Genomic DNA, 72,089 nt, shown 5'->3' with positions numbered 1-72,089 from the left:
TAAAGTAGTCGCTTACTGTTAGTGGTCAGCTGATCTAACTTTCCCTTCTCCCTCAAAAGCACAATTACTAATAGAAGTTCAAAGTTTGTGCTTTGCTGCACTTGTTTTTCTCTTGATGAAAATGTATTGGGAAAGTTACACCAAAAGTTTTAACAAGCAAACAAAGAAAGCCCAATAAACGATCTACACAAGTGAGTTGTGTTTCAACACATGCTTCTGAGCCAGCAATCACAGATTTAAAATATTTGGAAATAAAATTATCTGTTAACCAGTGCAGTCCATGAAGTTAATCAGCTGTAATATGTTCTCTAAAGATTAGCATCACTTTCGCACCGGGGGATGAACCCTCTCCTTGCGGCAAAACGGGCAGTTTACAACTCTGTAACGCTTTGGTGCTTCATCTCATGATAGCCCACAGTCCGGAAAGCAGTGTGCTCATTTGCAGTTGGTTTAATTAAAATTGCCATGTATTTCATTATGAGAGCATTTGTGCATGTATATATATATATATGTATGGTTTTATATATGTGTATTGGTACATATATCATCACTGATTTATCTTGTCCTGCTCTGCTATTCCAACAGGGATGCATCCTGGCTACTTGAGTAGAGAAATACTCTCAACAGAGAAGAAACATTCACCTTCAACAATCTTGAAGATCATAATTTGTCCTTGGTCTTTCAGATGCGTATTATACTGGAACTTTTGCACCAGCTAAGGCTATAACTGAACTTTTAATGCAGCTGAACTGTCTGGATGAGGTTTTGTAGCCCAGGGCCTGGGGACATGCAGGACTTCCAAGAAGACAGAGGTTTTTCTTAGAAAGCTTTGAATAGCTCTGCTTCGTCACATGGACTTTTGAAGTCGCTGCTGGTCATGCAAGATAATTTGAATCCAAAATCATATGAAAAACCTCCTGCTCTCGAAGTGCTGATATGTTTATGGGTTTTGTAACCAGCTGGCATGTAAATGTAAACCTCCTCCTACGGTAAGCATTTATAATGAATAAGAGATCTGTGGTGGGTGCAAGTTGAGTTCAGTAGATGCATGAGAATTTAAAGGCACTGCGGACCTGGCTGGTTCTCCAGTGTGTAATCTTATCTGCAGTAAGATGGATGAGATTTTTACTGATGAAAGGTGTGTGATCTATCTTGGACTACAGCTCAGTGCTCAACCCTGGTGTATTCTCTTTTCAGCCACTGCCTGTTTTAAGACTTAAAATCCTAAACTATTCTATCAAAGCCCTTTTTAATATGTTACTGAAAAGGCTTCTGCACCTCTTGAGCTGATGACAGACAGTGAAGATATAGGGATCTGATAATAAATATTAAGATTTTTAAAATATATGATTATTGAATGAAGAAAATCCAAATTTTCCTGCTTTGGCTGTGTCTTGTGTTATTATCTGCATGTTAAATAAATCTTTTTTTGATTGATAAATTTTGATAATGATAAATCTGGATAATTCTTTTGATGTCTTCCATTTCATAACAGTAAATTTGTTTCCAGTGTTTCTAATACTCCCTCATTTTGCCCCATCACAAGTGCTGAAAAAGAGAAACTATTTTAAGGTGTTACCCATTCTAATAGAAGCAGATCGAGGAAGTGCAGAGAACATGACGATTAATGTGGCAATCAGTATGACAAATGATGGTGACCAAGCTTTCTGCAATTATAAAACTGGCTCTGGGTTCTCTCACAATCACTCAAAATTTTGTTCAAACTGATGAGGCAAAGTTTAAAGTTTAGAGGATTTTCCACTGAAATTATGTGTTTCTCTTCATTCTGCAAGGATGGGCTGCAAATGGAAGAAGAGATTTGGAGAAAGATTTAAGTTGCATCACACTCGCCATCAGGCCCAGGGTGCTGCAGGAACAGCTTCTACTCTCAGTGACATTTTCAACCCGAGAAACACAGCAGGAGATGAAAAGGTGGGTGGAGTGGCTAGCATTTGAGTGAGCCAGACTGCTTCTAACATCACAAGAGATTCAGTCCAAGAATTGGCCAAAAGGTCAACTAGATTCTTGCCTTGTCTAAGGCAGTATTTCCATAATGATTTTGGTCTGTGCAAATGCTTCCTACGAACATGGAGCCAGGGAGCCTAGGCAAATTCCTAAATTTGCCAGAGGCTTTGTGTTGGGCTAGGAATTGTCCTCTTTCCTTAAACATTGGACCTTTAACTTTTAGACAGTGTGTCTTACCCAAATTATGTCTATACTGTGTTTCCGTAACTTTTCATTTTTCTAATATGTTCTCAATTTATTGCACAAGGTTCTGATGTCTGATGGCTGATTTGCTATATGCTCTTTTAGTCTGTCTTGCTTAATCTCTAGAAATTCACAAGTAGCTAATTACAGTCTTGCAAAGTAAGATTTCAGGAAAGCATTTTCTTATGATTTCCCTTTACAACTTTATATGTATATATACAGGTATATCTCTTTATATTCTTATACTTCTTCATGATTAAATGCTGCCATTATTTTACAGCGTGCATCCATGTAGTGCCCTGGAACATCCCTTCTCAACAGAAGAACAGATCACAGGGAGGAGACCTTATGGAGGATATATCCCATCTGGAATCCCTGTAGGTATTTCCTGAGTCAGCAGTTCTGAAATAGAGACCTTCATCTCCTTGATGGGCATAAAGCCCAGATGAATAATCTCCTAGCAGCTTAACATTCAAGAACTGGAAATTCTGAGAGCTGTGCCCAGAAACATGTGGGTGCTAAGTGTGTCCAAGCAGGCTTCTGCTTTGGTCCTGGCAGAGGAGCAGAGATGGTGGTGACAAGGATGAGGGGCAGGGAGCAGTCCTGGTTCTCGGGGGGTAAAGGTGGAAACACTTGGACATTGTCTGTTCTCCTACGTGAACTCTGGGCAGCAGAAGGCTCTGAACTGCTGTCCTGTGTCACACCAGGAGGATGGAAAAGACCTGTCCCACCTCTTCCTCTCACCAGAGATGATTTCCACATCTTGCAGGTGTAGGGGAACTGTTGGACAGCAAAACCTATCAGCCATCCCATTTTCTCCTCATGCTTCTGGGAGCAGCTAGTGCTGTGATGAGTTCAAGGGAAGGAGCTGTAGCCAGGTGCTGTGAAATTCAGCCTTCTGTTCAATAACAGGGAAACGGCCTCTGAGCTTTGCTCACAAGGGGTAATGCCAACACAGGACCATATTCTTTGAACAACTACCTGATTTTGGAAGGAGCATACTCTTGTGCTAAGTTTAGCTTTACAGCCCAGCTCGTACTCTGGCACTGATTTTGGAAAATAGTTTTAATTAACAACAAATATCTTAGGGTTAACTTGTATTTCAGTGATTAAAAAGAGCAGTTATTGTTACTTTGCACATTAACTTTTGTTAGTGCCACTTTGTATGTACGCCTACCAAAGGCAAAAAGAACTGCAAACACCTCTGAATGTAAAGCAACCAGTGCTATAATGTATAGTTCCTCTCATAGGTTCACCACAAAAGATCATGCCAACCTCCTGACACAGCGTGCACAGCCCTATATTAAGCTGTTTCAATGGCTCTTGATTCAGTTTTGATCCTTAGAGCTTGTTCTTGAAATCCATATTTAAGATAGTCTGTATAAAGTCATTTGGAGTGCTGAGTTAAATATCATCCACAGGGCTCAGAAATCTTGGTAATGTCATTTATATGAGGCACAAGGGGTGGGATTCATTTGAGTGCATGCAGACTGCTCCAGGAGCTACCTACGTCTGTGCTAATCACATATTTTTCCCTTTATAACCGAAGAAGAGAAATAAGCACTTTAAGGGTATGAGTCAGCTGATCTCCTTCAGATATCTGGTATATGATGGGATGAACTGCACCTGAAAAGCAGCTATTAATCCCTATTGACTTCAAAAGGAGCTTTGGTGGCCAGTTCAGGTATAGACATTCATACTGGTGATATCTAAAGAGAAGTGAATCCCACTGAGATGACTGACAGTAATTATGAGCATGCTTTTAAATAAACCAGCTCAAGCACTACACATTTTACTCTTAGCCCTACAGCTATTTGCTTATTAACCAAGCCAGTAATACTCTATCATCAACAATATTCTTTGTCTTCTCTTTTCTGTCTCCACAGTAGGTTGCTGACAAGTCTGACTAGTTCTTTAAAATAAATTGGGGTATTTAAAAAAAAACAATCCTGAGAAAAATTAGTCTGCATCTTGATAATTCTCAGAGTGAAGGCACACATCTCAGTTTTTAAGCAAAACGAAATCCTCTGTATGTGGATTTTAATAACTTTGACTCAATTCTGGGAGTAAGACATGGCCACTGCAAGTGTGGCCATTATTTTAAACATATTTTAGCTTGCGGGTTTTTTTTTTTTTTTTTTTTGCATTCTGGGACTGACCTCAAAAGGGTTTTTAAAAAAACATTCATAGACATTAACCAATGTCTCAAAAATCTGCGTAGCATGCTAAGTTAGCAAAATATTGTGCATGTTTTGCATAATAGAGCACAGCTCTGCTCTTAAGTCTTTTGAAACAATGATTATTTTTTAGACTCAAAAGACCATTCCGTAGAATTATGAGAACCAAAAAGAGGGGTGGGGGGGGGGAATGAGAGAAAAGTAAAAACCAACTAAATTTACTAAAGAAAAAAACACTTTCATTTTCACCCACAAGATGGTGCCCCTTCCTCAACTTAAAGTACAATTTTCCTTTGAAAACTGTATAAAAGTGACACTCATCAAATTAATCTGCATGAAAAGGGTGATGGAACACAGGAGTCCTACTAGTGCCTTAAAATAGTGTTTAAACAGGATTTAAATGATATCCGGTCCTTGTGCTGGCCCTCTGCAAAACAGTAAGATACATCCTGCATGAATTCAGGGATACATTTGCTAAAATGCGTGGCAGAAATTGCTGCCTAGTGTGTATTGTCACTGCTAGTTCTTCAGAGTCACGGCACTCCGTCTGAGTGTGTTGCTGTTTCTTTCTGTGCACTGTAAAAACAATTATTTAGCAAATTTCAAAGCATTATGTCTAAGGAAAGGTACTGAGGATTGGTGATCTGCGCAGATATAACTGCAATTTAAGAAGAGCGGGGTTGCCAGTGTGTGGCTGAGAACACATCTGAGAGCCTTCATTGCTGGGAACGATAAATCGGGTGGAAAACTACCAGCTCCCAGCTTTCCTTTAGGTTGCTCCTGGGCTTACAAAACTGGCAGTTAGAAAAAGAAGACAAAACACTTCTGACTTTTAAACTCAATGCATAGAAAGAGTAAAAAAAGCAGAATGTTCGCAATATCATTTTTATAGCCACTTCAGAAGACCTTTTGGGATGGTAACTGCTGTTTATTTTCATTTTCACCTCATTATGGGTGAAAACCTGAAAGAGTAAGAAACAAATGTATGGTTTTGTATAACACTTCACCTGTAAAGTTATCAGATTTGATCTAAAAGTCAGATACTGAAAGAGTAGGAGATGGCAAAAGAGGGATGGCAAACCTTTGGCAGCTGTCTGTCCCCATCCTTGGCTCCCCATTGCTCAACCCCTTCCAGCCCTGGCCTTTGCCCCAGCCTTCTCCCCGTCATACAGCAGCGTCTCCTACCTGCTTCCCTGGTCACTTCCCCTCACACTCACTTGGTAGCTGCTTCCTCTGTGGGGCACCCAAAAAAGTGCAGGAGAGCAAAACAACATGAGGGATCTCCCTGCTTTTATTTGAGGTTCAGGTATCCCAAAAATAATGTCTAATGATGCAAAAACATTGGGCAAACTTGGGTGTGTGTGTCATTGCCAGTCCAACACATGATGAGAATATGTTTTAATTTACAAAGAAGAGAGACTTGACTTAATTTTGTGTTTTATCATGGAAATACTGATCTAAATTTAAGGTGGAAAAATCAACCTTCTATTCAAGTGAATTGTGTGCCTGTTTCCTACTGAAAGTCAAAACACATAGACTCCTACATCTCTCAGGCAGCCTTGTGAGTTTTATTTGAGAGTATAATCCAAAACTGCTTCCATTCACGCGGTTAGGAACAGCAGTGTGAATGTCTGAAATGGTTTCAAGTGTTTTATTTTATTGCCCAACAAACTCTTCTGAAATGCAGAAACCTTCATACAAGTAGCTGAATGACAAAGCATGAATTCATCTCCGCCCCATGAAGCAAGTCGTTGTCTCAGGGTAATTCCCCACTCGCACCCCAGCTTCTGCCTGGCCCAGGTGACGCGGTGTCAGCCGTATGGTCACCTCTGTTCTGGAGGGAACGGGTTATTCACCACCCGAGGTACGTTGCCATCCCAGTGGGTGTCAAAAGAGATCCTTTACTTCAAATTGTGTAAGTATGGGTTTTTGCATGACTCAGGGTAGTATGACGGCTCCATACCTCGTTTGTTTAGGCAAGCTGCAAGCCTAAGGATGTGCCCCAGCTGAAGTCATGCAGGGTGTTCCTCTGATGCCTAAGTAATCCGGTTCCTTATGGGAGTTCCCCCTATGCATAGTCAGCCTGTGCTTGAAAAACAAAGATTAGTTTAAAGATGAGACACAAACTCTTATGGAAAATGACTGCACTACTGCCTTGATTTGCACAAAAATCTGGATTTGAAGTTCTCTTGCAAAGCCTTTGGTTTTTACTACTTATGTGAGAAGCAAAATTACTTTTTGTTATTAAAATGTCAAAAAAGGAAAATGAATAAAGAAAGGAGAGAAAAGAACTAGAAAAAGCTTCAAAATTAAGGTTAACAATTTCAAAGAAATGGATATAATTTGGGTTAAATCTTATTAGAATTCTCAGTACTCCATATTTCTAAATAGTTCCACTTTATGATACCATATTTTTATATTATACAATATTTTTAGATGAAAAAAATCCTCTCATTTGGTAATCTTTAAAGTCATAATTAATGCCTCTTCTGTGAAAAAAAAAAAAAGAAGTGTTGATTTCAGACAGTGGCTTCTGTGTTTCACAGTTAAAATTGAATCATATTTCCTTATAAAGCAAAACAAAGCCCTTTGGTAGGAAGAGGAAGGAGGAAGGAATAGCAAAGGCAGGAAAATATAGCTTCTGTATCTGAGTGGCTTTTGGAGCACATGATCCAAAGTGTGTTCTTCAGGCCAGGAAAAACATTTGTCTTTTTGCTTTTTATTTTTTTTTTTTAAACTAGATCTGATTGTTTAGGACTGGTTTTTAGCTTGCTGCGCTAAGCTAAATGTAGCAGGGTTAAAGCAATCTGCCTGGCTAAGATGGGTTCTCATTCAGACAGAAAGGAGAAAGGATTGAGAAAAAATAATGCAACATCACTCGTTCGCACTCTGTTCCAGTGTGGTGTAAGCAAAGTGTGCAGCGCTGGTGGATTCTGGGTGCTGGTTCACAGTTCTCCCATCCCTGTTTCATCTTCTGCACTTTTCAGAGTCTTTCCTCTTTCAATTCTCCCCCACAAAGAGCTTTTAAAAGGCCAAGGGACATGACCAAAATGAACACTTCTGTAAATATCTGTATTTATTGTATTTCTACTCGCTGGCAAACAACTTTTTGACAAAATTTCATGAGCCTGAGTGATCAACAAAGAAAAGGGCTAAATAATGTAGGGAAAACAAATCTCTTGGTTTTATCGGTAGCTTACTGTTTCCCTCCCCACTTACCCAACTTCTGGTTACAGCACAGACATTAGATAATAAGTGTAAAGTGTGAGGTGCATTCTGTGAGCAGTGGGTTTCTGAACATGATTTCTGTACACGGCAAGATAGCTTTTAGATGAGCAAGACTCATTTCCCACAAAAAGTATTTTCTCTAGTGTTCTCTGATTTATTTTTTTTAGCATCCAAAAGATCAGTATTTATTGTGGAAAGGTGAAATCTTCTTTTTCAATATGAAGTAATAACTTGATCTTATGAATTTTCTATAGTCCTGCTTGTTTTCAATACAATGTAAGAAAATCTATGAAAATTGTGGAGATACGACTTAGCCATAGGCCCCAGCTTCTGCTTCCTAGCTATACAATAGAAACAAAAGAACATTGCTTTGCAGAAGTATGTGGGAAGTCATGGCTATTCTTTAGCTTCCTCTTTAGTCAACATAAATTGACATTTTTTTCTCCTTATTCATTTATCTCCTGCTGTTGCTTGCAAGTACCGTCAGCCGTGCAGGCCTGTGAGTCAGCCACCTCTCTGCATGAAGCTGAACAATAAATTCCATTTCTTCCTCCTTGTGCTTTAAATATAACTTCATTCCTCTGTTCAACCAGGAACAAGGTCTGTTACTTACTCTTTTCTTGTGTGATGAGATTACTAGCTCCCTTTGGTGTGACAATGAAATTTCATCTATGTTCAGGAAAAAAGTGAATGCCCAACGTTTTTTCTAAAGAAGTGCCAAAATAATGGCAGTATCATAGAAAAAAGAATTAAGAAGAAGTCTTTGAGTAAAGTATCTCTGCAGACAGCAGCATCTCAGACCTGATGACTCTTACCTGCAGGGAAGTGTGTTCAACCAGTCAGACCAACTGTTTGATAGATGTACCGACTGGGGAGCCACAGATCTGATTTTGTGAGAGTTGTTACTAAAGACCTCTCCAAAATGATATTCTGAGTGTGATAAGCTTATAAATGTCTGCAACCTTTGAGCTTTGAAGATGTTTTCTATTTTCGTATTGTATCTTTGTATTGTAAACACAGCCATCGCCAGAGTGAGATCTCCACTGAGTGCAAAAGCCTGGTTTGCTGAGTGTATTCTCAGGAACTCTGTGCAAGAATACCTAAAAACTAAGATTGACCAAGCTAGTGGATACATCCAGAGAATGGTAGTAAAGTGCACGCTTTTTGCATTTACCCACAGAATTAAATATTTGTGGAGGCATTTCTATAATAAGAGGTTCTGTCTCAAATCGATTTTTAGGTTCTTTAGAAAACATAAGGAAAGTGAAGGGGGTTTATCTCTAATTTCTTGCATTTTACCTTAGGCTAAGATGTGCCTTGGCCAGAACCTCTAATGACATTGTAAAATTTCATTGTAATACTGTTAAAACACTGATCTTTCTCCTGACAAACCCAGATTGCTAGCCCAAACTTTGCATTGCTGTTGACTGGTGTGTAATTGCCTTAGTATTCACAGGTCTGGCCTTTAGTTCACTCTTAAGCCGTGCACACCCACTCTCCTTTCCTGCCTGCAGAAATGCTGCTCACACGCAGATTGTACATACATTTTTCAGGGACACTCCTACCAGAAAGAGTTTTTATATGTATATATTTATTATTTAATTTTTGTAGATATATACGGTTTGACATCCATGGGTTGCTTGGCAACTCAGCAGCAGGCAGTCTGGTGTCTCCCAGCAAAATAAGGGGGCACATTGGATATGATCCTGCATCTTGAGGGAGGTGGATATGACACCGGGTCGGAGTCTAAGTGCTGGCAACGGGAGCCAAGCACTCTTCTGGTAGAGGTGACCTGAGCGTCCCCAGCTTCAGCCAAACTTCACTGAAACCCCGGCACAATGGAGTGCCCTTCCCCACGAAGTTGTTGGTGGTAAGTATTGACAAAAAGGTAACTATCAGTAGGTACCAGCATCCCAAACTTGCCCTTGTCCAAACAGAAAGCTGGGAAAGGCAATTTATTCTGTCTCACAGTTAGCTAGATATTTTTAGGATGTGTTTCAATTTTATGTTATCTGGACATAAAATCAAGTGTCCAGTATTCATGATTAAATCTGTTCAGAAATGCAAGAGAGGGATCTAATCCTTTAACCTTCTAACCCTTGAAGGGATAGATTTATAAAATTATATAAGGGCTTAAAGTACAGATAACTATCTCATAATATTTTCAAAAGCAACAACACTGGTTCAGTGCCATCAGTCTTACACCCAAAGATAGGTGCCGGACTGCACTGAAATCACCAATAAATAGGAATTAAATATTTGAATCATTTTACACATATGAGCCTTTAGTTCTGTGAGGCCCAATCGGTTCAGCTGCTTTTCACAACGTCAGTAAGTGCCTGTTTGTATCTTTAGGCAATGATGCGCCTTGTAAATCTGACCACAGGGGCACGAGCCCTCTTACTTCACACTTACTTTAAGTAAAACTGACCCTTAGGACTGGAATTCAGTTCCAGGTACATGTATGGGTTTGAAATTAAGCCCATAGCCCACAGGTCTAATCAATTTGACAAAATTTATTTTAAAAATCAGTATTAAAACTCAGTCTAATACTGGATTATTCACACACCCGTTCTCAACTCCTGGCTATGGAGCATAAGGAGTTATTCTGTAGGCAGCATTGAATTTAACTTTTTCTAAACCTGTTAAAAGTAGTTTTGTTTTATTAAATGTATATTTTTCAAAGAATTGTCCAGTTGTTTGATAAGCTGTGAGTTTTTTCGAAGCATTTGTTGTTCAAAATGCATTTGTGACATGGTATAGAACTGATATATTGGGACTTTCTATTTTTCTTATAGGCTTTAAACAGTCATCATATTAATATCTACTTGGTAATTAGTTAGGAAACACACATTGTAATTATTTTATCAGTTATCTGAAAAAAAACCAAACCAAAACAAACCCCAAAGCAGTTCTGTATTTGAGAAGAGACTACATTTATTCAAGTGGCAACCCATATTTGTATTGTGATTTCCTGAGGCATTTCTCTCTTGATACATAGGAAGCTGGATTATATTTATCAGGAATGAAACATTGAAATAAAAATATCATTATTTTTAGATGGGTAATAAGAGGCTGGGAACAGCTGAGCTTCCTCTCCAGCTCTAAACAAATGCCACTCTACTTAGGTACAGCTTTCTTCCTCAGATTCCTTCCATTAAAGATCTTTGCTTCATCTGTAATTCAAATAAAACCAAAGCATGAGTCTCTCTCTGAATTATTCCCCCAACAGCCTGTCCCTACAGTTCCCTTTCTTCTGCTGCAGCCTGTCATTCCTTCTGTCCCACAAAACATTTTCTGTGGGGCTGGGGCTGAGGTCCGGCTGCTGAGAAGAAGTCGCAGAAGTTGGGGAGGCTCCCAATGTAGATGCCCACCACGCGAGTTCAGGGAGGCACAGTGAGGTTGCTCTGGGCTTTCAGGTTTAGCAGCAGCTTTGTACGGCGCACGGGGAGGTTGGCAGGAGTATGGCTGCAAATCCTGGCATCATTCTCCTCCTGTCTGTCAGAATTATATGTACGTGCACAGGCGTCCTTTTTTCAGATGGCAGGAATCAATAGCTGACTCATGGCAATTGTTGCACCTCCCTCGTGATCTCCACTTCTCACAGATCAAATTTAACTGCAATATCAAATAAAAATAACAACAGCCACGGAACACCCTGAGTTCTTAGTGCCCACACCAGTGCAGGTAGAAAGAAAGGTGAAAGCCTCAAACCTGTGGTGGGTCAGAGTATCACACCGACTTTTTCAAAGTATTAGTATTGCCATCAAGTAATACTGTAAAAATGAAACTACTTGTTCTCAAAACTGTTTCTTCCATTCTGGACAGTTTGGGGCTGTTTCATCATGCCGAACACATGCTTTGTGCTCTTGCTGGATTTTTTTTCCCCAGTGGTTGGAGGGATTTCTCTTGCTCTGCTGCCCAAATGACTCATGAAGCCTTGAGGAAGCAAGTTCTTGAGTTGTGTGTGTCTCCTGTTTATCCAATGAGATTCACTTTTCTGTGCAGGTGGTATCCTGGCAGGTGCCAGCTGTTTATTTCAAATTTGTTGTTCTTTCCTAATTTAGTCAAAGAAATGTGATCTTTTCTACTGGCTAATCTGAGTTTTCGTTTCCACCCTACCACTCTATTTTAAGTGTGTTCAGGTCTATTTCTTTATTTTACCAACATAAGTATACAAACCAAGTAAATGTGCACAGCAATGCATAAATTTGACTCTTACATACTGATATTTTAATTAACATTTAATTAGAAAGTTACTCTTTGTGGGGTATATTTGAACAGATAGAACAAAGAGAATCATCACAGTGAATTCTTCATGAATTATGCCTCAGTTTTCTTCATATTGTTCCACCCAAGCGAAGGCTAAGAAAAGGAAAACACTTTAGTGGAGGGAAATGAGGCACAGAACAAGAGAGAAAATAAAGAGGGGTATCACTGCAGGACTGGGGCTGCCAAACCTTGCAGGTAGGGTAATGAGGAGGTGGGGAGCGCCTAGGTTAGCAGCCACCATCCAAGGGAAAGATGCAGAAACACATTGAGCAAGAGGCATTGCACACGTGTCAGGTTGGTCTCCACTCACGAGCCTACAGGCTGACATAATTGGGGTGAAGAGACCTTTACAATGGCTTAAAAAGGAAGATGAATATAAGGCCAAACACAAAAAGCTGTCTGTTTAATTTTACCCTTTGTCCTGTGTTCTATTTTAGGTGAATATATTGCGCTGTGTTTTGAATAAGCTGTTGCTAAGTCCTGGCAGGTGCTCAGGAAAAGCCATGCTGGCCGGGTGAGCCTGCTTGCTGCGCTCCAGGATGGGATGAGAACCCGGAGCGCAGGGCTGTGGCATGGGGCTGCCGGGCTGCGGACAGGCGGCGAGGGGCACCTCAGCAGCAGGGCAGGGGTGCACTGTCTCACCCATGGCGTGGCTGGGACGGCTGTTAAATGCACCCTTTAGCATGTCTACTGAAGGTGTTGGGCAACAATCAGTAATGAGAAGTTATTTCAGCCTTTCCCATTGTAGAAGGGACGCTAAAGCCCTTGCAGAGCATATAGATATGAGCACAAGTCTGTCTGTCTGTCTGTGTAACTGCATGTCCTTCTCTCACAGCAAACATCAGCCAGACACTCAGGACATGTCTCAGACACCATCTTGTCTCTACCCCTTGATGGAAACAACCTACTGCGTAAAAGGCAAGAAAAAAAGGGAGTCATGCCACAAGCCAGAGAACCAGCACACAAGAGATCTGTACATGCCTCAGCCTTGGGAAACTTGACTTTGTCAAGGATGAGACACAGGCCCATAGGAAACTTGCCTTTATGATTTCCAGGGCTCAGGGGGCTACTTATTTCCTATTTAATTCAAATAGCTGTGCAGATTCAGAGACAAATGTGGCAACAACAACAACAACAAAAATGTCTGTAGTTGTTCCAATAATTCTCTGTACTTGTTTCCTGTATTTATTTCAGATTTATTACTTAAATGGCAACAGTCATGCCTGACAAGATGAGGAAACCCTGAGTTTCCTTCTTTTACACTTTGCAGTTCCCACGTGGGGATGTGGATGTTTCTGACATCCTTGTCTGCACTGTTACGACACACAAATGCCCTTGACCATCACAATTCTGTATGTAGGGACTCTTCTATCCATCCCTATATATCTGATAAGGTAATATGTAGCTGTTTAAGCTATTGTAATGCTGAATCACTTTAAAAGCCTCTCTGGGGAGCACACAAGGGTGCTGTGATATTGCTGGTCCCTCCTGCCCTGCTTTGGTCACTCACACCATCCCATGGCACTCAGCCACCAGGATCAAGAACCGGCGCTCCCCCAGGTCTGCTTGCAGGTGTTGTGTTCGGAGAACAGCAAAGACTGAGCACTTTGGGATAAGTTTTAGGGAGGTTTATGCCCAAAACATGGAATCATAGAATCACTTTGCTTGGAAAAGACTCTTAAGATCATCGAGTCCAACTGTTAACCTAACATTACCAAGTCCACCATTAAACCATGTCCCTAAGCACCACATCTACACGTCTTTTAAATACCTCCAGGGATAGTGACTTGATCACTTCCCTGGGCAGCCTGTTCCAATGCTTGACAACCCTTTTGGTGAAGAAATTTTTCCTGAACATCCCATCTAAACCTCCCCTGGTGCAACTTGAGACCATTTCCTCTTATCCTATTACTCGTTACTTGGGAAAAGAGACCAACACCCATCTCACTACAACCTCCTTCCAGGTAGTCCTAGAGAGCCATAAGGTTTCCCTTCAGCCTCCTTTTCTCCAGACTAAACAACCCCAGTTCTCTCAGCCGTTCCTCTTAGGACTTTTGCTCCAGACCCTTCACCAGCTTTGTTGCTCTTCTTTGGACACACTTTAGCACCTTAATGTCTTCCTTGTAGTGAGAAGCCCAAAACTGAACACAGTATTCGAGATGTGACCTTGCCAGTGCTGAGTACAAAGGGTCAATCACATCCCTACTCCTGCTGGCCATGCTGTTTCTGATACAAGCCAGGAGGCCGTTGGCCTTCTTGTCCACCTGGGCACACTTCTAGCTCTTATTTAGCCAGTTGTTGACCAACGCTCCCTGGTCCCTTTCCGCAGGCCAGCTTTCCAGCCACTCTTCCCCAAGCCTGTAGCATTGCATGGGGTTGTTGTGACCAAAGTGCAGGACCCGGCCCTTAGCCTTGTTGAATCTCACACAATTGGCCTTGGCCCATTGATCCAGCTTGTCCAAATGGCCCTGTAGAGCCTTCCCACCCTCAAGTGGATCAACACTCTTGCCCAACTTGGTGTCATCTGCAAACTTACTGAGGGTGCGCTTGATCCCCTCATCCAGATAATTGATAAAGATATTAAACAAAACTGGCCCCAGTACTGAGCCCTGGGGAACACCACTTGTGACCGGTCATCAACTGGATTTAACTCCATTCACCATAAGTCTTTAGATCTGGCTATCCAGCCAGTTCTTTATAATACCTCTTCCTGAACTATTTTGTTTGCTTACTTTTGCAAGCATCCCTGCTTCTCCCTGCGCCGCAGTGACTGTGCTGTCCCTGCTGCTAATGTCTGTTGTTGCTGAGTCCAGAGCATGTAACTCTCAAAACACAACTTAATTCCTCTCAAACACCAGTCCAGTCATCCCATTATCAGGCCATGAAAGTAGTTGATACAAAATTATAGCAAGATGCAGGCTGCTTACAGGTAATATGGCTAACTTTTAAAGGAATATATTTACTTATTTTGCAGTGACATGGTGAGTGTTTAGGTAAAATTTGGCCCTTATCTTCAGATGCCCTCAGTTTCTCATTAGCTAAAAGCCCACTCATTAGGAAGAGCACATTCCCAGGACAAACACATCAGCTGTTGTAAATTGTTCCGCCAAAGTTTTCTGCTGTTCACTGATTTTGTAGAGGTAAGTGCCGTGTTATTTACTCAATTAATAATCAGTAAATACAAAGTTTTGACTTCTGCTTATAGTCTACCAGTTAGGAAGGCTTTCTGTGTTATTTTCTATAGCACATCAATTCTGGACTATATTTTATTTCTTTTTTTTTTTTTCTGTCAAATAGCTATTTGGTGCTTTACACTCCTATGTGCAACAGCAATCTTAAATGAGAAAACTGATATTGAAATGCTATCCGTGAATAAAATTCACATGTGAAAAACAAGAGTAATGTTTTGACTTTAAAGGTATTTCAGAATTTGATTAATCAGTTTAATATTTATATGCAGAGGGGTTTGCATGCAACACTACACAGCTAGAAAGCAGCTAATCGTATGTTGATCATTTATTTAATCCCATATGAGACATAAAACCCAAAAATACTTATTTCATTAGAAATAAAACATTCAGGGTAATTGTTTCAAGATGAACCACAGTAAGGCAGTCCATCACCTGCAAGCAGTGTATTTTAAAACAATCTCAAAAGAACCCAAAAGAGAATGTGGTTAGTTGTTTGACAAAGAGTTCTGTTTATTAATGATTTGTGTTACTATATTGTGCTGGGTATTTGTAGAGCTAGAGATATTTTTAATTCATTTATTTGAGACAATGTAGACAGCAGACAAGCTGCATACTGGCATACAAATAAAGTCTGAAATTAATTTCACCTCAAATGCTGTATGCATATTTTCCAAATTGTCTCGAGTTTCTGTTCAGCAAAGTGTAATATTTCCTTTTGTGTTATCCAAAGAACGGGAATTATTTACTGCAAGCAGAGATTTACAGTGGAAATACAAAACTGTTTTAAGCATTTGCCAACATATTTCATTTTATTAGCTGACTAAAGGACACATTTTTCCTCTCACAAGATTATAAATGCTTAATAACTCCATTAATTGAACTGGAATATTTCCAGATTTACACCCCTCAATTAATTTCAATCGAATTTTCTTGAATTACACCATCTGAAAACAGAATTTATCTTCAAGAGAGCTAAAGTTAATTTAGCTTACAGCATTTTCTCAGGAATAAGCCAAAGCTTGATTGCAGGAATTCTCTGTGTTATCAATGTGACTTAATTTTCTCTTTTATAAGCACCTCTAATAACAATAAACCTTTCAAAGAATGAGTGTGTGAATCGAGCAGATGGTGTGAAAGAAGCTAAACTATTTTAAATGGTTTGCAACAATGTAAACTCATGTATTATTTATTGTACAATATTACCCATTCATACATTCTTATAAGCTATTAGAACTACATGCCAGAAGGTAGGATGTATTCTGTTAGTGCCAATTAATGTTCATGATCTTCAATTAAAAGTATTTGGTAATAAATTAAAAGGAAAATCTATAAACCAGTAAGAACTTCTTTTCAGAATACTGTTGGTAGGCACTTTTATTTTCACCCATCAAGGGCCAGAGCCAGAAGAACAGCGTACTGAACACTGCTGAGGACGTTAGTCTTAATTATTCAGGGAATTAAGGCTTTAACAGCTTTGACAATCAATATGGCTCCTTGAGAAGGCAAAAAAATACAATTTAGTTTTTCCTCTTTTTTCTTCATATATGGGGAAGAAATAAATATTAAAATTTCATACAAGAACTTATGCTTTTAAGATAAACTTTACAACTTTAAATATTGAGAATATTTTTTTCTAAAATGTCTTTGTATCCGGTTTATAATGCAATAGAAGCACATGGAACGGAATTGAAAATAACAATACATCAAGCTTTTTCATTAAAAAATTAGATCAATGCTTTATATATTAAATGCAATCTAAATTCATGTATTAGATATGTAAAATGGTATAATACTTAGATTTTAAGGATTTTAATTCACTCAAAAAATACTTCTTTTACTCAGTCCTTCAGCAATTGAAAAATTGTTTGTGGCACATATATATTTAATCTCCATCTACTGCACAGATGGATTTAAACCATACTGCTTTATCATTCCCTGGTATTCAAAGTGTCATCAATAATCTCAGTGATTTAGAATGACAAGACAGTCTTGTAACTAAAACAGTACTGAGAACCGTGACCTGTATCTTAATTTTCCTTCTGTCACTGATTTGCTAGTAAGTCACTGAAAAGTTTCAGTATCCCAATGGAGAATGTTTTTGTCTCCAGCAGGAAGGTAAGGATCAACATTTGAAAAATAGTTTGAGGTCTCTGTGTCAAAGGCAGTGGGGGAGTGAGGGAGAAGAGCCAGGAGGGAAGGACATTCCCAGCACAGGCTGTCTCCACACGCGTGACCCTGCTTGTGTGTGAGCACAAAGCAAGGACAAGCTGACCCCAGCACAGCCATTTCTGATTGAGCGGGCCGTACCCAGACTTGAATGGCCACATCCAAACCAAAAGGGGATGCAGGCTCCAAAAGTGAGATATGAAGGCATTTGGGACAATTTACAGAGTTTACAGAGTTGTTGCAACATTGGAGCTTTGGACACCCAGTAGGTGTCTAAGGTGCCTAAACTGCACACATGGGAAAGGAAGGGTGTCACCACATCTTCCCAGTGGGGTTTTGGTGACAACACGCAGATGCAGATGTCTTTATCTGTGACATCCAGAAGTGACCAGGGCCCAAGTCTTAACCTTGTGGACAAAAGAGCACTTTTGATGGCAAAACCTTGTGGAATGAATGCAGCTGGCTTCAGGCTACGCCAAGGGGCTGGTGCCGATACCAGGGAGCTGGACAAGCCCGACTTTTCTGCCCTTCACTAACCTATGCCGTCATTTCTTCCTTTAAACACAGCTGAAACTTCTGTCATTCCACACATCAAAAATTACAACTGGAAATGAAGAGTTACAAGTCTCTTGATTTACTGAGGTTTATACTGGGGTGAAAGTAGTTTAAAGAGTGATTTGTACTTTTATGAAAGCAGTCCTGTGGCCAAGGCTGAGGTGAAAGGCCATCACCATTTATAGCATCAAGTAGCCCTCAGTCTTGTTGGTACAAATGTGATGACTTGGCATAAGAAACAATGTGTGTAAGGATGTAAGAGTCTGGCCTCTAATAAATACGTGACAAAGACGTTACAGGTAGACCGGGGTAGACCAGTACACATGAAGTACTGAAATAGTAATTTTTAATGGAAGTGAAGAATTATGAGTTCCATAGGAAGAATATATTTTCAATACCAATAATTTTCCCTTTCATTCCCATGCTTTCTTGCAGTCTTTTCTCTCAATTTAAGGCATGACACGAGCTGCACATAACAGAAAAAAATAAATCTAAACAGGAAATGCCTAAGCAGATCTCTGGCCCAAATATGACTTACTGTAAAACTGTGATATGCACCCAGGAATGTCCTCTGGCGTTTTCCCTTTGCTTTAAAATAAGTAATCCACAGTTTACAAAAACGTCAGCAGTGATAGCATAAGTCTGAATCCCCATCTCCTTGCTCTTTGAATTTATTTTCACATATTTGGCACAAAAATAAAGGGATGCTACTTCATGTCTTGCAACCTGGTATCTCTGTTCACTTAGTGGAAGTGAACTGTAAGATGAATTGCAAAGGAAAAAGTCAATCATATGTTCGTTTTTGTACCCTTATTGTTCTGTAATGAATACTGCAAACATTTTAGTGTTATTCTTCTTCTGATCACTTTTTAGCTTGGAATCTAGTCTGAGAAATATAGCTGGAGAATTAGGAAGACGTAAGTCAAGAGACTGAAAACTGGTAGTTGTGAGGGTACAGAGAATACTTAATCTGTCTCTAATGCAGTTTTACAATTTTAGACCACAGAAGGGTTCAGGATAGGTAGGCAGTCTGTGTCTGTCTTACCAACTTATCTAGTGCAAGCCATTTTTCCACAAAACTGGGAAATCAAGACTTTTTATGTAATTTTGAAACAGAAGAATAACAGCAGAGAGGGAGTAAGACAGAGACAGGATGGACAGATCTGGTCTTTCCCTTATTTCCTAAGAAGACAAAGAAATATACATATATGTGTAGGTAAACACACTGTATCTTGTACGTGCATATTGTGTGCATATAAATCCTGCCTCATAGAGAATAATGTATTGATGCACAAGATTTTTCAAGATATTTGCAAGGTACTTTTAAATGTGATTCTATGGTGGAAAAAATGTTTAAATATAGTAGAAATGTCCATATTTCTTAGCCACAATAATAATTTCTACCCCAAATGTGGTCAGCCTACGTTCAAAAAAGGACATTACCTTTAGCTGGCAATTTTGCACATTCCTCAGTGGAATGCAAACAATCCAGTTACATTAGTTTCCTTTTTAAGTGTCATCATATTTAATTTATTTTCCAAGCAAAATGCTTCCCTACAGATACAAGAAGTACTAGTTAAAATGAGTATGTGCCTACAATGAAGGAAAGTACAGTGCTACTACACTCAGCAGTTGCAGGACAGGAGTCAATAGTGCATATGAGGGGCTGAAAGCAAGGTTGGCAGAGTGTTGTAAATCTGGTTTAGGCCACAAAGCAAGACTCTCTTCTGTTGGAAAAATCACCTTTCTCCTATGATTTAACTGTACCTCGTTCCTATTCTGGATTTTAAATTATATTAGTCAGATACTAGTTAATGAGGGAATCTGAAGTGGCTGTTCCTGTGGGAACTCCAGCTTTATTTTTTTTCAGACTGTGTTTCTGAATTCTGAAATAATTATGGAGTTCTGTGAGAGATGTGCAGCCCAACTCATATTTCACCAGAAACCCACATGTCTGGGAGTTCATACTTTCCTCGTGCACATGACATGGTATACGTTTCAGCAGCCTTGAAACTGAGAGTGTACTTTCCTGTTCCTTGTCTGAACTGAAGGAGTGAGGTAAACCCAACTTAGCTATAGGACACGGTGTTACAACTGTAATGTGATTTAGTTTTTAAGATCATCTTTATGATATTTCAGAAAGATTGAAATGTGGACTAAACCATCTTTTTTAATCCTACTTGAAATTAGGTCTAAATGTACATACTCTCTCTGCTTCACTGCAATTTCTGCTTATAATCTCTTTCCCCTTATGTAATGCTTTGCCATTAATAGCTCGGAAGAAATTACACCAGTTTCTTAAAAATGACTAAAAAAATGACATAGATATCCTGTAAGTTTTTCATCTGACAGGTAAAGAATGATAATGAAATGAAGTCTCTGGAATATCAACTGTTAATTAAAGTATACAGTGAAATATTTTAAAGTTTTATGAAAAACTTATTTGATTGAAGAATGACTCTTCTTATCCTGTTGCCCATTGACATTAAACTACATAGATAGTTAAAACACTTAAAATGTCCCACTCCTGCAAGATAAATCTGAATAGTGAACATGACCATACAAATGAGCTGTTCATCCAGAACAGATTATAAACCTTGGACATCAAGAACAATGAAACTCAGCAGAAGATGGAAACACGGAATGGTATTATAGCTGGACGTATGGATTATGCTTCCTTGAAGAGTCAGCATACGGATAAGTATGTAATGAGAGGATGCATTTCCTGGCTATTAAGAAGTTGCATTGGTTGGCTATATGAGCAACATATGAATCATAATCAAAAGTACCAGCTGTAACATCATGTGTTACAGGGCAAAGAACGCTGGGATAATCAATAAAAACCAACACAGAAGCAGAACTGGCCGTCTGGAGAACAACATTGGGCTGTATTGGAACGCATGGTGTGCAAATAGGTTTTCTTAGGGTGAGAGTCTGTATTTTTACTAATTTTAAGCTGTTTATTTTGAAATCAAAGTGTGCAATTAAGGTGTCTAGTTCAGCTGTTATCAAATATTTGGACATGGAAAAACAGTGGAATTCTGACCAATAAACACAGTCGAAATAAAAGTTGGACTAGGTTAACAGCATTTGCTTGGGAAAAGCAAATGTTTTCTTGTATCTTTTTAGAAAAATGATGAAAGGAATATGCAGAAATGAAATCGCTTTTTCTAGTCAAGAAATGGTGAATTTCACCACACTTGGTAGAGGATATATTGAAATCCAGCCATAACCCACATCACCCTAAACTGCATAGCAGGAACTGATGAAAATGGAAAACTACATGTTATTTTATGCAGTGGGAACATGATCCAAACTTTCCTAAATACAATAAAAAGTATTTCATCAACTTCAATGTATTTGTGATCAGGCCCCGCTTCTTTCACTTATGAAGAATTCATTTTTGTTTTTAGAATATAGAGCAGAAACACTGAGAATAGATTCTGCTCTGAAAACACTGTAGTGCCTCAGAAAGCTGTGTGCATCTTTGGAAAGTTAAATTAAGCATGATAATATGTCAGTGAATCAGAAAAACGGGAGTATTTGAATTAAGGTTGATAATGAGCTTCAAGGAGGAATCGTTAGTGTCTGTGCTCATTAAAAAACACGGATTGAAGCAGTCCAATTAGTGGCAACGCATGAGACTAAAAAGGCCATAGTCCAAAGATACAGCAGTGGAAATTGTAATAAAAGATGTTTTGTTCTTGTTTGGAGGTTTTTTTCATGCATTTGTGAAACAACAGATAATTTATTTTCCCCTCTTTCAGAACTATAGGCTTATCTGTTTCTTTGAAAACTTGTTTTGCTTGGCTTCAGATGGCTTTTTAAAGAAAAAGTAAGCATCTGTAATTAAATTCCCATGTGCAAATAACATCAGAATTAATTGCAGATTAATGCAACTGGATTGGAACTTTTTCAAAGGATGATTTTTTGAAATTTTCTCCCCTTTAAGGAATTGTGTGTATGGGAATGCCTCCTATGTGTAGCAGAAAGTATCAGAAAAAGTGAGATGCTTTGCAATGAAATGCTTTAGCCATCTAAAAGGTAGGCATGTTGTGCAGGCGCTTATCACCCCCTTTTTGAGGTTAGTGGAGATAGCTGGGTGACTAATGCCATATAGCTTTAAATAAGGAATTTATAGCAGATGTAAGAGGTGTGCAGTATTCACTAGAGGACCCTAAGTGACTGACCTTGACCGGATCCCTAACTTCTAAACTGCTCAAAGATAATTAGACAGATTCCTGCCCTTTTTTTTTTTTTTTTTGTGGGATTCAGCTTGCAGATGCAGACATCTGCATGTCTACAGTTGAGCAAGGTGTCCAGACTTCTTCACAACTTCCACGAAGATTTGGTTAATCCAGTTAAAAGACCCTCAAGAATTATTCAACGTGTCCTGAGATAAAGATTTTCATTTTGTCACTTGTGGTATTTTGTATGTGGTCCTGAGTGACCAGATGTACGTGATCCTGCTTGAGCAGGGGATTGGACCAGGTGACCTCCAGAGGTCCCTGTCAACCTCAACCATTCTGTGATTCTTTGATTTAAAGTCTTGTCAGGGACAGTGACAAGAATTGGCCAGAAACTAAAAATATAACTTAAAATTATCCTGCACTATTGTTTCCTGGCCTATCTCTGTTATGATTTATTATCTGAAACATTGTAGCGCCTAGGGCTGTCAGATCTAGACAAGAACTGTACTGTGTTAGTCATTAATACCTGACAAGAAGATCTCATTATATGTACATAGTAACACAAAGCTGAACAATATCTGCATTTGGAGTGTGGGAAGAGGCAGCTGGGATCTTTTCCCAGATCGTTTCTTACACAGAAATTCACTAAAGGTCTTTTATTTCTCTCTTGGTGCTCTTCCCATTTCATCTGAGCTATCTTTTTTTTTTTTTTTTGAGGAAATCTTTGTTTATCTTATGGGCTTGTTCTCATGTACTGCAAAGCAATCCAGTGCAAATCATGAAAAATCACTTACAAATGTACTACGTCAGTTTGCTGCAACAAAGAAGGAGTGCAAGGTGCTGTGATGCATTCATCAGTTTATATAGAACGCAGAAGGAAAGACATTTTTTGTAGCTTTTGTTTGTTTGTTTGCCAGCCTATGACATTACTTAGAGGATTATGGAAGACTCTGCAGGGAAACAGAGAAAAAGATACCAGTTGCAAGTGTAAGACTTCCTCCCAGCAGACCAGTGGAGTGAAAATAACCTGGCATCCTTTTCCAACAGGCACGCTTGTATCCAGTACCAGCTTGATGGCCTGTAGCAATGGCCCGTTTCACTCAAGGATGTTATCCTTAGTAGGATCTAAAGGATTGTGAGCAAAGTTTTAAAACTTGAGTGCCAAGTCTCTATTTAGGCATGCAAAGCCAGCAGCCAGAGAGCGGGTAAGGAAACAACGGGAGCATAAATCTCTAGCTTGGTAATGAGGGCTTGCTCTTGGGGAGCCCTGTGTTGTGGCTTCTTGGAGTCCTGCTCTTCACTCACTGCCCGTATCCATGCCTTAATGCAAATTGCCTTTCTCCGCCTCTTGGGTAGGTGCTCTTGTACGAGACCACTTTTTTTTTGGGGGGGACTTAATGCTTTTCTGGGACTGAAGATGGAAAAACACAAGACTGGGGATAGAGGAGAGAGGGGCTGTTCTGTAGGACATGATAAAAAAGACAAAGTAGAAACTTAAGGGACAGATAGAAGATCAGGAGAGCAGTGGCAGTCAGGAAAAGAAACATCAAACCCAGAGGATGGAAGAATGGCAAGGAAGGACAAATGACAGGGCGAGAAATCCTGGATTATATCATTTATGAGAACCAACAAATTTTCAAACAGTGGAGAAGTTTTTTTTTCTCTTTAATAAGTCTGCTGGCAGATTTGGATAGGGGTACCTGCAACCTTCCTGTAGATTTGTCGTCCCATTACAGATTGAAAGGAGTACCACGACATCTAGTATTTGGAGTGGTACGTTGATTATACTGGTTTGGAAAGCAAGAAGCCTAGGGAGATCCCAGCTGTGAGCTGATGGATGGGTAGATGTGAAGAGCTCTCCTTGTCCAGACAAGGAGTTAAGTGATTAATTGATGTTAAGTGAGTGAGAAAATACTGGGGACAAGTGAAGCTAGGGTAATTATGATAGGATAACTGGGGTCTGACTTTACAGGCAAGGAAAGAAATCGTTAAAAATGGATGGACAAATAGGGAGATGTTCAGTTTCAGGACATTTCAAACTCACATGGTGAGTGCAGGAATTGAACCTCCAATGCAGACAGTGATTGCAGTGATTTAACATGTGACTAAAATGGAGAAACTTGACAGGTGAATGACAGAAGATAACAACTGAGAGGATAAATCATGTCATACTATGGATGCAGTAATGTTCATAAAAAACCAATTTTTATGACCAGTGGATTCAAGCTGATGTATCAGCTAGAGCCCACCATGTAGTCTTTGCTCATCAGCACCAATAATAGGTACTGTATTCCCCAGCAAAGAGACCTGCATGACAAACCCAGGACAGAGTGGAGCCATGCTTCTAGGGGAAGAGACAGGAGCAGGGGCAGATTCTGGAGCAGCCAACTGCGGGCAGAGGGTGAACAGCTGCCCCACTGGGTGCAAAGTGGGGATGTGGGTGCCAAGGGGTGCAGCTCTGGCAGCTCCCAGAGCACTAGAAGTCCCTAAGCCAGTGTGACTGTCAGGGAAAACAGCAGAGCCTGAAAGGAAAAATTAATACTACTAAGCCCCTACTTCTACAGACTAGGTCCCTTTTTCAAAGATACAGCCTGCTTTTTCAGCTAGTTCAGATCTGCTCAACATGATTTATTTTCTTTAACATATTGATATTTAATTTGTTTTCAGTATAATAAGCAGCTTAAACCATTATGTCATTAATAGTATCATCTTTCTAGCCTGCAGATTGATTATCACTCTTGCCTCTATTCATTTAGCGCATGAAAATGAAATTCAGGGGGAGATAATTCAGGCTGTCTGAGTGAGAAGGAAAGCAAAAAAAAGCTGAGCATCAGAACATACTTCCAGACAGCGAAGTCTATCAAAAAGTCTTTTCAAAGCATTTGGCATCAGACTTAATTTTTACAGGATAACAGTTTTGCAGTTTTCTCTGTTTGTGCTGGGTATAATGTTTACAAAAGCAAATCAAACCAGAAGGCATCCCTTTGTCATCCTGTCTGCCTCCAGGGTGGCTACTGCCCTTCTAACAAGTCTTCTCTCGGTTTTGTTTTCAAGGACACATCATAACAACTTCCCAGAAAAAAAAAAATACCATGGATGTTTGGGTCGAATCGTTAGCAGTGGCGGCGCTGCTTACTACTATGGTTGATGCTCAGCTGCTGAAGCCAACACGAGCCCCTCTGGTTCTGCACAAGCCTTTCATGGTTGTTTGGAATGCGCCAACCGAGCAGTGCAGGCTGCGGTACAAGGTGGACCTGGATCTCAGTGTTTTTGACATTGCATCCAACACCAATGAGACTTTGAGTGGATCCAATGTGACAATCTTCTATCACACTCATTTAGGGTACTATCCCTACTACTCAGAGAATGGAGATCCTGTCAATGGAGGGGTGCCCCAGAATGAAAGTCTTATCAAACACCTTAATAAAGCAAAGTCTGACATTGACCATTGCATACCCATGAAGAAATTTCAGGGACTTGCAGTCATTGACTGGGAAAACTGGAGGCCTCAGTGGGATAGGAACTGGGGCAATAAAAGCATTTATAGAAATAAATCTCTTGAAATGGTTAGGAGACGGCATCCTCAGTGGTCAGAGGACAAAATTAGGAAAGTGGCTAAAGAGGAATTTGAAAATGCTGGCAAGAGTTTTATGAACAACACTCTCCTTCTGGGTGAGCATATGAGACCAAACGGTTTGTGGGGTTACTATCTTTACCCAGACTGCTACAATTATGATTACAAAGAACATCCCCAAACGTACACGGGGAAATGCCCAGCCATTGAGTCTTCCCGCAATGACCTCCTGCTTTGGCTGTGGAAGGAAAGCACTGCTCTCTACCCTTCTATATACCTGGATTACATACTGAAGTCAAGTCCAAATGCACTAAAATTTGTTCACTATCGGGTTAAGGAGGCAATACGCATTGCCTCAATTGCTAGAAAGGACTATGTTTTGCCTGTGTTTGTTTACTCCAGACCATTTTATGCCTATACTTTTCATGTTTTAACAGAGGTAAGCAGATAGACTTCTTTAGAAATTTAGAGATTAGAAACAGCATCTTAGAAAAAAAATTCCTAAAATTTTTCCTTGTGTAAAAGCATTTATGCATTTGTTTTTCATATTTAAGGCAGCCCCTCTAAAAGGAAGTGCTGTAGTCACAATACCAAACTCTGCAACTTTCAAGAGTTAATATTGCAGTGCTTTGGTCTATTTCTGTAGAATAACATTGTATATTTTTAATGAGGATAATTTAGGAAGAAAGCACAAAGAAATCATTTCCTTTAGGAAGTAATTCATTCTGATATTTTAATTCTTCAGGACAGCTTGTGAAATGAACTTGACAAATTTTCGTGAAGTTTAAAACTAATTAGTGTAACAGAAAGATAAACTTTCATGAGAAAGGAGCCTCAGGGCTTTTTTGTTTCTTTATCCACGTATAAATTAATTCAGTATAGAAATAAACCAGTCAAGTAAACTAGTCTGGCCTGGAGTTCCTAACTCCTGCATGGTAAGCATTGGCCATCTCACTTTTCGGAGGTATGACACATTAAAATATCTTCATGATCCAACACTTAGTGCCAACACTGTTGAGTCCTTTCAATAAAGAAACCAAGTTTTTGAGTCATGCAATGTTCCTTCAACCAATGATCAAGTGCAATAAACAAATAGTGGCCATAACATTGACGGTAAAAATATATGCGTACAAATCCCAGGCTTTCCGGATATGCAATGGTGATTGTGGCTCTGACTTTGTCTATGCATATAATGGAGGGGCACAGATGCTTATTTATGTCTCTAGTAGTTTTCCCAAGTGCCAAAAGTTTTGCTTTGTTTGTTACCAATTCCATGAGAGGGGAGGAGATCTGGGGCAGGGAGCTCATGGAAACAACCCCTCAATGGCTAAGGGTGTCGGGGGGGCTCCCTCCCTTTGGTTTATGGAGAGCTGCACGAGAGCTCACGTTTGCTGCTGCCAGAGACAAGTTCTTGACTCAAACTAGAACAGCAAAAGGGAGAGAAGGGGCAATGGAAAAGGCAACAGTTGGTCCAGCAAACCACAGGCTGCATGTGGCTTCAGCCTGGAGCTGGAGCTGGGGGGGTGCGGGGGAGCCCCAATAGCTTGAGAAGTGTTTCAGGCTGCCTCCAGGACACAGAAGCAATCATGAATTCTGTCTGCTGCATTTTTAGCAACCAGGGACTTTTTGGAGATGTTTTTTTTTTGTGTGATGTGGAAACCACTGGTCCTAGCTGAGTCAGAAATGGTGGGCAAATAGGCAAGGCTGGGTCTCACTGAGGGCAAGGAGCCGCTGGGGTTGGTACAGGCAGGATTTCACCCAGGATACCTTCACTGGAGAACTCAGGCTGAAATAAATGAATATTCTTCAAATGCAGGCTGTAATAATACATTTTTTTTTGTAATATAAATTAGTCCCTTGATTGATATAAAAATGCCATGAATGTTACTGAAAGCTATGAAAACTGGTAACATGCTGTTACCAGTTATGCATGAGTTCAAAATCTGTGGTGGTGTAAAGTTACTGTTTTACCTTAAGCTATGTTCTGAACAGTACAGTGGTAATGTGGAGTGATGTTCCTCTCAAGTTATACTCTTTAACTCACTGTCCTGTTTTTCAATTGCATGTAGCCATTTACTTTTGCACGCTTTAAAGACCACTTCACAGCTCTGCAGCCAGATAAGATCCCTACATAGCCAGAGACACATCTTTGGGTTCTGCCCCATTGCATATTTTCTAATAAGGGCAGTACCCAGCTCTGCAGGCAGGCGTGGGGACAGGGCTTGACTTTTCTCTAAACTATACACATCATCTGTGCAAACAGCGTGGGGTCTGCCAGGAACTTGCAGGGTTGCACTTAAGAGAAGTCTAAATAGGAATGATCAAGAAAATAATGTTCTTGTTTTCCTTCATAGCCCTGAAGCCACCAAGATGTTTTAAATATGATTTTGGGTGTTCAGATTTTAGACTAGACTGGAGCTTCTCATTTGACCCATGACATACCCCTAAGCGATGCTCACAAACCTACAAACAAGGCATGAAACCTCCGAGCTCCAGCAGCAATGTGCGTGAATGTGACAAGGAAAGCAGCCAGTGTAGTACAATGACATCCAGGCTAAATGGCCATAGAAAAATTGGGATAGCAGACTAATAGATACCTGAGCTCTGACAGGGCCTGGTCCAGGCGAACCACTGTCCTACTCAATCAAGCTGTGCAAGAGCTGTGACATTCTGCTCCAACAGAAATAATTGCTGACACATTCAAACCTCGTGTGTAAGCCCTCCTGTAAGCCTGAAAAATACAGTAACTATCACAGTGTAAGAAAATAGAAAGAATGATTGTGAGTCAGAGTCACTGAGGGAGACACACACGTCTAGCAGACCTTCAGAAAGATGAAAGACCCAGGTCCCAAATGGATGCTGTAGCTATGTGTGCCGTACCTTTCACCCTGACTGCGCCTGGAAATCAGGGGAGTTGTGCATAAAGTATCTGAGAAATTAATCCTGCTTTTTTTTTCCTTGGAAAATATTTATAAATTCTGAATTGGGATACAAATCATTACGAAAGGTTTCAGTATTTGCCAGAAATGTGTATAAGCAGTTTGCCATCTGTAGGGTATTTAGAAACTATCTGCCTTTACAATTCACTACGAAGTGTGTGGGAGAGGGAAGTTACACAGTAGCATCTGTGCTTCCTGACTAGATGGCTGAAGTCATTAATAAAGCAGGATGACAACTAAGAAATGATGAATAATGGATAACAATTCTCTCATTCCCCTACAGATGGTCTTCCCTGATGACCAGGTCTGCAGGCGTACAGAGACCATTTCCTGCAGCCACGCCAGGCTTGCACTATCGTTCCTGAATACAGAAAAAGCATGGCTGCAACTAAGACTGTTCAAAATTTAAAGGAAAGATTACAGATGTACTTATTTTTCTTTCCTCAACATGTAACTAGAACTTACTGTCCTGTTTTCTCTTAAGCTCCAAAATTGAAAGGGCTTAGCTCACCCCCTATTTTTTTTAATGTCCAATGCAGTTACTTGGCTGATCAAAATACGGAGAAGCATTGACAGAAACTAGATCTGCCTCCTCCCTGCCAAATCAGCTCTCTGCTCAGACAGCCCAGCATAATCTTGAGGATCTTTGATTGTTGCACACTGCCCCCAAAAGCTTGAAGGAGAAGGAGCATCAGAAGGGAAGAGGCTTTGTGATCGTGTTTATCACTTGGAGAAATACCAGACGCCTGAGTGGCAGCTGACCCATAAAGTTGCCTCTTCAGGACAGTCCTCTAACATGGATGGATGAGGGTCTGATACAAGGACCGTCCAGTGGTCAGAGCACCCACCTCTGGCATGGGAGCTCTTGGCTCAGTTCTCTTCCCAGCCTGGTCTGGATGAATCCAGCACCCTGCCTTAGAAACCAGGAAAGAGTTAAGAAATCACCAGACAAAAAGAAAAAGTATATGAGAGAGCAAAAGTAAAAGAGTGGGTGCAACCTCCTGTTCATAGGTTATTCAAGGAAGAGCTCTTTTGTGCTGATGGCTTTTGAGATATTGAACATGAGTCAGTCGTTCAGTAAAAGACGGAACTATGCCTAGAAATGTCAGTCTGAAACCTTACTCTCCGTGGGCAAGTTACCTAATCATTAAGCTGAATTCATCATAAGCTCTAGTCAAGTTCCCACTTGTTTCTCTTGCTCTCCTTTGAACCTTCATTGAATTGGTGCAAAGTGAAACGGCATCAGAAAGAGAAATGGCACCCCTGTAAATGTTGTCTGTAACCTCACGGTGAAGGTAACCCTTGCTGGAGGGTTAGCTGAAGACGATGTATCTTTTAAGCATGGGGAAAGAGAGAAAAACTCAGCCCATGTCTGTCTAATTCTCTTTCCTCCTGGGGAGGACTCATAGAACTCAACCTTTGTTTTAAAGAATACAAAAAGAGGAAATGTAAGGTGGAAGGAAAGCATTTAAATGAAGTCCTGTACAATCTTTTTTTTTGCAGTGAGCTGCTGTTTTTGCTAGCATCCAACACCTGTGCAAGTGCTCCAGGAGTCCTTTAAGCATAGCAGAACCTACCTTCCAGTCAAATGCCAGATTTTGGCCTTAGCCTGAGAAAAGTGAGTTTCTCAGCATTGGCAAGGTGGTGATTCTAGGAGTGTGGGAAAGTGGAAGTGTAGGTGCCTTGGGAACTTCAGTTGAGAAATTATCAGTGCCATTGGACTTCACACACCCAGAGGACTAGGTAAAGTTTAAGGGTGATGCTCTTGGTTTTGATTATTTTTATATCCATATGAATTAGACATGAAACGCTGAAATCTTTTTGTGGATCTGAATCTAAAGGATTTCTAAAAGTAACAAAATAAAGATGTGGAATATGAGGGAATAAAATCTGGATTTAGTGACTCCTGGTCAAGCACCCTAACACCTAAAGCATATTACTTACAAAATCTTTATTTTAGGGTTTGCTTAGATCTTAGTTCATCTAGCAATGCTAAATATCTATTGATTATTTATGTTGGCTATCTGAAAAGGTTTCATTAATTTGTTAATGAGATCTGAACTCTGTTATTGCTAAACCACTCAAACATCATGTGGCTAATGTAGAATAACAGTCCAGCCTTTGTGTCTGAGCTGGACTGTGACATAAATGCTTTGCAGATGAGGAAAGACTGGGAACTCTCCTTACCAAGAGGTCAGGCTGTATTTAATATTCTCTTAACATTTGATATTTTAATCTTCAATTCACATACTTTTTCTTAGTTTTAATGATAAATTAATTCCCATAGGAAAAACCCCCACATCATTTCCCACATGAAAGCAACACTACTGTCTTCTTACAAAACTAGCACCAGACTATATACTTTTAAGAGTAATTACATTTTCTAAAAAACTGCTTGGATGATCATCAGCAGCACGAACTTCAGGGGAGACCAATTATAATTTATATCACTCTGAACCCTACACTAAGAGCCAGCAGGCAAGCTCTACTCTTTCAGACTTCTGCAGGTTTTCCTGCACTGTTTTGTCTAACCTTTAGCTAAGGGTCAAAATCACTGCTCGCTCTGTAATTACTTCTTTGTAATTGTCTTCAACTCTTCAGCGGATTCTCCTTTCCCCAAGTCATTTATCTATGCCTCATTTTGTATCTCACAGGCCATAAACGTTTCCTTAACTATGCATGGGTAAATCAATGGGCTGATTTACACAGTGAAATAAACTATTTAGTAGTAATGAACAATAATAACATGGTTCTTCCACTCTATCATTTTGCATTTCTAAGGTGCCACCACCACACTGTGATAATTTGGCTGGTCTTTTGGATTGTTTTCTCCTAAAAACAAGTGAAAAGACTGTATCAAAGACCATCACTAACTTTTTAAAGGAACTTGCTCTTTCTTCGTCAAGTCAAGAAATATTGTAATGTCTGTCATTCAAATATGATCAGGAAGTCCTTTCTAATAGATTACTGTAGATAGAAATGGTTTTAGATGTAATTGATCATGCCTTGAAATTTGGGGGTGGAAGAAGATCCTTCCTCTGTGTTTTCTAAGATTTAATTGCATTTCTCTAGACACAATATTCACGGTCTTAGGAAACAACTTTAAGACACTTGCAAGGTACGTTGCTATGTTGTTGGCATGGCACCAGTGACTCCTGTTCCACACATGGTCTGTGCTCTGGTGGAGCTGTGTTACTGCTGTTGCTGCAACTGGACTGCTTATTGGTGCAGCTCCAAATGTGGACATGGTTAAGTCAGTCTGCAAATGTCTGCTATTTTTTTTTTCCTCATTTGACACTATGTAGCACTGGGAGAGGCTCATTTTTCAAAGATATGTTCATTATTTAGTAGTCGCATTCATGAATGCAACCTATGCAAACCTTTGGAGATACACAGATGAGCCTTCTAAACTAAATAGTGAATTTATTGTGAGGAATACACCACAGGACCGATGTCTCCTCTGGGGAGGAAAAAAAAAAGTTATGTGCCTATCCTAGTGCTTTTTTACTTTTATTTTATATCTTTGTTTTTTCTGATGTCTGGTTTGGCCTTGTTTTTCAGATGGATCTGGTCAATACCATCGGTGAAAGTGCAGCTTTGGGAGCAGCTGGAGTTGTTCTCTGGGGCAGTATGCAGTACGCCAGCTCAAAGGTAGGTTGTATCAGGTTATTAGTATTTAGGAATCACCTCAATACCTCTTCTCTGCCACCACACCCTCCGTGATACCTGTCTATCTTTACTGATGTCATCAGCCAGTGAGTAAGGACAATGGCTCAGCACCACTTTCAGGTCTCGTTAGTTCCATACTTACGTTAGGCTGAGAAGTCCCATTGCTTCAGAGCACATTGCTTTGGGCAGGTCATTTGTAGCACCATGGAATAATGAGTCCAGGTTAGAAGAAAGACATGTTCTGAAGTAATAACATACAAATATAAGCACAGTTTGTTTTCCAGTGTTCTACTTTGTAGCTATGGTGGCTTGTACAGATCCACAGAGAAGGAATGGACTCTAGAGGGGAGGTATTTTCCCTGCTCACTAGTGTTGAAATGACACATGGAAAATAGGGTTACCACAAGAAAAGGCCTAGTTTCTCCTCCCAGGTTCTTCAGGCTTTCACAAATAATCCATCTTGAAGTGACGGAAGAGGCAGGAGGCTGTGGTGGGGTTTCACAGGAGGCACAGCACGCTAGCCCCTGCTCCTAAATCTGGGCTGGGCTTTGATGCCTACTCTGCTTTTCATGCAGTCTGCTCTCCTCCTCCTGATGTCTCTGGCAAAGCACCACTGACTTGGGCAGAGGAAAAGGGAAATCTGAACTGGAACTTTCTAGCTGCAATTGCAGCAACTTCTGTGCTGGTTTCTGAAAATGATGTGGCTCCTCGTAAACTGAAGGAGTTGGAGAGATCAGGACTAAAGCAGTGACTCAATATGTGCTTTAAAACCTATTAGTCACATGTACTGTTCCTTGTCAGCAGTTATCAGAAATCTCTACTTAAGGAACTAGTTAGACTCATATTAGCATATAAACTCTCTTTCTGTTTGCTAGGACTCCTCCCTAGTCTAATATTGTATGTTTCTACCAAGCACCCAAACAGACAATATAGTAAAGGTCAGTATTTTCCTAATCTTCCCCATGGAAGTAAGCTCACTTAAACCCAATAGGTTACTCCAGTATGCAAATCCAACAAGACTTATCTCAACAGGTTACTTTGGCCAAAACCAGTTTTGTACTAGCATCTTCTTAGATATAATACATTTGGATGTAATGACAGCTACTGAGACATGTTCCATGGTCTTTTGTTATCTACAGGAGAGCTGCTCAACTGTGAAACGGTACATTGATGGACCCTTAGGACATTATGTCATTAATGTGACCTCAGCAGCCAAACTCTGCAGCAAAGTCCTGTGCAAGAAGAATGGAAGATGTATCCGCAAAAACAGCGACTCTTCTGCTTACCTCCATTTGTCACCCACTAATTTTGAGATCCGAGCCCGTCACTCAGAGAGAGGCCCCAGGTTCTGGGTGACTGGTGAACCCAGCCTGGAGAATATCGAAGCCATGAGGCAGAGATTCATGTGTCAGTGTTACCAGGGCTGGACAGGAATATTTTGTGAATTGCCTGTCCAAAGGCTAATGGAGCGCTGGGTCCACGTTGTGTTCAGTAGATCAAGAAAACAAAAGCTTTATGTCTTCCTCTTAGGAGCCATGCAGCTTCTTCTGCTTTGTACCACACACTAAAGTCTTCTGAAGCAGTTCAAGGAAATAAGAAATGATGCCACTAAGAGTTCTGTTCCTTAGCAAGTTTTTATTGCACAGGGAAAAGGCATTGTTGATTAAATAGTTTGATTCTGTTTTCTTCATCTCCCACTCCTGGAATTGCTTCAGACATTAAACATTTTGAAAGCAGCCCCCTCTTTTTTACCAGCTCCTTTACTCAAAACTCATGTTTTACTCATACATTCAACAAATAAAGCTTCTGCTGCGACGGTGCAAGCTTTACCTGAGTAAAAAAAGTTGAATAAATTGTACAAGGATTCATCCATGTAGAAGTTTAAAAGAGAATACAGGCCCTCTTTGTTTCAGGGCTGGATGATTTAACATATGGTGATGAGGAAAGTCTTCATGCGCACCAGCGATCGCAAACTGTTCGCTGCAGCTCCTGCTGAGGTCAAATGGCATTTCATGTGAGCAGCAGCACTGTGCCCAGAGCCACGTCCACCCCAGCTCACCGATCCTACTGCTTCTGCATGGACAATGGGAAGCATATATTCTGCTTCACACTTTAAAAAATATATATTTCAGTATTTCAAGGCCTAATGTGGTTCACTGCTCCACATCCACATATGAACAAACATCAAAGACCTATTGGTCTTCCACACACCTTTCAATATAACAAACAATGCATGTCTTCATTGAATTGAAGACAAAATCAATAAATTCCCTACATCTCTCTGACTTAAGGAATATACTAAAATAATTTTCTTCTGAGGGTTTTGTATGATGCATCGAAAGGAGTATCGTTACAGAGCACAGTTAAATAGAGACTTAGTGCTAGCTATAGCGAGTCACTCTGTAATGACATATTGTACTGAGAAGCTACAGGAAGGCTTTGCCAGTGACTTTTTGCTTTGTAGTGTGTAATGGCAATGGATGACAGCAAAAGTGAAGATGAAAAACTTCATTATTTTGGTGTGGGAGAGAAAGGATTAAAATTAAAGTTTAGAAAAACTGACAATTGTTGAGAATTATGTCTTCAGACTGAAGCTAGAGTGTTTACATTTTCAAATATGTTTTATTGATTACACATATTCTGCTTTAGCTCCCTTACTCAGTTGTTTGTTAAACTTCAAGGGAACTTACACATACTTTAGTGTATTGAGAGCATAGAAACCACTAGTCCAGTTTTGCTAAATACCTGTCACCAGTGTAGGTCTGTATTTAAACTGGATTCTCGCGCTTCATGCAATGCTGTCCTGTGTTCTGAAACCAGAGGTGATGTGAAAATGCTGTAATCCTCATGCACTATGTCAGTGAAATGCATTTTTTAAATGTTATGTGTCACTTTGTAAAGGGTTTCCATTATTTCTGCAGGCTTGTAAGAATAAACTGCGTTGTGACTTATATACACAATTTATTTCAACAGCATAAATTCAATTAAACTGACATAAGGTCTTCATCAGCTAAAGTTCTAGTACTTTGTGGGAAGTTTATACAAACTATGCAAATGCTGTGGGTCAAGTGGCAATATTTCTGATTCAGTCTGTGATGTATATTCTCTATTAGTGTACACTGGCAGAGCCCTGTTAAAGTCCATAGGGTTCTGTCAGTTTACGTCAGGTGTGAATTTGCCCAACAGCTCTTCTTTAGTCTAGGTTATGACTTCACACAGAAGAGTATACAAGTGTCTGTGGTAGTACATCTGCCTGGAAACAAAGGTTTTTCAATTTGGCTTATATATTTCAGTGAAGAACTGCAAACCCAGTTCTGCATCCTCATCAGCAGGTTGTCTTAGGTAGAAGTCCAAAATCAGAATTTGGTCTGGGCTTTTTAATAATTATTGAAGGAACCAAGTATCTAAGCAAATGTAATTTTATATTTTTAATTTATTTCAGCTAGTTAGAGCCATTTCTTTTGTAAAGAAAATAAATTTTACCATTGGATAATGTCCGTGGAAGTTCTTTACAACTGGAGCTGCCAGTGGTGGCGTTGGAGGCAGCTGTGCTGCTGGCTGAGGGCAGGCAGAGGTTGCACAGATGCCCGTAAGGGCTCCTACCTCTTGCATGCTCCCATGTGGGACCACTAACTATGCCAGCCAGTACCGAAGTCAGGTTGCATTTGATTCCCTTAGCCCCACAGGTGACTATGCCCTAGGTCAGCTATCAGGATAGAGTCAGGATGTGGCCAGGATGCGATCACACAAGGCTGGCTGGAGCCTGGTGCTCGGCAGGACCACAGAGCATGCACCACCCTGCAGGCCCAGCTGCCACAGACGCAAAGGAGCCCAAAGGCTTCTCTGCTTCCTTCCTTCCTTTTGTGGGTCCTTTGCACTCACTGGGGACTCAGCACCCCAGTGGAGGGTTTACAGACATGCTAGTGTCTTTTTTTTCTTTTTCTCTTCTCTGTGGAGAAATGTGACATATAGTCAAAACCTTGGTAATGAGCTTTTTCTAGCTTCTGTTACCATTAAATTAATACTAGTCTTCAAAATAAGCGATGAACTAATTGATTCACTTAATCCAGGTCTGAATACTGAAATCAAATCCAAGTGAACAGGCTTTCTTGCAAATCCCCCCTACATGACAGGTAGGGAAAATACTTTTTTTTTTTTAATTTTTTTTTTCTTTTTTGCTACTTCATTGATCCTCCCAGGAAGGTAGTATGGTCCAGTCTGGAGATACGTGGACCAATTTCCATCTGTTGCAGAATTAATTTGAGGAGGGAGAGTTTGAAGCAGCAAACTGTGCTATGACCTTTACAATTACGTCCTTAGCTAGAACCAGCTCTTAAAGCATAGTTATAATATAATACATATAAGAATAGAATAGAATAGAATAGAATAGAATAGAATAGAATAGAATAGAATAGTTATATATTCCTGGGAAGTGGGCATTGGTTTCTGAAGATAATAGGAAGAAGGATTTGCTGTATTTTATCTGAACTACCTCTGCTTCAAGATGATAATGGACTCAGATCCCATATGTAGTCTTCCCAAATGCTAAGATATAGCATCCTCTAATCCTCTGCTTCTTGTCAGAGGATAAACAATACCAACAGAAGCACAACAGGCAAGCTTCCAGCTTTTATCAGATTTGCTGATTTAGCATTCTATAACTTTGAAATTTGGGGAAATGTACTAATTTCCTTTTTCCTTCTTCCAACTGCTATGTGTTGCACTTAATAAAATGTTTTATGTTCTGAGCAATTCATAAATGCATACAAAGATGGACTCATTTTGTTCCACTTCAGTCCAACAGGTAGATGTGTGGGGCTGCAGGTTCCAGTTTGACCAGCTTTAGGTGCCACTGGCATCTTCTTCCCACTCCCATCCCTCTATCATGGTATGCTGTCCCCTGCTTCTGCTGGCACAGCTGTTCGGGTGCCCTTGTGCTGAGCTGGATTGGGAAACCATCCAGGTCAGAAGATCCCTTGTTAAATAAAAGGTGTCTCCCTCTGATGGTTTTTTTCCTAAAGTCAGATTAATTCCTCTATCTGACTCACATCATGCTGCTCACACGGCTGAGCCAGGGCTAAGGAAGTGGGCAAAGCCCATAGGGAAGTGGTGGCAAAGCCATAAGTTGAATACTGCCACTCAAGACAATACATTGTGATTAAACAGCCTTGGTATGGAGTTGGCAGTGTCGGTTGTGGCTCACCCAACCCATTCCCCAAGGTGCGTGTGGCAGGGGAGACGCGGCACCAGGCAGCCTCTGCCCTCCTCCCTGCCTCCGCTGGGGACAGCGGGCAGCCCATCTGCCCAACGGTGGGGGTACTGCCCTGCCAGGGCACCTGCTGGCCTCCCCCAAACCTGAGGGCTCCTTGCAACGACAGCCCAGACCTTGGTGCCTCGCCAGATGCCAAAGCTGGGGTAAGTAAAGCTTATCTGGAGTGGCCCAACTCAGTAATATGGATATTTAACATGCTTTCTGAAGTCCCGTTTTGCCTTTTGCCACTGAGTCTTTAAGGTGAAAAAAAAGCCTGTCCTGGCTGAATGTAATCATACTGGCATTTTTGTGTTCCACCAGCTTTTTCCAAATGCAATGTTCTCTGCTAGGGTCAGTGGCTTTGTAAAAATGGGAATGATATTGTTATTAAAAAAAGTGCAAACAGGCCTCACAGACAAAACCAACAGAATGAAATCTCAGACCAGTTTGGATTTGTAACACTGTGCACAAGTATGCCTGTGTGCTTTTATTCTGTTAAAATTCCTTGCTAAGATAAAAAATTGTTGCTTAAATTAAAAATTACCTCAGTTTTGCACTGAAAGCATTTGTTGTAGATATAGTGAATTAAAATTGCATATAATGCATAATAAGATGACACACAAAAGTTTTTTTTGCCAAAGAAATTTTGATACAGTTAAGATGCTGTGGCAGCCACTTCTTTTTTGTTTACGTTTCAGGAAAAGAAATTTCCTGTCAATCTGGGCCGGACTCGGAGAGTGGGAGTATTTGCAAACACAGGTTACTCTAAAAATAAGTTGGAAACGATAGTTCTGTACACTTTGAAGAACAATACTGTCTGGGAACAATATGGCTTCTCAGAGACAAATGTCCAATCCTTCAAAAATATCAAGGAAAACCAATGCTGTCACATACTGCTTATTGAGACTGAAGCCCCTGAGTTGATCTTAGCAATGGCACAGTGTGCTTCCCACATGTCACAGCACGCAGCAGTAAGGAGCAGTTAGAGGTCACACGAGAAAAGAGGGGGGAACTCTTTCGGTAGCTTCCCACAGTAAGTGTGTGGTTGAGATTTAACTTCTAGTAGTTACACCAGTTTAACCCTTGCTTAATGTCACCGGAGTAATTCCAAGGTAGTATTTTTCTGATTCAACTAATCAGATAACGCATTTTTCTGATTCAACGAATACCTTGTTTAGGCTGTAATAAGAAAACAAGGGGATATGTGTGTAGGTACTTATCTACATGTACATGTGTGTGTGAATGAGCGTACACATGTGTACATTGCAGCACACATGCCTGTCAGTTTGATGCAGAAGCAGCAGAACAGTGCGGAGGGGCGTGAGGCTTTGTTTGCTGCCTGGTGGGAGCAGGCTCGGCGGCAGTTGCGAAACCTCATAGCTTGGCACGTACGGCCCCCGCTGCCGCGCGGATTATATCTGTTATGTAACTGCGTTTACACAGGAAACTAACAGCATCTAACGAGCTAAAAATAAGCAGCCTTCTATAATTTCAAAGGACAGCATTTTAAACTTCACTCATGCAGCTGCCCCTATTTCCACAATAAATGTGGCCTCTTCAGACATTTTATTTATTTTTTGACCAGGATGATATTATAACATGCTGGCAGCCTATTTTCTCAGAAAGAGTCAGAGCTCCTTTCTCATTTTTCCATTATGGTAGAACTCTCCTGGATTTTGTTTAAGGTGCTCTCCAAAATCTGCGAGAAGCAAAGCAGCCCAGAGTATCAGCCCTGCTTTTTCTCCTCAGTCAAGCAGTCTGACATTTGAGAGCAGCTTTTGGAAAAACAATATTTGTTTCCGTGCTAGTAATAACCTTCTCAGTCAATTAGACATCAGATTATTAAAAGCATTTTTTTTACATTGCTCCTTCAGATGCTGGATTTCCAGGGCAGAGCAATGCAGCTGCATTTTCTTAAGCTGGCACTTGCGCTCACCTTGTGTTGTTACCCCTGCCCCTCGTGTACAGCTGCTCATGCCTCTCCCCATAAAGAGTGGAAAAAAACCTTCAGCACAAACATTTTAATGCCCAAGGAATCTGGGTCTCCATTCCTACACAGGGCTCCCAATGGGGATGTTAAAACGGGCTTACATTAGGCATCTCCTCCCTTGTGCCGGACTGCCTTGGCTCTGCAGGTGTGGGGAGGACCCAAGGCGCTGGCGGGGGCTGTTTGATACAGGACATGGGAGAGCAGAGGCTCTGGTGGTGATGCTGATCTTTCTCTGCCCCTCCTCACCCTCATTGCGCTACATTGGGCCCTGGGGATGGGGAACACTGCCCCCAGGTGAGATGCAAGCTGGTCTTGGGGAGGACAGGATGGAGGCAGGGCCAGTGTGTGCCACTCCACTGCTCTATCAAAGGCTCTTCGTCAAGGTTGGTGAAACTGAGCCATGCACAAAGATCCCGACAAGTCCTTGAGTACCTACAGTGGTAAGTGATGCTGATCGCATGGGGTTAATTAACACAAGCATGAACTGAAGTCCTTTGGAAATTTTGGTCTGCTCCATAGACAAGTACTCTTTTCTTAAGTCTTGGCATCAAACTTTATTTTGTGGAATATGGACAAATAATATTTTTTTCTAAACCTAGAAGCAGGAAGGAATAAGACAAGCTCTCCCTCGGCCTCTGTAGGAATTCAGGTACTGATGCACCTTGATTTAGAAGTAGTGATGTGTAAGCACCGTTGTTGCATTCATACCTCAGGAGCGATACTCAGCTCTGTGTATGCTTGGATTTAAACTCAATAATAAACAGACTTGATTGCAGTGAAGATGCTAATTTGAGTAGTAGAGTTGCCTCACTTTTGACAAAAAGCACTTGATTTGTGATTTTCCAGGATGCGATCTCCTGTTTTAATTTCATTATGATTGCTCTTAAAGGTGCACAACCTCATCAGGTGTAAGATGGTACATCTTTATCGATTTGCAGTAGCTGAAAAGCACGCATGAAATATTCATGTTTGCTTTGTTCACCGTTGGATTTTTCCTTTTAGGCTGCCATTAGCCCATTAGTCCCCAGCACCCACCAGCTGCTGCAAGGACAGACAGCAGCGGTTCCTCAGAATTATCCCCTCCGTGCTCCCAGCAAAGCAGCAGGTCCCATGACGGCTGACGAGAGCTAGATGGAGAGGCTACGCTGGGGCCTGGCCACTGAGCAAGGCTCATTAGGTTTGTTCAAAGCCCCCATCCACACATGAGGCTTGCCAACGTTTACATGACTCCTGGCTTAAAATAATTGCAATAATCCCTTAGACTGACAATACTGAATTGTTGTATTTCCTCCAACAATAACATTTAGTTCTAATGTCATACTCAACTGGTTGGGAGGGGAAATTAAATGCTTTTTTTTTCTTGTGTTACAGCTATTCTGTAGGAGTAGGAAGAAAGGAATGTCACCCGAATCTGCTGGTGCTGGGTGCAAGCTGTAATCGCTCCGGTGAGCGTGTGGGTGTTTGTTCTGCACAGTCTGGGGGCATGATCTGACCTTCGTGCAAATTCAAAGCAACTCTGCTGGACTCCCAGAAAAGTTAGTGGGAGGAGAGTCAACTCCTTTCTATCGCGCAGGGCTAACCTTTTGTTTGATTTCTCTGAGAAGAATATGTTCAGAAGACCAAGCATCACTTATTTAGCTTTCAGTTAGGATTTACCATACAATTGAATGAGGAAATTGGACAGAGAGGAAAGCCACTTCTTAAAATAATCAGTTCAATGCAATTTAAAGTGCTATGAGGAATAAGAGTAAGTCAGCACCCATCTGTTGGTGTTTGGTCTTTTCTCTCAGCCTCAGAAATTGAGGAAGAAAAGGGTGGTAGTGACATGCCATGAAGCCCATTTCTGGTCCAAAAAAGCCCTCTATCCATGCTACATGAATGCACCATGTGCTCAGGAGCTCTCTGGAGAGGGAGAGCCCAAGCAGTTCTGATGTCTTAAAATGGGGTCCAACTTTTTTCTAAGGTGAGCTGAAGTCAGGTGGCTGGCTATGCTGTATTATGGTCCTCTAAGAGCATCTCCCAAATGTGGTTCTTCACAGTGTGGGTATTTTGAACTACAGGTAAATGAGCAGTGTGGCACAAAACCTGGGCATCCTGGGAATCTGTTTAAGCCCACTCCTGAACACAGGCTTCACATCTTCAGCAACCTGATCTAGGTGAAAATGTCCCTGGTCCTTGCATGGGAGTTGGACTAGATGACCTTTAAAGGTCCCTTCCAACCCAAACCATTCTATGATTCTATGATCTTGAGGCTGATGTACCCTTAAAGAATGTGAATCTTCTTGCTTTGCGCACGGTGTAATCCATATAATCTTCTAATATGCTATTGCATGAAGACGATGTGGTAGCAATGCAGACCACTCAGGCTGTTCCAGGATTCAGGCCATTACGCTGGTTCTATAGTATAAGCATTCAAAATACAGCTCTTAGTGCAAAGACTAGGAAAAGTGAGGTACTGGGAAATCTTTGGGCATAAAACAGGAGGAAAATTGTGGTATGGAGCACTGAGAACCTTGTCAGGCTGGACATAAAGAAGCTTTGTGATTATTTCAGTGTAAGCCAGAAAATGACCCAGTCACTGGCATCAGGAGCATCAGGGAAGCACGAGCTAAGCATGAAGACTGATTTTATGGATGTTTCTGAGGGCCATTAAATCAATCCACCAAACCACCCACCTTTTTGCTAGGACTAAGCATGAGTCTAATCTCCCAGGATGGACCACTGTCAGGTGTAATCGTCTACAGATAAGAGACATCTATGCAGCATGAAATGGAAGAGAAGGAAATAGCATAAGGACACTTGATCAATTTTCTTCATTTTCCATATTGAGAAGCCCAGCTATCTAGTAGGCCACCAGAATGCAAGTGTCCTCACGTATGTAATAAGAAAAGTCCATTAGAGTGGCAAAAGCAGCTCAGATGATAGAGGCCAGATGACTGTACTGATGAACCCCACCCAGACTTGTAGCTCATCTTCTAAACTCTACTCTCCTCTGTCCAACAGTCTCAATTTTTCATCATAATAAATTAAATTTTACTACAAAATTGCTATCAGTACCTGCCTTCCAATGTGCCATAAGTGTGTTAAAATGCTGAATTACAGCCTTTGATGCATTATTCATCTTATTCCTTACAGGTTCTACAGGAAATAGCTCTGCTGCACCAGATTCAGACTTTGATTTGTAGAATTTTGACAGTGCCCTGTCCTAAATCTGAAACATGCCTTGACAGTTCCTGTTGGTCAAGATTCCTAGCCCCTTCACCAGGATCAGTGAAGCACAGCACTAAAGGGGTTTGAATCTCGGCTTTAAGAAGCCATCAAGTCACTGGGTCAGTCAGATAATTGTGAGGTGAGGTCCTGCTCCATTTTTATTATTCACTATGCTGCATATTGAACTAACATAACAGAGATACTAACATAACAGAGATACTCTGCGGAATCTCATCGAGGCAAATCGCTAAAGGATGCCCTGATCTAACAAGCCCCCATCCCTATGAGGGAAGGTAGAGGGCGGCAGCAGTGCATCCTCCCATTCTGTCCTCCCTCAGGCTGCTGCAAGCTCTGTGGCTCTCGGGGCCGTCTCCTCTGTCACCACCCACCGAGCATGTTGCCTCTGAATCCAGATCTGGCGCAGAGAGCAAGATTCACTGCTGACAGCATGACTACAGCTGGACAAAACTTCTTCCAGCCCATCAAGACTTCTGAGTGTATCAGCTTTAGCTTTGCTGATAAAAAGTCAACAAAAGGACTATTCTGTAAAAATGCAGGGATGCTATTGGATCTCTGTGAGTGTGAAAATTCTTCTTTCCAAAATCATGCATGTCTTTGCTATTTGTCGATTGGCTTGCCTGTTGAGGCAGCCTGGTTTAAGCCCATCAAGGTTGTGCTGTGTCAATGACAAATTGTCGTAACAACGTTAACCAAAAAGGAGAAAAAGATCATCATCTTTATTCATCATTTGTAATTTTTCTTGGTATGAATAGTGTAATGTCACTGAAGTAGGATTTTTGTTACAATATAAATGCCAAAGCTTGAAAGTGCGTTCCTCAGCTCTAGATTAATTGGAGGAGAAGGATACAGGGTTATATCATTTGATGAATGCTTAATCATTTTCTTATCATTTAGCCAGCTATTTTTTTCATCAGTATCCTGTGATCTGGTTCGAGCACCTCTCTCTCTGTCTCTTAAATTCAGAATTGGCTGTTTTAAGCTGATTTTATTTACTCTTAGCTAGAGCTGTTTGCTTTCTAATAAACACACAATTTCTACTTTCTCTCTGTTGGGAATTGCTGCCCACTCTGCATTTTCACTGTCAGCTGGACACTGAGGTGGGCTGCCTCCATGTTCCCTTGGTTTACAGAGAACAATATAATTAGCAGAAGGAGTATAACTGGATACGTTAATTCTGGTTTTTTTTTTTCCCAACAATGACAGATACAAATGAAAGACACACCTAGCAAAAAGAGGAGAATTTTTTAGCGTAGTGCAATCCTGCACAACTGGAAGCAAATTTGAAAAGCATGAGGAAAGGGAAAAATATTGAGCAGAGCTTGAGCATGGGACATCCTTTCCACATGCTGCAAACAAGTGACTCCAGAGCCTGTTCCCAGCTGAAGCAAGTGTGTGCTTGTGTGATGCCTAAATGCATCAAATGGAATAAAATCAGAAGGCAGTAAACCTCAGTGATTTGCCCTCACATGGAATACAAAATGGTAACTGTTTCCTTCTTAACAAGTACAAATATCTTTCTCTGTTAAATCCTCCACGACAAGTTTTAACCAGGGAGCAGGGTGGTCTACCACTTCCCTGCAGCCTTCAATAACCTGAAGTGATATTGTTATTGTTGTTGTTGTTATTATCAGCTTGCTGATACTGCCTTTCCCATGTGTCAGCTCAGAGGGCCTTGGGACAGCAAAGGAGTACATCCAGCATGCAGTAAAGGGTAGGGCTAAGTGCACCCCAGCCCTGCCCAAGGAGGGCACTTCCCATCAGTGAGCAGATCCTAGCGAGAGCAGCCCTCGGCGAGCCCCATGGGGTTTGGTCCAGCCTGTGCAGTGCTGGCCCTGCTTGCCCTGGGGTGTGATGCCACGAGGTGCCCCAGGGCACGAGGGGCCACCGGTGCATGCCACTGGCAGGCTTGTGACAAGTGACATAGGTCCTGTGTGGGAAGTGCTCCCGGAAACCTGAGGTAAATCACCTAAGGGATGTGCCCAGCCCAGCCAGTGACACCTCCCTGAGGCAGGCTCTGACAGGCGTGGGAGCAGAGGGACAGGATGGTGGTTCAGCTCTCATGGGGGGAACTCAACATGCTGCAATTTCGAATCACATGCTGCAATACAAAAAGAAAAAAATAATTGTAGGGATTTGCTGCCCTCTGGCAGCATTTTCTTACAGCTCTGATTCTGTGTCAACTGTCAGAGCAGTTCTCAGTGACGATGCTCCAACACAGTAAGGTCCCTGCGTTTCCCAGTTAGTTTTCGACAAAGCAGAGAAAATTTCTGAGCACCACTTCTGCAGCCTCCCTTGCAGCCCTCCTGGAAGCCAGAAGCACATGCTGATCCCAGGCAGGGGCTGGTGTAAGGGGCAGAGCTGCTGGGCTGGCAGGAGTGTCTTGTCCATTCTTTCCATTCCTCTAGCGCAATGTGGCAGCAAGCCTGACTCTAAATCTGGTCCTTTCATTGGTTGTCTCCTCACAAGAGCAAGCCCACCATCTTCCAGCTACAGCCTTCTACCAAGAAAATTCAGTTTGGCCTCTAATGCTGACAAGTTCTGAGTGGCTTTGCTGAGTTTGGTTTCTTGGTATGGCATATACTTTCTGAGAGATACTCAGCAAATCAGGTTAATTTTCATTAACACCATTTCCTAAAATGCCCATAAATGCCGATATGGCACTTGTGCCCACTATGTGGGCAGTGGTTTTGAAAACCTGGGCCTCGTCTTTACTAAATGCATGGGGAATAAAGAGGAAGAGCTGGAGATGCTTGCACACGAGCAGGGCTACGACCTCATTGGCATCACGGAGACGTGGTGGAATGACACATACGACTGGAGCGTCAACATGGAAGGGTATAGGCTTTTTAGAAAAGACAGGAAGGGGAGACGAGGAGGGGGTGTCGCTCTCTACATCAGTAACCGGCTGGAGTGTGTGGAGCTCCGCCTGGGGATGGAGGAGGAGCTGACGGAGAGCTTATGGGTCAAGATTAGAGGATGGGGACGGACAGGGGACGTTACGGTGGGGGTCTGTTACAGGCCGCCTGGCCAGGAGGACAGAGCAGATGAAGTGCTCTATAGGCAGATAGGAGCAGCCTCACGGTCACAGGCCCTGGTTCTCATGGGAGACTTCAACCACCCTGACATCTGTTGGAGAGACAACATGGCAGGGCACAGGCAGTCCAGGAGGTTCCTGGAATGCGTGGATGATGACTTCCTCCTGCAGGCGATAGAGGAGCCGACAAGGAGGGGTGCCATGCTCGACCTTGTGCTCATCAACAGGGAGGGGCTGGTGGGGGATGTGAAACTAAAGGACAGCCTTGGCTGCAGCGACCATGACATGGTGGAGTTGAAGATCCACGGGGCAGCAAGGAAAATACATGGCAAGCTCTCTGCCCTAGACTTCAGGAAGGCGGGCTTCGGCCTCTTCAGGGACCTGATGGGCCAAGTGCCATGGGAGGCGGCCCTGGAGGGAAGAGGGGCCCAGAAAAGTTGGTCTATATTCAAGGAGCACCTCCTCCAAGCTCAGCAGAGGTGCATCCCGATGAAAAACAAGTCGGGCAAAAAGGCCAGGAGGCCGGCATGGATGAGCAAGGAGCTCCTGGACCAACTGAAAGTGAAAAAGGCAGCCTATAGAGGGTGGAAGTGGGGACAGGTAGCCTGGGAGGACTACAAAGAGGCTGCGCGAGTGGCCAGGGATAAGGTAAGGAAGGCCAAAGCCCTGGCAGAACTGAATCTGGCCAGGGATATAAAATGCAACAAGGAGAGCTTTTATAGGTACGTAGGGGACAAAAGAAAGTCCAGGGTAAATGTAGGCCCCCTCCAGAAGGGAACTGGTGTCCTGGTTACCCAGGACATGGAGAAGGCTGAGGTTCTCAATGACTTTTTTGCCTCAGTCTTCACCGACAAGAGTTCCTGTCCCACCACCCAAGCTGTAGAAGGTGCAAGCAGGGACTGCGAGAATGAAGAACTGCCCATTGTACTCAAAGAGCAGGTTCGGGATCATCTGAGGAACCTGAAGGTGCACAAGTCCATGGGACCTGATGAGATCCATCCGCGGGTCCTGAGGGAACTGGCGGATGAAGTTGCCAAGCCACTGGCCATCATATTTGAGAAGTCGTGGCGGTCTGGTGAGGTCCCCGATGACTGGAAGAGAGGGAACATAACCCCCATTTTTAAAAAGGGGAATAAGGAAGACCCAGGTAACTAGAGGCCGGTCAGCCTCACCTCTGTGCCTGGCAAGGTCATGGAGCAGATTCTCCTGGAAACCATGCTAAGGCACATGGAGAGCAAGGAGGTGGTTGGTGACAGCCAACATGGCTTCACCAAGGGCAGATAGTGCCTGACCAATTTGGTGGCCTTCTATGACGGGGTGACGGTATCGGTGGACAAGGGACGAGCAACTGACTTCATCTACCTGGACTTGTGCAAAGCTTTTGACACTGTCCCGCATGACATCCTTCTCTCTAAACTAGAGAGACATGGGTTTGATGGACGGACCACTCGGTGGATAAGGAGTTGGCTGGATGGCCGCACTCAGAGAGTGGTGGTCAACGGCTCGATGTCCATGTGGAGACCGGTCACGAGTGGCGTCCCTCAGGGGTCCGTGCTGGGCCCGGCCCTGTTCAACATCTTTGTCGGCGACATGGACAGTGGGATAGAGTGCACCCTCAGCAAGTTCGCCGACGACACCAAGTTGTGTGGTGCCGTAGACACGCTGGAAGGGAGGGATGCCATCCAGAGGGACCTTGACAGGCTGGAGAGGTGGGCCCGTGCCAACCTCATGAAGTTCAACCAGGCCAAGTGCAAGGTCCTGCACCTGGGTCATGGCAATCCCAGGCACAAATACAGGCTGGGCGGGGAATGGATTGAGAGCAGCCCTGAGGAGAAGGACTTGGGAGTGCTGGTGGATGAGAAGCTTAACATGAGCAGGCAATGTGCCCTTGCAGCCCAGAAGACCAACCACATCCTGGGCTGCATCAAGAGAAGCGTGGCCAGCAGGTCGAGGGAGGTGATTCTCCCCCTCTACTCTGCCCTGGGAAGACCCCACCTGGAGTACTGTGTCCAGTTCTGGAGCCCCCAGCACAAGAAGAACATGGACCAGTTGGAGAAGGTCCAGAGGAGGGCCACGAAGATGATAAAAGGGCTGGAGCACCTCTCTTATGAGGACAGGCTGAGAGAGTTGGGGCTGTTCAGCCTGGAGAAGAGGAGGCTCAGAGGAGACCTGATAGCAGTCTTCCAGTACCTCAAGGGGGCCTACAAGAAAGATGGGGAAAGGCTGTTTAGTAGGGCCTGTTGCGATAGGACGAGAGGTAATGGTTTTAAAATAGAGGGGGGTAGATTTAGATTGGATATTAGGAAAAAATTTTTTACGATGCGAGTTATAGAACACTGGAACAGGTTGCCCAGAAAGGTGGTGGAGGCCCCATCCCTGGAAACGTTCAAGGCCAGGCTGGATGAGGCTCTGAGCAACCTGATCTAGTCGGGGATGTCCCTGCTCCTTGTAGGGGGGTTGGACTAGATGACTTTTAAAGGTCCCTTCCAACCCTAACCATTCTATGATTCTATTCTATGATTCTAAATGCAAAGTATTGTGTGTCTCATGAGCTAAGATTTCTTTAATGAAATATTGAGTTGTACAGTGTCTACACGGTACTGCCTCGGTCCTGCAGACTGCCTGCCTGGTCAGTATGAGCAACAGGCACATCTTGGACATTTCAGAGCACTCTGATGTCTCAGACTGTCACATGACTGTATCCCAAAAGCATCAACAAGGTTGGCTACCTTGGACGTTGATGTTTTTGCTGCTGGTACCTGAAATTAGGTCATGGTAGTCCTACCCTAAAATAGCAAAGAAATGAAGGAGTGGGGAGGTCCATAAAGGTACCTCAGATGCGTAGATATTCCTGATTTTTTTTCTGTTTTGAGAGAAAGGAAGGATAACATAGATGGGCTATTCCCATTAGTGTATGTAACCGTCTGGCTGCCTGTATGACACCCATGATCCTCACCTCCAGCAGGTCACAATCCCAGGAAAGATAAATAGGTAAGCAAGGACTGAGGAAGAAGAAGAAGTAGGACTCAAATACAAATCTACAATCACCTCTGATGGTTGAGTGTACAGCTGTGTGGGATTTTCTCAGGGTTTGGAATGCAGGAGGGAGCCTGGAGTTGGAGGATGGATAAGTCTCTCTCTTACATATAGTATAAGTCTGTATATTTTGCTGTATATCTGGTTTCTTTCTGCTTAACAGACACATAGTTGGCAGAGACCTTGTGACTAATTATTCTGCTCCTAGCAGTGGCCACAGGCCTTAGCATCAAAGTCCACGTTGCACAATGCAGTGCTGTGCAGCGCTATCGGAGCTGGTCTGGAAGGCGCTAGCTCCAAGCAATAGTGCAGTCAGGCTAATAAATAGCTCAGAGTGAGCTTTCATGGATCAGCTTTATTGCTGTCAGGGGTTTGAACTTCTATCCCTTTATGGTACTGCACAATGACAGTCAAATATGTGTGCTTGTTCAGAGCTATTTGGAGTATCTCTGGCTGGCACTGTACTAGGCAGGTCAGGAATGTTCATGAAGCTGTGAAGATGGTGATAAAAGCCAAGGTTTGCTTTTATAGTTACCTTTGTTATCACCGAGAAAGCTTCAAAAACAACGCAACCATTTCTTCCTCAACCTTTCCAACTACAACAGCCACTAAGACACCCTGGGACCCACTGAACTGATGGCAACACCCTTGCTGATTTCAGTAAGACCTGGATTGATCAGACAAGCAACTGTGGCCATGCTGACTGCCACAGACTTACACTGATTTACTTCAGCTGGGAATCCTCCCCCTTTCTTTGGGTTAGATTGTGCTCACTGTTTCTTCAGTGTTAGCATGGTAGAGATCTTAGAAGCAGCTGATACCAATTCATAAAGCTATATATGGAATAAGTACTAATGCTTCTTCTGTTATGTTTTACTGACAAACTGGGAGATGCACCTAATGTCTCAAGTTATGAAAGTACTGCCTGAAAACGGGACACTTATGCATTGTTCACCTTTCAGCCCCTGGTATGGCTGCACGGAGCACTTACTGGACTGCCCTTGCTAGGAAACCAGTCCAACCACCAGTCCTCCAGGAGAAGAATCCTTTCACAGCCGCCTGGAATGATCAACAGATCTATGCTTCCTGAGGTCTTCCAGGCCTACTCTAGAGCTTCAGTTTGCAAACTCATCTGGAAAAAAACAGCCGTGACATTAACTATTACATCCCAGCTAAGGACTTCAGTGGATTAGCTGTCATAGACTGGGAGCACAGGAGACCTCAGTGGGCCTGCAACTGGGATGCGAAAGATATCTACAGAAGAAAGTCCAGGAAACTCTTTACTGAAATGGAAGGGAATATTTCAGCAAATGATGTTGAACATTTAGCCAGAGTTTCCTTTGAAGAAAGTGCAAAAGGTTTTTATGAAGGGAACAATTGCATTAGGAATGAAAAGCATACCAAAGGGCCTGTGGGGATACTATTTATACCCTGACTGTCATAAATACAGTTTCCATGATCAGAACTATACTAGTTCCTGCCCAAAGAGTGAAGTTTTGAGGAACAATGAACTTTCCTGCTTCTAGGATAGCAGTTCAGCCCTGTATCCTTCCATTGGCATTAAGAAACCCCTTGGAAACTGTCAAAAACATTTTGCACTTTTCTCCATTTAGGCTGAATGAATCCATAAGGATTTCTTCCATGACATCCCAAGATTATGCTTTGCCTGCATTTGTGTATATTTGACTAAGTTATAGAGATTGAACCTTTATTATTTCTCTCTATGGTAGGCTTTGCTGGAACAATGTGGGCTGCTTTAGCCATTCTTGCAGATGGTGCATCAGGATGGAAAACCTCCTACTTGGGCCAGCTCTGCTGGTTTATGTTAATTGTCCACATGCTTTAAAGAGCTCAATGTTCTGAAGAAAAAAAAAATACAGCCACAAATACCTTTTTTTTTTTTCTTTAATTCATCACTATGCTATACTCAAACATGAATATGCATGGATTAAAAGGATTTCAGCAATTTGACGTAGTACATAGGACACAGTTAATACAGTAATCCTCCCTGATGTACTTTCTTCTGCTCAGGTATGCAATCACTAGCCCCACGTAGCTGCCCCTTTTATAGAAGGGAAACAGAGGCAGAGGTGTTAGCAACTTGATCAGTGTTACATCAGCATGAGAAATTGAAACCAGCAGTCTTTCTACATGCCTCCATCTCGAAAACATTGAATTTAGACCCATATCTACCTCATAGCAGGTAAATGGTGCAGCAGAACCAAGGAGTACTGCTCACATCAGCTGAACACACAGAAGTATTTTCAAGATAAGTGCCTTACCCTAGTCCTTCTTTATGTTACTCTGGACATCGTCCCAGGAACTGGATTGAGACAGAAGATTTCCTGTGAAAAAGCAGCATAACCTATCTGTCATAGACCTGGCTTCATTCTTCCCTGTAGACAGTGACTGTATTACCAGGTATCAATTTCCACATTTCAGAGTTTAGGAAGTGACCCGTATTCACTTTTTAAAGGCTATGTTCAGTCTTTCAGTCCAGGTACAGAGTCTGAAGCTGGCACCTTGTCTGGGAAGAAGCATTAGCTTCCTCTCCTATTAGGTCCCACTGCTCCCCTAGCACTGTCATCACCCACTACACTTCCCAGTAAGGGGCTGTGCTTCTTTCCATCTAGAAGGCAAATGCCTATTCTTAGGTGTTAAAGGAGGTGCAGACACCTGCTTTGTGGGTTTTATCCAGCTTGCCCTTCCTTAGCTCTGCAAGAAGAGGATAGACGGACATCAATAACTACTGCAGGCTGGTGCACATCCCCCTTGCCATTTTATGCCCAGTTTCTGTCTCTTTTCCGCTTCAGGTAACTAATTCTTGTGAAGTTTTTCTACTTTGATTCTTGATGTGCTGTGGCCCTCAATCTCCCTTAAATCGATTACAGTGTCTAAGGAGTTACTTGCATATCGATGGTCTTTCATCTTCAGTATTTGTGGCCTAGTACTTCACTTGTTGCTGATCCTTAATCACTGTTCAAATTAAGAGTGAACACCCAAGCACCAAATACTCTTTCCTTACAGCTTGTCATGTGAGGAAAAGGCACAGTGAAAGATATCTCTCTGAAACAAACGTAGAAAGAGCACAAAAACTGAAACTGAAATTCTTAAGGTTTGCCAAATGTTGCATTTTCCTTTTCATGTAAGGTCACACAATGCCGACATTCTCCCTCCTATAGTGTGTGCCTATTTACAGTCACATTTTGTAAGGTTTTTATAAGAATCCAAGTGAGGTCTTAGGGAAAGCAGCAAGAACAATGCATGCCTTTGGAATCACAGATTTCAAACTGGAGAGGGACTGGAAAGCAGCTGACTGACGTAGCAGAATGGCTCTCTCCTTCCCCTTATCAGCAAAAACAGAACTGAAAGAATGCTTTGGGGAGTTACATTAAAAACCCCACTTCAATGAAAAGATTTTTGTTGCTTCTAGTAAATTATGAGAAATCAAACAATTATAACTAGATTTTGCATCAAAGTAAACGAAAATGCTTTTTTTCCCCAGTGTTTGTTCACTTGCTCATTACCAACATCTCAGGCAGTACCTAGGTTTGCAACTTTTGTTTAATGATCTTCATCGTCTAGACAGCAAACCTTTAGCCGTAATAAAATACAGCTCATAGGGACCAGAATGAAAAGAAAATGTAGTCCCTGGGACAGCCACATAATAAATCATTGGATTACTTAAAACCATTGGATTACTTTAGATACTTTTCAATCCTTCTGTCTTCAGCTGTGAAATGCTGAATTAGCCTGACAGTGATGTCTTTACTCTTTTCACTGTAGCAAGATCTTATTAACACTATTGGAGAGAGCGCCCTGGGAGCTGCAGGCATTGTTATCTGGTGAGATATGAATTTAACTTCTTCAGAGGTAAGCCTGTGCCTGATTTAAATGCAACGTGTAAGATCCTAATTTTATCCTATTAATAGACACTGTCTGACTGCACCTGTTCCCAGTACTCGGTACCAGCAGAGCTGACTGCTTAACCAGCCTTTGCTGGCCCCCTGTCAGGATGACCATGGAACATGGTCAGTTCTTCCTGGCTCAACAAGGTTTTGTGAGGCTCCCAGGCAATCGGTGGTAGGGAGGGAAGCCAATGGCTAACACTAGGCTTTTTGGAAGACAGTGCCTCAGTAGTTATGATGCTGGTCAGATTCCTTTCCAGCTGGGTAAAACACTAGGAAATCATCTAGAGCCTGATTAGCACATCAGTCAGACCAGATTAAGTATACCAGGGGTGCCTAGGAATTTGTCAGGTTGTGAGAACTCGATTTGTGCCTGTGTGTGGGCAAGTTAAATGATGTGCTGTTGAGATTAGATGGAGAGGCTTTGTATTACGTTCTATCAGACCTAGCCACATTAAAATCAAAGACTGATTTCTGAGGCTCCGTCATATCCTGGAGCTTTCAGACAGCCACACATCAAAGTTTGTCATGAGAAAAGACTTTGTCCTTAAAACTATGTGAAATGGGTGTTTTGGGTTGCTTTTCTCCTGGCAGATAGTATAGAAAACCCAGCCAGCATGAGAATGAATGGCTAAGAATAAGTGTTCAGTTGTCCTCAGCAAATTCAATTACTTCAGCCAATTTTTGTAAATATTTGGCTATGTTTTCTCTCAGAGTCAATGTGAATAGGAGGGTGAACTTCCAACTTGATCAAGTGACAAAGGCAAGCCCCTGGAGCGTCTCCATCAGCTCTGGACCCCCACAGTCTTGCCACACAGCCACACTGTCATCATCTGCGTTTCTATCATACATCAGCGCTTCTTTGTAGATCTATGGACTGTGGTGTTTTCTGTGGGGTGCAAGTTGCTAAAGCCCTTTGCACCTCAATTGCGTTATATATTTTCTGCATAAAACTTGCTAATAATCCTTTCAATTAGTCAAATTTAAGTTATTCTAAATGAATTCGTTAATGCAGGCTGCTTACATATTGCATATTTGTCAGAATGTAAAAGGAAAAAATAGAATGGTTAGCTCTATTTAGCTCAGCTAAAATTTCTTGTCTACCACTTACAGAGCAACTGCACAGAAGCACAAAAATTTGTTGATTCTGAATTAGGGCCCTACATTATCAATGTCACAGCAGCAGCTGAGGTGTGCAGCAGGCATCTTTGTCAGGATGATGGATGAGGGGTACACAGAACCTGGAGAGCCTTGAAAGACCTACATTTGAATCCTAAGAGCTTCTGGATAGATGACTTGGAGGACCAAGGATTTATTGTGAGAGGAGAAGCATCAAATGAAGATGTGGAAATAATGGCAGAGACATTTGTCTGCCACTCTTATCAGGCTTATGAAGGAACTGACAGTGGGGAAGTTAAGGTTGCTGATGACCATTCTGGAAGCTCTGCAGACTCTGTCTCACCCAGAAGATTTGCAGCAGTCTGCCTGCTTCCTTTGCCTTCGATGAGTCTTCTCTAACTGCTTCTTAGTCAAAGGGCTGGTTTCAGTCAGTCAAGAGGGATGACAGAGTGGATCCAACAAAAATTCTCCCATGGTCTGCAGCATGACTGCAGCATGACTGCAGCATGACTGGACATGTCATGGTCCCAAATGTAATCCAAACCCTGCAGCTGTGTCCTGAGGTTTGATGCCCATAAAGCATGGAGAGGGTGGGGCACCTTGAAGGCCAAGTAAAAAACACACAGGTCATAGGAATATTTCTGGCCCTCAATCCCATCTTCTGTGATTAGGCTGTTTAGGAGGCTAGCAGCCAGGTTTCTGCCCAGCTGACAGATGCAATCTGGACAGCAGAATCCTGCTACTCCTGAAAAAAATAGTGTGAGGTTCACTTTTTCCCTTTGTAAAGAAAGGAAAAATCTACCCATAGGTACCTCTTACTGGATGGCATACTAGATAGAGCATCATTCCAGAAAATGAAAGATGAGGGAAGGTTTCTAGTTTCTTTTCCATTTGAATGAATTCTAGCCAATATTTTCCTCTTTTGTGTTCCATGTGATGGAGGTGCTCATGCTTTGAGCTCTCCACAAGGTAGAAAGGAATGAAAGAGTCAGGAGATCAGGAAGAAAAAGGACAAGCCACACTGTTGATTAGTATATTTACTGAGAAAGGAATATATATATTCTAATCCAACAACAAGGGTTGGATTAAAAAACCCTCTGGTTTTTTAATGTCATGACTATTTAAAATAAAATTAATAAGTAGTGCTGGGAGCAGGAACTCCATCTCAGCCAGATTCACTTCTGTCTTGAATCTATGACAATACTCCAATGACTTTTAAATTGAAAGCTAATGAAAGCATCCCACGGCTATTATAGAGGTGCAATCAACAAGATTCAGGCAAGTTTATGATCTTCAACAAGAAACTTATTTATGTCCCAACAGCCGTTGTAAGGTCCATCCTTTGGAAGGAATGGAAAGGCTCCCAGGGCTCTCCTTCCTGTCACCAGGGAGAGGAATTCTTTTCTAGTGATGGCCAGGAGCAGAAAGAATACCTGGCACGCCTCCAGGGCACTCTGTGAACTTCCAGCTTTTCAGCTTCCCAGCTTCCCAGGGGTTAAGTATTCATGAAAGAGAATTTATTAGAATGAAACAATTATAAACCATTTGGTTATTAATAATACACATGAGAAGATGTATATGCACACATATAATACATATGTGAAATAATTGTGTCTTTATATTAGAATCTCTGTAGCTGTAAAAAGAATAGACAAATAGCCATAAGACAAGTAAGGGATCTATGAGACCTATGCTGAGTTCCCTGCTTTTTTTTTTCTGTTTGACACAGGCAAACATTTGAAACACAGTATCCAACTCCCACTGGCCTCCATTATTCCTTTTGTCCTAGAATCTTAAAGATCCCACCAGGCTTAGATCTTTGTGATTTTGCACCTCTTAGTATCTTTTCATTCTTCAAACATAGGCTATTATCCTCATATCTAACCTCAGTGAGTTATTGCCATAATAACTATGTTAAACAAATGATTGTAAGGTGAACAAACAGTGTGTTAATAGAGCTCTTGAAGGCAAGTGAGAAAAATTTTCATTATTTTTTTTGACAGAACTCCATAGTAGAGAGAAATATTTTTAATTCTATTTAAGTTAGGGGAGACTGTGACTAAACCACAGACAATCAATAAGGAATAAATTGAGTTTAGAACGATCTTTCTTTAAAAGAAAAAATATAAATGAAATTCAGGGTTTTTATTTCAAGAAACAAATGCAGGAGATCCACTAAATTTTTCTAAAGTACACTTTTATAGTGAAGAAAGCTAGAGATATTTTGGTCGATTTTTTTTTGATGGAACAGCTTTCTCAGAAAAATGCTGTTTGTTAAGATCAAAGTGCTGATTATGGTGGATTTTTCAAGGGAAAGGTGTAAATGATTCATTTGACATTCTGCTTGTGTGGTAGGACTGAAGTACATGCTAATAGGAAACAAAATGTCTCTTAATGTTTTCTGAGCGGCATTGGATTAAATGTTAGTTTTGACTCTTCTTGCTGTCTTCATTAAAGTCACATCTTACTGCCCATAGTAACTAAATGATGGGAATGAGAATCAGTGTTTTACAAAATTAAATTTCAAACTCTTCTGTGAATGTGTTAAATTAGCATCCGTCTGTACCACATTAATGCATCTTATATCAATGGTATGATATTCCTTGGTATCCAAACATGCATCCAAGTACGCAGGTCCAGATCTCTCTCACTCAATATCTCCCTTGAAGTGAGACAACTAAATTAGAAGCTAACCTGTCAGGGGAGAGACTACCTCCTGAGGACCACTTCAGGTGCAGTGGGGTGTAGCTGGTTTTGATGTAGGTAGCTCTAGGGCAGATGTTGTTGGACGGCAGTTGGTCAGAGGGCCCGGTATCCCACCTCAGCATCAATCCAGCCTTGATTTGTATCGGGTCACATTTCCTCTTTAGGCAGAGGGGTAATGCCTTTTTATCAAAGCACAAACCAGCTCTGTCATATTGCTTCCTTCCATGGAGTGACATGGTTGGTGTTGTTTTTTTTTTTGCAGTGACTCAAATATTCTTTTTCAAGTGCTCTCCTGCTATTCTGCATTCAGAGAAAGACCTCGAAATCCAGGTTACAGTGAGAATTGTAATTCTTAATTATTACAGCCCAGGTAGGCAAACAACAAAGCACAGGCCAGTACAATGAAACTGGGCTTACAAATATTTCAGAAGTACCTATCAAGTTTCAATCTCTCTCAACAGTATGGGCAGGCCAGATGATTTTGTGACGTTCAAGTAGCCAAGATCTGCAATCTGAGAGTGATGATCTACAGGATGGTACAGTGAGGAGATACATCCCAAACCGCAGCAGGTTACCCCCTACAGCAGGGTACCCCACATGCAGGGTCTGTTCTCACCTGAATCAGGTGCTCCTTCTGACTCTTCTGCTAGCATCCTTCTCCTTTTGAGGCTGGACACTCAGGCTATGTGAGATCTGGTATAAATTTGGGGAATCACCTCTCTTCTGTTCTCCTGTGAGGAGCATTTCTGATTTCTAGTTTTGTAACTTTTTAGATTTCTCTTTTCTTCTCATTGTGTTTCCTGTTGGCTATATTTCACTAAGCATTTAGATAACCAATAAATATCCTATGTGATTTGGTATTTAACAATATTTAATGGTATAAGGTATGAGAATAACCTAAAACATTCTTTCACTTAGCCAAAAGCTTAATAATCAGCTAAAAATCTGCATGTATCTCACTAATAATTGAAATAGTGTACAGTTTTCAGTACATCTAGTCTTTTAGCAGAGGCAAATAATGTTCTTGAAATGGTTTTGTAGTTGTGAATGAGAACAGGACATAAAGAAAGCTTCTCTGACATTATTGCCTGCTGATTGCCCTCCTAGGCTCTTCCATGAGTCACTTTGAAATGGAAAATCAGACACTAATGATGAATTTCAGGTAATTTGGAACCTCCATTTATAGTATTCTCTGGTATTTACATGTTGTACTGCATTTCCTACTGGCTTTATGTCGATAAAGATATCTTCTCTTTTTCCTTCTATTTACTGTCATCCTAGCAAAGGACAGATGTTTGAAGCTGGCACATGGTTGCAGTCATACCGTGAAGCAGCTATAAAATTCGTGGCTTTGTTCCTTCATCTAGATCCAATCAGGCAAACCCCATCTGCGTGTGTAGCCAGTTAGGAGGTACAGATCCAAGTGACAGCAAGGTTAAGTTAGTGTTTCAAATTACATCAGAAATTCTGATCTGGTGTAGGCAGCCCTTGTCCTAGTCATCCTAACTCATTCGGTACTAAACTATTTTCCTCCCCTTAGCCTTGAGGCAGCTGAATGGTAATACTGCATCTTCTTGCCCATTTCTGCTGCTTGATCTTTCAAACAGGGATTTTTCTTTATAACTCCACTGGTTCTGGATGTCTGGATGTTGATCTTCATCCCAGGCTGGGGCTTTGCTGCCAATCAGTTTGACAGTCAAGTGCAAAATAGATTCGCCTTGGCATAATTCAGGTGCCTGACTCCCTGAAATGATGGCTAAACCCAGCAATGACACTGTTAAATACAGCATTCTAAACACTGCACAGATTGCATTGCACATTCATTTTTAATTGTATTCTTTATTGAAGTTGATGGGAATAAGGCTCCTAAGTACATTTAATGAGTCAGATTAACAGTTAGGAGCCTGTTTCTGTTATTCTTATTTTCATGTAAAGGGGACTAAAGAGTAAGTACACTCAGTTAAGACAGATTATTTTATGCTTATATTGAATAATGTCATCCCCACTGTTATTTTATTGAGAATAGTGGAATGAATTACAGACCTCTTGTACCCTTTTGCATATACTTCCACTACTTCCACCTTGTACTCCACTGGTGGAAGTCTGAGGTATGTCGTTGTCTGAGAGTTACATTTAAAACTTAATTCACCTTGAATCCTAACCTGCTGAATTAGTACCTGAATTTTCTACTGGGCTCCCACTTTAACGTAGAATTTTCTGAAAATAGGTCTATTTTAGGGAGAAAAAAAAAAAAAAGATTCAAAGCTGTGGCAGACTCAGAGGTATCGCGGCCAGCAGGGTTGCTTACTTGGATCACTTTTCACAGACTGGTGCACCCTACAGACAGTCTACAGAAGATGAAGTCTCAGCTACATGTGACTTTCTCCATATTTTCAAGTGAGATATTAACTGTTGTTACAGACTTGTGTTCCTCTGATTCTGGGAATTTTTCTATGTGCTTACCCTGGCATGTTTTCAGAGAGTGGGAAAGGAGAAATACGGTATGAACTAGAACAGCTAATAACCACCTGTTGATGTGGCAGGAGATTCAGATTCAAATTCTTTCCTTGTGTAATATTTGATAGAAGTGTCACACACCTTATTCAAACAAGATCTGTAGTTCAGCCCATGCCTCTCTATAAAGTAAAGGTAAGCCCCCCTGAACAGAAGGTCAATGCTCTGCTATTCCAAGGACAGTAAAACTGTGTGTCTTAACGAAGGCAATGAATCTATTTTCTGCCAGGGTTCTGGGTAAACAGTAATTCTTGAAAGCAGAAGCTTATTAGCTGTTCCTGAAATTTCTGTTTCTGTAAGGACTCTCTCTGAGCAGACAAGCAAGATTATGTCAAAATCTGATGTGACTGGCTGCAGTTACACTTCAGATGTGACTGCTGAAAACGTGGCTCTTTTACCAAACCTCACTGGATGTCATCAGCGAAGGCTTGAGCATTAATTCGCTGCAGATTTACTCAGGGCTGGAGCAGCCCTGCAGTTCCCTGCTGCATGGGGAATTTGTTCTTCAGCAAAGAAAATCCTAGCCTTTTTCCAAATCTTCAGGCACAGGCTACTGAAATGATCACAGTACTGAAGGCGAAGGCTTTCCTAGTCATCGCTGCATCTGTCAGAGCCATCTATGTTAAACCAACGGGACACTGGCTTGTTTGTCCCAGAGAAGGGGAGGAGAGATGGCAGCTAAGCATTTAGGGAAAAGTCCTTAGTTTTAAAGGACTGGATTTCTGAAATAAAGACTACTACATGCCTCTTCTACCAAGAAAATCTCTCTTTATTAGAAAGCAACACAGACTTAACTAGCATTCAGTTAAGGCAACATGAATACAAATGATATACTTGTAGCTCCTGGGAGGGAAGAAGTGGGTGTTTCGACACGTGGCAAAATCCTTTTCTCCACTTTCTGAGTATACTGCTTTTATTTTAATAATACACAAATTCTTGCACTTTTTTATATTCTACATTGTGATTTATTGTACTCTAAATATAAAAAAGAATCTGATTCTATTTAAGTCAGAAAAGTCTTTGGTTCTGCTTTAAATGAATACGGGATAAAAGAAAATATGTAATTACAGCCTGTTCTTGCCTTTATGTAAGTTATTATTAGAGTTTCTGGCAGGTAAAAGGAAAATCACCAATCTGTACGACGTATATCATGCTCTCATCTTGATACAATATAGACTTCAGTAGCTGTGACTTGCTACTGAAGCTGATGGAGAAAACTTAGTATGCCTGTACTTATGCGCAGAAGTAAGATGCATACACTGAAGAGCAGCAGCCCCAGACCAGTTCTTCTTTAGGCAACTAAAGGAAACATAGGAAAAATTGCACTCAGAATTAGCAGGTTTACAAAAGTTTCCTAAAGAATATAGATGTTAGAGGCAGGCTTGACCTGAGACTTCCCAGAAGTTATGAAACAAGTCCAGGCAACATTTGTTCATCTCCTAAGACAGTCTTTGTCTATTACCAGAGAAAAGGCAGGTTCTGGAGCTTCCCTCATATTCTTCACCACCCTAATTGTTCCAAGACCATTCAGCTTCTGAGCATTTAGTTTCATTAGAACATTTGTCTGGGACAGCAACATGTTTAATATTTTGATAAGTAGAACTGAAAAGAGAAAGGAAACAGAAATGCAACAACTGTGCTGTGCACATAGGCGATATCCTCACCTGCTGGGGAACTGGGCTCCACAGGGGATGCAGTCCACTCCCACTAAGAGCTAGCAAAAATCTTCCGGTCACTTTGATGGGAGTGTCAAACTTCCACCCAAGAGAAGTGCAGGACTCTTAAAACTTAATTTTGATTCATTATGAGAACTAACACACATCTGTAAAGGATAACAAAGGCTCAAAATGTAAAATTTGGTTCCACATTTTGACTCTCATTCCTAGGACTCATGTTGATCAGGTCCATGTTTTTTTGGTTGTTTTTTTTTTGTTTTGTTTTGTTTTTAAAAAACCTTCAGAATGTTCGCTCTTGCACTTGTATTGATTATATCTGGTTCATAAGGAATACTTAATGTCAAAGAACATTACAGAAAGCAGGCTATCTTTCTGAATTTTAGCCAGCTGTTTGATATATAACATTGGCAATTTAAAGCTCCTGCTGAATTTTTAAACCATTTGGAAAATAAATCAGAGACTTCAATGGGACTTCTCTGATTTACACCAGCTGGGAATTTGACCCTGAGTCTTTTAGAACAGGCTAATTGCCAATCAATAGGAAAAACTTTCAGCTGGTATGTGAAATATAGCATTCAACTGCCAGTGCAGTCCCTGGATTTCCTGGTGGAATTTTTGCAGAGGAAATCGTCACAACATTTTTAGTGGCTGCTCAGGTAGCAGTTACAGTTTCTGCTCAAAGCAGCAGCTACGGCCTCACATGCTTTTTGGGCAGGGGCAGAAGGAGCCAGAAAATAGGTGAAAGGGGGAGAAATGGGAACACAATCATATGGGAGTTGTGTGCTGGGATCGTTTCTCTCAGCAGGTGGGTAGGAAAAGGCAAAGGGCTGACTATCAAGATGGAGCCAAAGGAAGGAGCCCGGGTGACTGCGTCAAATTGATATCCCACACACGTCATCCTGGGAGCGGTTATGAGTCAAAACAGGTCTTAGCATAACAGTGTGCCTAAAATTAGCACCCACTCTCTGATGCTAACCAGATTCCTAAATAGGCACGGGAAGAAGGGCGATTCCAGTAGAGGATGTCGAGGTATTGATGCTCAGTGTGTGGACCAAGTATATAACAAACAGATAGTAAAAGTCAAATACCCAACATGAACAAGTGCTCAGTCTGGCCAACATCTGCCCCCACTGAGAATCCACAGCATCACCCGAATAGGGGCTTCTACCAGAGGTGCTGACGACCATCTTTTGAGTAACTGCCTCAAAAGCATTTATGGCATTTGCTACAAATGATTACAGTATTTGCCCAGGGGCTGGGGCCAATCTTAGCAGCTAGCTGTAGAATTTAGCTTTCTTCTTGCTTCTGCTGTCTATAGTCCTAACATTTTATCTGGCCAAATTGATAGATTAGGCCTGTGATTGTATGGTCTTTTGGGTAAAGCAGAATGCTCAAGGCTAAAGAGAAGATACAAAAAAAATTTTAGGCCTGGTTTTCTAGTTTTCCCCAATGTCTGTACATATGAGGCTGCTGATGAGCGGCTCTCATCAGACACTTCTCATCAACTGATACAGTAACGCAGTAATGTTGTTCATTTAATCTGTTCTTGCTAATAATTTTTTTTAGTCATATGGAGGATGGATGGAAAAGACCATTTGAAAGATGGCACAATTGCCTCTCCTTATCTTGGATTCCTACCTCTCAGCAACTTGGCTTGTGCAGCAGGTCTGCTGTTCTTGGCTGAGTCTAGAGCAGCAGGCACACAAATGGCCCAGGTGGAATTACCTATTTTTAAACTGATTTCTGCATCAGCAGAAATTGAAAGCTGATCTATAACTTCAAAAGAGCATCAAATCTCTCTCATATCCACTCCCACACTGAGCTCACATCCCATTTCCCTGAAGTTAAAGCTTTACTCACAGAAATCAGCTCCAGGTGGATGAATTTCCCAGAATGTGCAGTCATTAGTTACTACTGGCATAGCACAGTAAAGACAGAGAGTGTTACACAAGCAAGTAATAATGCTACTAATATGTGCTGTTATTAAGGCTATTAAAATACCAACTGGCATTGCAGAAAATTTGGTGTCACTAAATACGTATTAAGGCTTTATAATGAACTCTCAGCATGACTGGTCCTGTGCAATCTTGGCAGAGTTCTAGAGGAACACGTTCACTTTGCAGCTTTGTAGTGCCGGGACCGTACTCTGTATAGGGTTTTGAAAGCAGAGCAGCAAGGGCAGTGGCGAGCATAGCTGTGGAGCCAGGCCTTGGGTGCAATGCTGCAAGCAGTCTGTGCTCTCCTGGAGCTGCCTGCACCCTGGGCTGTGACACTGCCACCCTCCGCATGCCAGTGAGCTCCTGGGCAGGGAAGGGAACAGCCATGACAACCACCCAAGCTGTGTCCAGATGGAGTGTCTGAACAGTGCAAAGCTTTGCAGGGAAGGGGAAGGTGAGGGTGAGATGTCACCTCAGGGCTCTAGGGCTCCATCTGCTCTGCAGTGGGGTGAAGCACTGGTAGGTGAGCTGCTGGGCTACTTGGTGGTTGCCGTCAAATAACTGGTATATTGGCAGCCAGCTTTGCTATCTCCTGTACATTTACCGTTGCTTTTCAATACCTGGAGGACTTCCTCCAGTGCTGGCTGGCAAATTATAGAGTACAGAAGAAATAAGTTTTCATTTATGAAGGAGAGCACTTGGCTAGGGGTAGCCTGTAGATGGGTTTCTCCAAGCATGCCCACTTTTTCTCACTGAAAATTTTGTCTGGCATTTCTATTCATGTTCATGGCTACAGAAGAGATCAGGTAAGTGACACTTGAGCATTGAATGTGACCCTTTCAAGAAACAGCATGTCTATTTTGTGCATGCTGCAGATCCAATGTATCTCAAACGAAGCAGATGTTCTCCGCAGATCAGCTATAAAACTTCTGCCTCAGAAAGCCAACACTTCCCTGAGGAGCTGGACCACTGCTCAAGCCATACTCTCCCTATATGGTGGGGAGAAATGACTGAAAACTCATAAAGCTAAATGTCAGTAAGAGCTTAATGCCTATTATTTTTAATAGTTGGTGACTTTTATGTCACCCGCATAATGATTCCAAGAAATACCTGCCCTTTTATAGTACGTCCAGACCACAAATCTTGAAATGCTTTACAAAGGCCATAAACAACCATTTTACAGATAGTCAAACCATAGTCCAAAGACACAGTCCTGCAGCTGGCTGGTGGCTGAGCAAAGAATAGGACAAGAGCCCCTGGACCTCAGACAAACGTGCTATCCCCAAAGCCAAAGGGTGAACAGGGTCCCGCCTGACCACAAACTATTGCAAAAGAAGCAGCACAGCACAGGGAGGGCCCAATGAACAAATGGTCCCTTCTTTACCTCAGAAATCTATAATGTTTCCTCTTGGGTCTTTCTCACCCTTTTTTTTCAGTGCTTGTGATCAAAAGCACTGGCATAGTTTTTGTTAGGTCAGTGCAGTTATGGCAACGTATATCTGTTGAACTCCTGATCCCACCTGTTCTCAGCAAAAGCAGCTAAATGTGAGGAATGGAACCAGAAATTATCTACAGTATACCTCTACTGAGCACTTTCATTCATTTAAAAAAAAAATAATCACAGACATACTTGTATAAAGGGAACTAAAAACCTGAATTGCAATCAGCAGGGGTGTTCAGAGTTTGCCAAATGAAGCTGTGAGCAGCTTATCTGTCTTAACTGGTTTAGCTAAACTACATCATATCCTTTCTTGAATGCTTTTTAACTGGTAAAATTAGCTCTAATTCACCCTCACTCCCTTTACTCCTAGAATGACTTAAAGCAACTTGAGCAAAGGCCCTTTACTTTTGAATAAAAGTGCCACACGAGGGTTTTTGTACAGTCAGTCCCATTCACTTTAAATTCACACCTTTACCTAGTCCACAGCACCGTTCCCAACTCTCCCCATCTACCTGCCCCCAGCTCCAGGCGCTGAATAGAAAAGTCCTAAATTACTAACTCCTGAGCTTGTGGAAGCAAGCCTCAAAAGATGGTCCTCAGGCTCAAGATCTGGAAAATGAGGAGGAACTCAACTGAGAAGCATCACGGAAATCTCTGTAAAGTGAGCAGCGCTGGTGACCTTCCTCCCTGTCACAGGCTGTTTACAGACCAGCGCTGATCTTGTACAGCCCGCTCCGCAGTGGTGGGAACAAGGCCTCCCTCGGCACGCACCTTTGGGCGTACGGCACCACTGGGAGAACAGCTATGAACCTCCCGTGTGGTGCCTGGTTAGTATTTGTTTAGTCCATGTGATTAAAACCCGACCTATAGACATATAAGCACTGTGAGAATTGTCTTGTCTATGTGCTGAAAATGTTACTGCATATACAGAATTCAACATAAAGGAACTACAGTCTATGAAAATGTATTTCTTTAGGTTGCCACCAAACGCACAAAATAAAAACCTGCTTTAGCTGTAGCAGATTAGCTTTATTTACATGGTTTGCCTGTTTCTTGAATATAATGTAGTACCTGCATTTTACATTAAAATCTTTACATTTTTATGTCCTGTCCTTTTTTTGGGGGATAGGTTAATGAATAATACCCACAATTTTATTGTGCTATCTCAATGACTTAATCTCTCTGACCAGATCAATCAAATTCTTTCAATCAAGCTTCAAGGCAAGTGTTAATGGGGCAAAATGTAAAATTTGCTTTTTAGAAATTTTCTCTCCTTTCAAATAAAATTTGCTGTTTCCTCAGGAGGTTCTTCAAAGAAAACTTGCTCATTGAAATATTAATTTGAAACAGACAGAAAAGGGTCAGGAACAGTCATAAATCTATCGAAATCTGCCTAGAGGTATGCAATTACATAGTTTCTCAAATAGACTTTGTAGCGCTGATCAATTCACTGCACTGGAAAAGATGGCAAGACAACCTTTCTAATCTTCTCTTTGCTCAGTGGAAGATTTGATGGTGTAGAAATGAACAAATACAGTGAGTTATGACTTTTTCATATTATCTTCTGGGAAAGGACCACTTCCAAAATAAGGTAAAGGTTTGTGGTGATTGAAAATTGAAGAGTGACGTCACCTTTCCTTATTCCAGATTTCACTATTGAGTATATATGTTTACAGAATGCAATCCAAATATTTTTCCAGGATGACTCAAGAGATAGGGGGGAAAAAGTGTTTTCTGACTGTGTTTGCCTTGGTAACTCTGCGTCCTTTTGCTTTCCAGGGCTCTGCTTTCTGAATGGCTCCGAGTCCCTCCCTGTGCCACGGTGCTGCGGGCAGGAGCCTGGGCAGCTGGTGAAGCAGCACAGCAACAGGGTCAACAAACCAAACCCCTCCATGCGATTACCCCAGCCATGCAGGGAGAGGGAATCAGAAACGCAGCCCGTATACACTGGCAGAGGCGGGCACCCGTTTTCTTTGCTCCTGTTCATGAGGAGCAGAATTTGTACAGCTCCTTGGCAGCTCTGCTCTGCTTCTGCTGGACAGGGTTTCAGAATAATCAGAAAAGAACATATGTACATTTCTGGGTTTGCAGCAGCATAGGACACGTGGGTAGGGCTTTCATAAATGTGCTAGGGTCACTCAAACATCCCCATAGGCTGCTGTTATGTAGCATTGCTTGCCCATGAGTTATGTCTTGCTTGACTAAGGAGACCTGGTGCACAAGCTCAAGAAGAGTCCAAAAAATAGTACAAACACACTTGCTTCAGGCCTCCATCTCTCTGTCACACTTATTCCTCATGCCGACGTTTCAGAAGCTTGCAGCTTTTCCAGTGGCCGGTTTCCATTCTCTTTACATCTCCAACCAAGGACTTCAGTTTTCACAAAGCAACGAGTTCTTCCGTCTGCGTACCAAGAGCCCTCACCCCTCCCGATTTCAAACACTGGGAGGAGGTTGGGATTGCTTTGTTTACCGTGCCAAAGAGTACATGCTGTAACAAGTGACTGTGGGCATAAGTGGTGTGCCACAAACTTCACTCCGTGCCACTTAGGGAAGTACTGCAAGAACGGGATTTCTGCCAGCCAGTATAAAGGTAAGGTAGCCTGGGAACAGGCAGTTCTGGTAGCTCTCTCCCGCAGAGCCTTGTAAGCAGCAGTTCTCAGCAGAACCAGGTAAAAAAAAAAACCTCTTAATGAATTTGCTTATTTTGGTTTAAGCCTGCTATTGTTTGAGCTGGGTCATTCCTAAGCTAAGGGTGGGATCCAGGTATTTCCCATCTGGCCTCCAGCTGCTGTCCCAGAGGGACATGGGACTCCTGTACATCCTGTGTCATACCTGCCAACCCCATGGAGATGCCTGTGAAAGAGCAGGGCAGCTATAATGTACTTTATAGAGACAAGTGAATCATCACCAAGTGTTTTTACACTACTTGCACTGGGTTTTGGGGGGTTTTAAAGGTGGTTTTGCTATGCTTACTAATAGATGTGCACTGGTAGCAACCACAGTGAGCTAAGATGCTTACATCTAGCATGCAGATATTTCCAAACTCCTAAAAATCCTCTCCTCAGGTATTTCCTAGTGCTCTAGACCACTACATTCCTTCAGCACATCAGGCTTTCCTAGCAATGTCTCATCACTGCCTGACCCCTCTTGCCACCTGGCTGCTTGGAGACCTACTTCACACTTGGGACTTGGTGGGATTCTCTGGAAGTCTCATCTGTCTGACTGTCAGAAGGTGATTTGCTAAGTGTCTCCTGGACATCTGAGGGAGAGCCAGTATACTGATAAACCCCAATTCTATCTCATTTCATTCAACAGGCTAGTATTGTAGGAAATGTGTTTGAAAGATCTGTTTGCTGATGTTGTTTGGGAGCAGAGACTTAAACCCAGGCCTCCTGCACTTCTAACTAATCTTGGTGAATCTTTAGATAATGATGCAAAAAATAAGAAGTACTTTTGCTGAAATATTACAGTGGTGGGAAAACCAGTGAGCTTTCACTCTTTGTACATGTAGGGTGATTATTTTCTCCAAACAGAAGGCCAAAGATGAGGGTGTTGGGGCTGTGAAGGCCAGCTACTCCAGGAGGGATGGACAGCTGGGAGACAAGGCTGACCCCAGGATGGGCAATGCCCTCACCAAAAGGTGCAGTCCTGTAGAGGCTGGACATGGCAGGCAGAGCCAGAGATGAGCCAGGCCCAGGGGCTTTCCAGTGAGCCCAGTTAGGAGCAGCAGGAGATGAAGCTGGAGACGAGGTGACAAGGTGGGCCCAAGCGATCCACTAAGGAGACAGGGCCTGAGATGGGCACTCCAGCAATTTCTCTGGGGCAAGGACGGAGAACCTTAGGCTGAGCTGAAACAGGGCTCCGGGTCCATGGGCTGGGGTGGAAGGAGACCCCAGGGGAGGCTGGGCAGGGACAGAAAGGCCATTAGTGCCTTCAGGGCCACGACAGAGAAGTGTTTGAACCCCTTTTGTCAAACACCATGACATGGAAGATAAGGGCTTTGGGCATGAGATAAGCCATATCCATGAGAAATTTTGAACTCTGTAACACAGGTACCTCTCCAAACACCTTGGTGCAGCTGGAAAAAGGCTCAAGTTCCCTAAACTCCCAGCAATGTGCCCTAGCTGGGTGTTTACTTTGAGAAAGGCAGGGCAAGAGAGTTTTTTGAAGCCTGCAAGTAATAAATTTAAAAACAGATCACTCCCATACAAGGCTCTGCAGGCCATGGATGAAGTGGTGGATTAAGACCTCTTGGAACTGCTCTGTCTTTGGTCCTTAACATATTTTGTGGCCATATGAAAGTCTACAATTGTTTTTCACCTTCAAAAAGTTCCTTAATTCATCATCCTCATGAGATCTGCTGTGGAAATACTAGCATCAATTACTCCTAACACAATTGGTTTTTTTCTGACTGGAATTTACATATTTATTAAAGCATTGTTTGCCTTATTGAACCTTAGGAGTGAATAGAGAGAGGTTAGGAATGTAGAGAAACAGAAATACAAGGAAAATGAAAACAGATTTGAGGGATACTCCTGTAGTAATAAGCTAAATTAAGCAAAAGAGTTTGCTTCATTTACCACACAGATTCTCTGCTGACAAGCTTGGAAACTCCTCCAAATCACTTTGCATCTAAAAGCTATGAAACTCTATTTGTTTATGCACAGTCCCCTTCATTTTAGCACATTTTAGCACAAAGCTTCTAATATCCTAAATAGCCAGGGGAAAAAAAAATCAAGAGCTTCATGCACAGAGATAGCAAGCAACTTAAAATATACATTGCTTCCTTTGGGAAAAAAAATAGCTGAACTATGTGAGGAGTATCTACTAAAAAATGTTCTGGAGGATACTGAGCATCATTTCACAAATATATTGCTCAATCTGTCAAATTTATTTACACATACACAGACAGGCCTGCTATAAACATTACAGCATTAGTTACTGCTCTTAACAGTGTTAGTGTTGATAACAAGACTGTGTGAGTTTCATTGTGTACATTAATTCCCACTGGTCTGGCACTCTATGCATTAAAATATCTATTTATCCCCATAAGTAGGGGATACAGTATAAAAAATAACTTTCAGAATTGACATGTACTCAAGATATTGTCTTCCTACTAAATTAATGACAATAGTAGTGGTAGTGAGATTTCAAAAAGTCACGTTCTTCTTCTAGAGAAGTTAGGGAAAGAATGTGATGCTGGCAGGTAAACAAACTTCGTCAGTACAAAATGGTAGAGCCTGTTAATCTTTGCCAACTGTCGTAGTTCAGCCCCGATCGGGACCAGACTATGCAGTCTCTCTCTCACTCCCCCCGCCCTCCAAGAGAATAGAGAGAGATAATATAAGAAAAAAAAAACGGCTGGAGGTTTGAGATAAGGACGGGGAGAAAATCCTTAAAGTTACCATTACGAGCAAAACAGACTCGACTTGGGGAAAACTATTCATTTATTACTAAAACTAGCAGGAGAAGGAGACAGGGATCAAGATAACCTCCCCCCACCCCTCCCTCTTCCCAAGTTTAACATTATCTCTACTACCTTCCCCTCCCGAGCGGCACAGGGGGGAAGAGGGAATGGGGGTCGCAGTCAGTTCATCACGTGTCATTTTACGCCGCTGCTTTATAGTCGGGGGAAGAACTCCTCACATTCCTCCCCTGCTCCATTGTGGGGTCCCACCTATAAGACACAGTCCTTTGTGAAACTGCTCCGGTGTGGGTCATCTCTTCCACGGGGTGCAGTCTCTCCAGAACGGCTGTCCCAGCGGGCCCTCCATGGGCCACAGCCACCTTCAGGCATCCACCTCCCCCGGTGTGGGGTCCTTCACGGACTGCAGGTGAATCTCTGCTCCTCTGTGGACCTCCATGGGCTGCAGGGGGACAACCTGCTCCACCATGGTCGTCACCACAGGCTGCAGGGGAATCTTGGCCAGGAGCCGCATTACTCCTCCCCCTCCTTCACTGGCCTTGGTGTCTGCAGCTGTTCCTCTCACAAGAAAAGATCTTCACAACAGGCTGGCAGATGCCTCTCAGAATCTCTTCACATCATCCAGCTCATCTCCTTTCCACTTCTTGCAGCCGGGCCGGGCCGAGTTGGGCCCAGTCGGCCGCCTGGCGAGAGGCCAGAGGGTGAGGCCTGCAAGGCCCATGAGGCTTGCTCCTTCCCCTCTGTGCCTCTGCTCCCTGCTCAGCTTCTTCACATCTTCTCTTCCCCCCTTTTTTTTTTTTTTCTATTTTCCCCTTCTTAAATACGTTATCGCAGAGGTGTTATCATGGGACATTCTGCTACCAATCGGCTTGGCCTTGGCCAGCAGTGGGTCCGCCTTAGGCCCAGCGGAGTCCACTGAACAAAGGGGAGCGACTTCTAGCAGTTTCCTACAGAAGCTGCCACCTTAGGCCTCCCCTCACTAAACAAAACCACGACACCAACCCATTGTGTTTGCACATGCTAATAGCAATAAAGAAAGTGCTGTCAGTATTTATATCAAGGTACTACAATCATCTTCTATGCAGTTAAGCAATGTATGAACTAGAAGAGTTTTTTGGCTGTTATAACAGCACCTATTTTTGACCTAAGAAAACAGCTTACAACCTCAGCAGGGCCTGCTGTATCTCTGTTTATCAACACATTGGGGACAGCATAGGTTATGATAGACCTGTTCCTACTATTAGTTCAACTTTTAAGAAGCATAAAACAGCCCATAAGACAAATCAACAAAACAAGATTTTAGAAGTGAGAATGAAAGGGTTTGTTTTTTTTTTTTAATTAAATAATAAATACAATGTCATCTGTCAAAATATACCTCCTCCTTTTCCTAGGGAGATGAGTAGAAAAAAAAGAGAAAATCGCAACAGGTAAGATAGACATGCAGGCAATGGGTTAGGAATTCGGTCTCTTTTCCCCCAGAAAGGAAGGGAAGCCCTGAAGGGAAAAGCTCTGGCCATGGCATGACCCCAGCTCAGAGCACCCACCAGCTGCAGAGGAGCAACCCGGAGGAGCAGCTAATCCTGCTCCTGCTAAGGGTGAGGTGTCTGTGCCCTGCGCCAGGCTTGACCCTCAGAGCCAAGGCAGCGCAAGGGCTTCGGAAAGAAATTGGCAGGCAAGAGGCAAGGCTTGGGGAAAAAATGAAAAGATTTGGAACAACTGTGAGAGACCTTAATTCTCAACTGCATTTTCCAGCACTTATGTCCTCTTATTTCCAAGGGATTCAGATAATGCAGCCCAGATGCTTCTCTGGCTATCGCTTTAAAGACTCCAAATTTTTTTTTCAGTTAGGAAACAAAAAAATCCTTTTATAGCTCTTTCATTTCAATAAATAATTTTGTCTTCAGCTTTTTAACTTAAAAGTAAATACAAAACAAAATGAAAATGAAAAATAATTTAAAATTACTAACTTTTTTTTTTTCCAGAATATTTTTATATTGTTGTAACTTTCTCTCCTCTTTTTACTGAGATTTTACGTTGGAGAAAAAGTAAACAATTTCAGAAATATGTTTAATTAAAAGTAGCGCCCTTTTAAATGCAAACCAGCATTTCTAGCAGCTCTACCTCCTGTACTTTAAACACTAAAATCAAACTACTCTTTAAAACATTTGCTCAATGCATTCTGCACAATGCTAGGTATAATTTGGTCATTTCCACCCGTGCAGAGGGTCTTTAACAAGCCAGAGATGTTTAGAATGCAAATAAACACACGATGGAGATTTTCTTTTTTCTAACATTTACACTGCAGACTCTATGATCTATGTTTAGGAATGCATTTTACCAACCAAGTCCAACCAATTTAAATAGAATTCAGGCTTTGAAATCCTTTAAATGCTTAAGTGCTTGTGCGTGCCTAAACCTTATTCCTTATCGTTTAATTTATATTGCTATTGGTAATTCAGGATTACAGCACTGAAAATAGGAACAAGAAAGACCACCCAAATTTAAGTGAGAACTGGGACTAGAGAAGTGGGTTCAGCAACAGTCACCTGCATCTTTCAGTGATCCTTGCCCAAGCCTAAAGAAAACTAAGTTTGAACTCTTAGGAAAAAAGAAAAAAAAAAAGGAGAGAGTTTTCTTTCAGCCTATCACAGT

At 41.9% G+C, this 72,089-nt stretch overlaps 2 protein-coding genes across 2 annotated transcripts; both read left to right on the top strand.

Annotated features, from left to right (window-relative positions):
• The first annotated feature begins 25,079 nt into the window (after positions 1 to 25,079).
• Positions 25,080 to 33,737, top strand: LOC104474310 (hyaluronidase Ccc Hy-1). Its single transcript, XM_010120089.2, has 3 exons — positions 25,080 to 26,000; positions 32,062 to 32,151; positions 33,309 to 33,737. Exons 1-3 carry the CDS (start codon positions 25,080 to 25,082, stop codon positions 33,735 to 33,737), a joined length of 1,440 nt encoding a protein of 479 aa, XP_010118391.2.
• A 15,473-nt stretch (positions 33,738 to 49,210) lies between these two features.
• HYAL4 (hyaluronidase 4) lies at positions 49,211 to 54,137 on the top strand. Its single transcript, XM_086739913.1, is given in 7 exon segments — positions 49,211 to 49,228; positions 49,823 to 50,065; positions 50,067 to 50,297; positions 50,299 to 50,412; positions 50,414 to 50,437; positions 52,498 to 52,584; positions 53,733 to 54,137. Coding segments are annotated over 7 exon segments (1,122 nt in total).
• Positions 54,138 to 72,089: the final 17,952 nt, after the last annotated feature.

Source organism: Chlamydotis macqueenii, chromosome 1 (genome assembly GCF_036417535.1).
Source record: "Chlamydotis macqueenii isolate bChlMac1 chromosome 1, bChlMac1.mat, whole genome shotgun sequence".
In the NCBI taxonomy this organism is placed as follows: Eukaryota; Metazoa; Chordata; class Aves; order Otidiformes; family Otididae; genus Chlamydotis; species Chlamydotis macqueenii.
Note: the sequence above shows the minus strand (reverse complement) of the source record. Positions and strands in the feature narration are given on the sequence as shown.

What these genes read in the sequence shown, in the direction of transcription:
- LOC104474310 (XM_010120089.2), top strand. Translation starts at nt 25,080, where the DNA reads ATGGATGTTTGGGTCGAATCGTTAGCAGTGGCGGCGCTGCTTACTACT. An exon ending in CTTTTCATGTTTTAACAGAG is followed by an intron (nt 26,001 to 32,061) that starts GTAAGCAGATAG and finishes CTTGTTTTTCAG; the next exon opens with ATGGATCTGGTCAATACCAT. An exon ending in TGCAGTACGCCAGCTCAAAG is followed by an intron (nt 32,152 to 33,308) that starts GTAGGTTGTATC and finishes TGTTATCTACAG; the next exon opens with GAGAGCTGCTCAACTGTGAA.